Source organism: Saccopteryx leptura, chromosome 1, assembly GCF_036850995.1.
Source record: "Saccopteryx leptura isolate mSacLep1 chromosome 1, mSacLep1_pri_phased_curated, whole genome shotgun sequence".
NCBI lineage: Eukaryota > Metazoa > Chordata > Mammalia > Chiroptera > Emballonuridae > Saccopteryx > Saccopteryx leptura.
The window spans coordinates 340,339,468-340,411,556 of NC_089503.1; the positions used below are offsets into that span (position 1 = coordinate 340,339,468).

The following is a 72,089-nucleotide window of genomic DNA, read 5'->3' on the forward strand; positions in this document are numbered from 1 at the left end:
GCTCGCGGGCAAGGTTTGGCGCCCCTTCTTCCGCAGCGAAGGTCGGGTTGCGGTGAGGTCTGAGACCCTCCGCTTTGCCCGCGGGGCAGCTGGTCCTGCTGGGTCCCCGGGAGCCTGAGCCCGATTCAACACCAGCCTCAGGAGCCGAGCGGCGGTGCAGATCCATCACGCTGGTTCGCAAACTCCAGCCTGGACCTTGACTAAGGCGAGCCGCTCCTTCGTCCTGCTCTCAGCGCCCAGTGTACACCTGGATTATTTCTAAGGGGCACATTCTATCTGACACCGTGTGTGTCAGCGAGGCTGGGCTTTCCAGCTCGGGGTCTATATGGACACAAACGTCCGGGCGTTTGCGCATTCCGAGGTCTGCGCCCCTCGTTGCCCCGGGTAAAGGCAAAAGAAGTGGTGGAGGCACAGAAAAGGCCTTGGCCTGTGTGATCTGGAGAAGGTCCTGCAGGCCAGTACAGTCCCTTCTATGGCAGTTGAGCTGCGGGGAGTACAGATGGACAAGAACCTGTCTACCAAGTTAGCTTCGCCTCCGGAAACCGAGTTAGTCCCTGGCGGCCGCGGGTTTCTGCGGACCAGCAGCTCCTCCTTCCCTTGCCGCGGGGCCAGAGCAGGCCTGCGCCTCCTCCCCTGGGCCTCAGCGCCTCCACGTCTCCGGAGCCTCGAGAGCGGCTCGGGGGAACCATGGGTCGTTCCAGCTTCGGGTCTAGGAGATCCTGGGCCTAGAGCGGGGCCCTGCGTCCCGCCGGCTGCTGATACCGGCCACAGCCGCCTCTGCGCGCACTGCTCCGGGAGCAGCCGTCCGCACGCTCTGTGCGAACCTCCGCCCTCTTCTTAACCCACTCCCACTCCCGGGCCAAGCCCTTCAGGCGTCCTCCGCTCTCGAGACCCTGGCCCACGCTCGACCAGGCTTCCGACCAGGAAACCCAGTTTGGGCTTCCTCCGAAGGCTGTAATACCCGCTTGGGCATCGCCGAGCTCCGAGGTTCTCCCGTTATCTGCAAGGCTTTCTTTTCCTTTTCTCTTTTGCTTTCTTTCTTTCTTTCTTTCTTTTTTTTTTATTAAACAAATGCAAAACAACCCCTCCCTGTTGAATCCATCTCTCAAGCGTTTAAAAGGGCCTCTTCAGCAAGAGTGTTACAGAGTTGTTTTTGACCCTGAGGCCGTCGGACCTCACCCGGCGGCGGGTACTTGATGCTTCTTGGCACCGCCTGCGCGGGTTCCCGCTCTCCCGGGTGTCTTGGAGGAGCCGCGCGAACCCCGAACTTCGGTAAAAAGAGCACAGTGGCGAAAGCACTTTCTCAATCACCCTACTGAAAGCTTAGAAGTCAGAGATAATAGGGCAGCCAACAGTTATGGGGGTTACATTGAGCTAGAGAGAGGAAAAACAATCTTTTGTCGTCTATTCTATTTTATATAAAAGGTTTAAGACTAATATGCATCATTAATTTTATTCCACAAGAGATTTGCTCTACTCACACCACAACCTTTTTTTGTTAATCCTCACAAAAAGTCGAGTTGAAATTATAAAACTGGACAGATACATGTTCAGCATTATTTGTTTGAAAAGCGTTGTTCTTTCTAAAAATTTTGTTTTAAAGAAACAAGTTGGCTCTTTAAAAGCCTGTGAGGGGGGGGGGGAATGGCCAACTGTCAAAAGCAAGGCAAATATGAAGTTGGGGTAAATCACAGACATTTAAAAACACGACAATGGGAAATTTTATTGCATCTTAAAATTTATTTCACTGTGCGAAGTTTTTAGGGGTTTTAAAACTAAGTCCTCATCATCAAAGACATACAGAATTTAAATTCCACGACCTACATTTTCAACTATCAGGCTTATAAGAAAAGTTTAAGTCTCCAAGAAAGGGTTTCCTTTTACCCACTAGTTCATGGGGGGCTGAGTTTATTTTATTCTCCTAAATATAAAGGATTTAAATATGTTAATTCGCACCCCGCCCTCCCAAGAAAAAAATCACTGTGTAAATATCCACAAACAAAAAAATAAGGAAGCCTAATGCAATGCCAGGTGCAGAGTGGACGCAGGAACATTTAAATGAGAAAAGATGGGCCTGGTGGATGTGAAATCTCCCTGCTTTTGTAAATGCTCTGAGTTGTAGCAATATCAAGTGATAAGGGAGTTTAAGGTTTCTTAAAATATTCTTGATAGTTTAACTTGGTAATCATCCGATTTAAAGCCAGAAACAGCTTCAGCGGTTCTAGGTCCTGGTGAGGAAAGCTGGAGACTGGGACTGGACTGGGCTGGAGGAAGCGAGGAGATGAAGAAGCAAGGAGACAGACCCGGCCCAGCTCCTGGGGTTGGCACGTCTAAGCCAGACGGCGGCGCTTTTCACTCTAGGTTTTTTGCAACCTTGTAAGGAAGTGGGCGCGGGCTGCCCGGAGTCGGCGCCTTCTGATTGGCCGACCTTCTCGGTGATTGACAGGGCTCCGTACTCCTCCCCCGCCGCTTTATTGACACTAATGAGCAAGTTCTTCCCACCGCTCTCCTGACTGGAAGTGCTGACAGATCAAGGCAACAAATTTCAATTACAATCCCTAATTTGTGTCCGCAGAGTGTTTTTTACCCATGTTATTCCTCTTTGGCGCATCAGTCGAGGCAGATCTTGGAACAGCAGGAAGAGGTGGAAGGGGTGGGAGCGAAGGAGTACATCAGTGAGAGAGCGCGCGCGAGAGACCGAGGAAAGGAAAGTTGGCGGCCGCACCGCTGGTTCCTCGGATCCCAACACAAGCGAGAAAGAGGAAACGACAATTTTACTTTTGCCCGTGGCGGGGAAGGGGGGCAGATCTTGGCCTGTGGAAGGCCCTAAGAGTCGTTCAAAGTTTTTAGTGGGAGAAGGAGAGCGAGTGTGAGCGTGAGCCCGCGTGAGTGTATATGAGCGAGAGGCGGGCGGGCGCCGGGCGGCGGGGATGGCGGAGAAGCGGAGGGGCTCGCCGTGCAGCATGCTAAGCCTTAAGGCGCACGCCTTCTCCGTGGAGGCGCTGATCGGCGCAGAGAAGCAGCAACAGCTTCAGAAGAAGCGGCGAAAGCTGGGCGCGGAAGAGGCGGCCGGGGCGGTAGATGACGGTGGCTGTTGCCGCGGCGGCGAAAAGGGCTCCTCTGACGGAGACGAAGGCGCTGCGCTCCCGCCGCCGGCTGGGGCGGCATCCGGGCCCGCCCGGAGCTGCGCGGACCTGGAGCTGAGCTGCGGCTCCCGGGGAGCCGCGGGTGAGTCGGCCCCTTTCCACCCAAGTTCGCGGCGCGTTCCCTCCTGGGTCGCGCGGGCCGCGGAGAAACTGGACTTTTGCAAGCCGTGGGCGTGCGCGAGCGGGGTGTTCCTGCGCGCCACTAGCGCATTAACCTTGGGTGTCGGGGCGCAAACCTCTCCGTCGCCCTGGGTGCTTTCGCCGTGCAGCTCGTGTCACTCTCCAGACGGTTAGAACGCCGCTCCCAGCCTCGCTCCTCGGGCTGCCGCCCGCCGCTCGGCGATCCGCGCCCTCTGCGGCTGCTGTTTGCCGCTCCCCGCCGCGCACATCTGTGCTTTCCGCCTCACTCGGGGTGCCAGCCGATGGGTGCTCCTTTTTCTTTCCTACTTTTTCTTTCCTAGTTTTTAGAAGCATGGAGGTGGAGGGAGCGACGGCATGCCCCCCCCCTCGCCCCCCAACCGGAACAAATGCCCTAAAGCATTTGGGCAAACCAGGAAGAGGGCGGTGTGTTTGCTAACGTGGTTTCCCGAGGGGTAGCCGAACCGCTTCCCTTCCCTTCAGCTCGCGATCCCCGCTGCCAAGGCGGTCAGCGACCTCGGGCTTGCTTTTCGCGCTCTTCTCGGCCCTTAGCTGTTTGACTAAGAAGCTCAGGCCGACCCGGGAGTTTGGCGCGAGCGGAGTATGAAATGTTTCTGGTGGATGCCTGCGGCCCAGCCCAAACCCAGGCGCTGCGGACTAGGGGCTTTCGCTGTGTGCGCTCGGGGGCGCGGGGTGTGTCGGGGTCTGCGCTGGGGACCTGAACGCGGGAACCCAGCTCAGGCTCCACTGGGCACGCATTCCAGACCCCGGTGCAAAACTTATTTTGGGGCCTTGACCACTCTGAGACTGGGAGGTTGGGTGGACTCGGCCCGCAGGCTTCTGGAGGACTTAGGGACTTTGGGACGAGGGGCCCTACTTGGTCGCTTGGTCGAGCGTCCTTTGGTGTTAAGTGCCGGAGACCTGTTTGTTAGAAGGACCCGATGACAGGAAAGTTGCCCCTTTTCTCCTGGTCCCTTACTTCTTCTCCCCAGCCTCTCTCTCGAAGTCAGTCTCCCGTTTAAGATTCTCGACTTGGGCCCTCACGGGTTACCCCTCTCTACTTTTTGCTGCCCAGGAGGTTGTGAGGACAGCTTCCTGCAGGGCACTTCCCCACTGGCGTCCCCCGGAGGCTCCCGGAAGGGCTCCCCGGCGCCCGCCCTGGCCAGGCCCGGGACCCCGCTGCCCTCGCCGCAGGCCCCGCGTGTGGATCTGCAGGGAGCTGAGCTCTGGAAGCGCTTCCACGAGATCGGCACGGAGATGATCATCACCAAGGCAGGCAGGTAAAGCACGAGCTGGCGCGAATGGCCCCCAGCCCTGGCCTCACCGCATCCTTAGGTGGGTTAGGAAGAGGGGTCTCTGGTTAACTTTTTCGTATACACAGTACATGGCCTCGGTAGTGGTTCACTTTTGAGATTGTCTTTGCCTACCTACTCTGGAGTGCAGTCGGTGAGGGGAATAGTCCGGCCGCTCTCTTTTTGGATGCTCAAGAGAAAATCACCACCACCGCCAATATGGTAGCTCTTTCGATTGATACTCTGCGTGTAGGGTAGTTACAGATTCGTGGTCATATTTACATCTGTCCAGGCATCTATTTAGTCCCTAGTTATCACTTTTGGTACTATGGAACAGAATACATCCCTCTCTTCTCCCTGACTTAAAAAAAAAAAGCAGTTTACTCTAGCAAACTATAGCTTTTTTCAGATTTGATACCTACATATTGGTTCTTTACCAAAAGATTTTCTTGCGTTGTGAGAACGTGGTGTGTTGCGCTATTTTGATATTAGGCTAGGATGAAAAATTACTAGAATCCCCGGTTATACGTGCTTAATTCCTGCAAAAATGGTTGCCCTGATTTTTAAAAACCCACTTAGTAAGCCCAGAGTTACATAATTTAACATTACTTTTTTTTACTAAATGAAATCTAACACATTAGTTTAACTTTGCTGAAATACTATAAAAAATTGTAAGGAGTTATATCCGCTTTTTGAAAGTGAAATTTGCACCTCCCTCATTTAATAAAATAAATGATTTTTTTTGGTTAAATCATATTAATTTGAGGCAGGCACAGAAATATATTCATTTTAAAGTTTTTAGTTCATTTAGTGCAGTGAAATCTATGAATAATATCTTCCTTAAAAGGAATGTAAAAAGCACACACAACTCTTTCAGGGAGTACACATGGCGAAAACCTGGATAGCATAAAAGTATCCGAACTTATTAGAAATTACAAAAACATATTTTATTGAATCCATATGCTACCTTCTACATTTTCACAGAGCTATTATTAATGATCCAAATTCAGTCTTCAACAACACAAAGCAACAGTTGTCTTATAAAGGATGTAGTTAAAGACCTTTACTCTTTATCTTACAGGTGCACTGAAATAACACTAAAACAGCCAGCATATTAAACTGTTCTCATGCCTAGTAAGGAATAATGGACTTTCTTTTTGTGCAAGAGGTCTTTAATGGTATTATTGTTATAGAAAAAAAATGGTAAATAGCTGTACTAAAATTTGTGTTATATGGTAAATTAGCAAAAATTAGATTAACTGAAAAGGTCCTAGACATCAATCATTAAAGTTTTTTCTTAAAGAAAGAACTACTCTATTTTTTTTATATATACAGTAATTTGCTATTGTAGTCCTTGCTACTGTGTGCTTTAAAAAAATATAGGTGCATTTAGGTTAGCATCTCTTATGATATGATTCTCTGGGGAGCCAAGAGAAATTTGGATTTTCATTTGTCTTAAATAGCAATGTTTTGAGTAACTGTGGTTAAATAAGAAAGTATTTTCAGGTTATGGTGGGGGAAGGAATGGTTTTGTAAATATACATTGTGTTTAGTTTCTGCTTTCAATAAAGAAGTTTTACTATACCTTTCAAATTTAGAGCAACTTTTGCACTTCACCTTTACCATGCTGCAGACAGGAAGTCTTGTCTCAATAAAGAACATATTGTTTGGTTATAGCATGGCACATTGGCTCCTTGTGGTTTTTTATAACCCTTTTAAAATTTCACATTATAATATATTTTATCACTTTTAGGAATTCAAATTTTCTATTTCTACCATTTGGAATATTTTGTTATTTGTATTAAAGTAAATATGCTTATTGATTTTTAGAAAGTGCTTCCTTTAGGGCATTTACTCCTTCAGTGTATAAAATTCTTTTGCTCTTAGCTTTACTGACATTTCAATAAACACAGGATCCAAGTATAGGGTATAACCAATTACATTTAAAAGCCTCAGTTTTTTTTATGTCCTGTGTTCTGATTCTTGAATTAAATTATCAATCAATGCTAAAAATTTGTTTGTGTGAAAAATACAGACTCTAGAGATTTCTTTTCCTTAAGCACGTGTAGTCATAAACAAAAACAAACCCCAAACCCTTTTTCCTGCCCTGCCTCGTACATAGGCGCATGTTCCCAGCCATGAGAGTGAAGATCTCAGGATTAGATCCTCACCAGCAGTATTACATTGCCATGGATATTGTGCCAGTGGACAACAAAAGATACAGGTACGCTGATTGCATGGATAAGGAGGAGAAGAAAACACTTGAATTTTACAGTCTATGTTGCTTTGATCTGTGACTATGATGTTTGTTTCCAAAAACCTGTAGAATTCGCACATCTGTAATCCACTACCCTTCATGTCCAGTAGCTCAGAGGATGCCTTCTCATACAGTAAAATGTGGAAACTTAATGTATTGTTTTGCTTTTCATCGACACAGAAATATCTTTAAGTATTGAGGAGTTTTAATAGGGGCCAGTTTAGTGTTACTAAACCAAGTGTGTCTTTTATATTGATTCTCATTTTGATTAGAATTTTGAGAGGAAATGTTAAGTAAAATTTCTACATATACATAATACTTAATGAAATGTTTTGTTTTCCTTGTGGTTGTTACCTTTAAATAAATTTTCTTTATCTGGGTACATTCAAAATTGTATCTGTGTGCAGGCTCTTCCCTTTAATTTGAGAAAATGAAGATTTTTCATAATTCAGAAAAATAAAACCTCATAATTCGTTACAATTTTCAGATCTTTAAACTGATTTTGAATTAATTATCTTAGTGTTTTTTTTTTTTTTTTTTTTTTTTGCTTGGTAGTTTAAAAATCTGTAGTACTTAGATTTTGAAGAGAATATATTTATATAGACATCAAGTAAAGTTGAAAAAGATATACATTCTTCAGTATCAAGCCAATCTTTACTCTTTTACTTCTGCAAGTAAGCAAATCAATAATTTTAAATGATGATGCTTTTTTATTTTTCTGAGGAGTTAAAAATGCTAACAGTTAAAGAAAGAGATTTTGAGTGGAAAACCAGAAAATGCTGCTCTAAGTTGTTGTTCTCTTTGTTTCTGTTATATATATATAAACACCAAGAGCATTTAAGTTTTTTAGTGAAATCAAATTTGTTTTTTTACCGCTTTTTAAAATTTAGAGAGGTGCTTTTTGGAAACAGATTTATAGTGTCAAAGTATACAGATTTAATTAGTACAGGCACATATGGAATACTAAAAATCGGTAATAAAAAGGACAGTTTTATTATTTTTGTTTGTGTATAACTTATATTACTTATTTTAATTAAATAACTCATTAGGAAGTTTTGCTGAAATTATCTACTGCATGACAGAAGTTAGAAGGCATTGAAGTTTACTTTTTAAGTGTGCTTGGTTTTGTGGTGAGGAAGAGAATGTAGTTCTTAATGAGCCTAGAAATTTTTTCTTTCTTTTTTAAGTTTGTCTCATATTTCTTTCTCCAAATCTCTTCCATATATTTTGGATGGTTTGTTTTACCTAACTGATTCTTATCATTTTCACAGAAAACAAGAACAATTTCAAATATTAGTATTAAGTTGCCAGATTTCAAATGATTAAATCGTAAAACAAATTTGCTTTCACTTATATTGCTTCTCAAGAAATTTGTGTTTAGTATTTGTCTTTAGGATGTTTCACGAAGAATATGTAGCATGTAACATTTACTCTCTTAGTGGGTGTGGATTTTTGAACTATTCAATGTGCACACTTTTTTAAGGTTTTGATAGAGCATATTGCTGTATTTTGGTAATAACTCTTTATCCATAGTGCAGTATATATATTCTCTGTTATCAGAGAGTGGTATTTGGTCAAGTTAAAAATAATTGTGACTTATTAGAATGTAAAATTAATATTCACAAACTCCTGTGCACTTAGGAGCTTATTTATTGAAATTATACTACAAAATAAGGGACTTCTAAAAAACTGTTTTTAATTTTGTGATTATTTTTTTACCCAAGAAAAAGAATGAAAGAATAGAAGCCGTATTGAGCTGAAAGTAGAGTGAAATTTGTGATGATAGTTGAAACTGAGGGTCTCACCAGAGATATTATGAAAATGTTTCGTGCTGTTTTAAAAAGAAATATATGTACTACACAGGTAGTTTTCTCTGAGACTTTGTAAATTGTTGCTTTACATTGTTGGTCATATTTTACAACACAAATGAGAGAAAAACATCTAATTATACACAGTAATTTCATTTTCTGTCTTTTTCTAAGTCATTCATTGACATGCTGGTTTCTAGTGTTTGAATTAGTGTATTTTAAGTTAACCCTAATAAATAATAATCTGAATGTAGGATTAAATATTATGATTCTCTTACATTTACATTGTGATTTAAATGTATTATTCTGAATCAATATTTTTGATACATATAAACAAAAAGACTAGGATGTTTTGTCTCTTAATTAGGAGAGTAATATTAATTAGATATACCATAATTATCAAAGTTTGATTTATATTTTAACTAGTAGTATTTAAAAACTATTTACAGAGTTTTCTTAAAACAGTCAAGAAAGAGAAATACAGGAGATAAAATTCTACATTTTATGATTATACAAACTTTAAAAATTAAACATTTTATTTTCTTAATAGAGTAATAGGATTAGAAAATTCTAAATAATGGGTAAAACCTTTTTTGGTATGAAAATAAAGTTTACTGAAACTCCTCACGGTTTCCCCTTGCCCTTCTGCCATCTGTCCCATCATCAACTTGCACATAAGCCTAAAATGGGGAGTGATAATGGAAGTGGGGCACTTTTAAATATAACTCTCAAGTAGTTTTGAGATTTACTTAAAGGTGAACTTGACAACCTAATATTTGTCATGTCAATTGACTATCCAGATGAAAAATGGAAAATATCAGAATACAGACAGAACGTCTAACATGAATAGGTGTGATTCACAGAAATCAGTATACTTGCATTTATGGTGGTGATAGTATGCATGTTTTCACTAAACCCCTAACACACCACTCTGAGTGGTCAGGAGGCCACGGCGGCCTCAGAGAGTTCTTTAAAGGTTGTTGAAATTTTATTTTATATGCATTTGATGTAAAGAGCAAATCATTGTATTTTAGACTTAAAATTTTTTTTTGGGTTCTACTGAGTTGGAGATTCCAAAAAAGCAATAGTCCACATATTGAACTTTGTCATTGCCTTCTAGGTATGTTTACCACAGTTCTAAATGGATGGTAGCCGGAAACGCTGACTCCCCTGTGCCACCCCGGGTGTATATTCATCCAGATTCGCCTGCCTCAGGGGAGACCTGGATGAGACAAGTGATCAGTTTCGACAAGCTAAAGCTCACCAACAATGAACTGGATGACCAAGGCCATGTGAGTAGATGATGACCTTCATTATTCTCCATCCACCCTTGCATGACACACCCGTATATACTGTGCTGGACTGAAGGAAATAAACTTTTCTCAGATCATACTATTACTCGCCTGGTTGATCAGCATGAACCTAAGCTGTACAAAATCAAGATGATCTTTGCATTGGAGACTGTGCCTGGGGCTGGAGTATCCTATGAAGCGTTTAATAGAGTAAAACTAGATACTGCAGTTTGTATTGGAATGAAAGGACCCCAGACAGACTGTTTAGCCAAAACATTTGTTGAAATCCCAAGAGGTGCTAATTGTTATACTTGAATATGAGTATAGTTGGATTAGCTGGAATAATGAGTTATTGTGTCCTGCCTCCATCCAGCTCTTTTCCCAGCTGAGACTCATTGCTTCTCAATAATGTTCCATTCTCAAGCTCCTAATTGTTTTGTAATGACATCTAATGTGTCAAAATATGTTACAATAATCATTTCTTTTAGTCTTAAAAACTGCTGAAATATGATATGTAAGTCCGAGTCAGCCATTTCAATAATATAGTCATTTTAACACCTTATTAATTTTTATGCAGCATGTTCATAGGCAAGGTTTCTACATTATTTTAGTAAGTCGGTCTGGATACATGCTGATTTCTGTTCAAAGCTAACATTTCTATTAGGTTTCTGTTATTTGAGAGGGTTTTGATTGATGCAGGATTAAAATGCATTTTAACAAGTACATCATACATAAAATGAATACCAACTAGTTCATTTCTGAAAGGGGCAACTTAGAGATAGTATATTTATGAGCAAATCTTTTCAAACAAAAATACAAACTGTCATAAACTAGAGGTACTGTGATGACAGGATATGATTTGCAAGTTGCTAAACAATAACTTAAGCGCCTTGGCCTGATAGTTCGGTTGGTTAGAGCTTTGTCCTGAAGCACAGAGGTTTTGGGTTCAATCTCTGGTCAGGGCACATAGAGGAACAGATCAATTTTCCTGTCCCGTTCTTCCCCTTCTCTCTCTAAAAGAAAAAAAGAAAGAGAGAGAGAAAGAAAGAAAGCACAAGAGAGAGAAAGAAAGAAAGAGAGAAAGAAAAGAAAACAGAAAAAAGAAAGAATTCCAATAACTTTAACAATTAATCTTAATGAAAACATTCAAGTATAAATTTCATCATGGTATGGACATAGTATCTAGAATGTAAGATGCATCTCTCACTTGTTTTAAAACAGAATTCAAATGGTAGCATAGTAGATTTCATCTCTGAATCCAACTTTATGCCTTATATTTCTAAATTTTAGTACATTATTTTTTTTCTTTTTCTTCTTTGTTTATACAGTCAGGTTGTACCAATTATTTTTCACTTCACTTCAGTGAAACAACACTAGTTACTTCTGTCTCACTGAGGGAGCTGACTGGGATGCATTACCAGCATGTCCATTGAGAAATCTTTTATTCTTTTTGGAATAGAAGATTTAAAAAACAAATGACAGGAAGTATTACTTGTTATAAAAAAGCTTAGATATAATCTACTTGTTTGCATTCAACAGTTTGACAATATAGTGTCACCCCAATAAATTCAATAAAAAGGAATAAAAACAGTTTGAGAATATATTTTTTAAAGAGATAATTGGGTCTAAAAACAATATATTGTCATAGGTAAGGTACAAACTTCTTTTAAAAATTTAAATTAATATAGTCATCTTACAATTCTGATTCTTTCAGATAAGATTACTGGCTTTATATCTAATATCTGACATCTGTATAATACTAGATATAGATCTAGTAATTTATGTGATTTTAAGTTTGTAAATTTACTCAACTTTATTTAAAACAGTATTCTCTAGAGAAACAGAAACAATAAGATGTATATAAAAATATATAGGGAGATTTATTTTAAGGAATTGAGTCATGCAGTTTTCTGGGCTGGTAGGTTTAAAATCTGCATTGGTAGGTGGGCAGGCTAGAGACCCAGGAAAGAGCTGAGGTTGTAGCTTGAGTCTGAAGGCAGACTGGAGGTAGAATTTCCTCTTCCTCAGGGTCCCTCAGTCTTTTTCTCTTAATGGCCTTCAACCGAATGGATAAAACCCACCCAAAATATGGAGGGGAATCTGCTTACTCAAAGTGTACCGATTTAAATGTTAAGTTTATCTAACAAATACCTTCATGGCAACATCCAGAGTGGTGTTTGACTAAATATATTTATAGGTACCATGGCCTAGCCAAGTTGACACATAAAATTAATTATCACAAAGCGTTTGTTTAAAACACAAAAGAATACAAAGTGAAACTCAGTCATTTATAACTAAATAATTATTATATTTTACTATTAGGAAAAACAAAAACATAGCAGAAAATAGGAAAAAATCCATAAAAGTCTGTGTCATCTACCAGTGAAATTTTCCTTATAAGGTTGTGGTAGATGTTGTACTTTAATAAAGGGAAGTAATTAATATGTGTGGGGAACAGGGAGAGAAAGCTGTGTTTCTGCGCATCTTGGAAGCAAGTAAATTGCCTTCTCAAATGGTAGAAATGTATTCAACAATTGATAGTAGATGGAAAGTATAGGAGGGAACATGCTCTTTTTTGTTATTTATTTAAAAAACATATTGTTGAAGACTTTGAAAAATGTAGTACAAGATAAAAAACCATAGTCTCTGCCTTTGGTGATCTTCTAGCCTAGATGGGGAGAGCAGACACCCACAGAGATCATCTGTCAGCTCAGAGAGGTACAGATGCCACATTATTATTCTAGCTAGAAGAGACTGCGGAGGCTTTATGAAGAAAGTAGATTGTCTGTTGTATTTATTTGCTCAGTTTGATGACCTTAAATGAGTTTAGGTTAGAGATTAGGAATTTGTTTCTTATTCTATTATTGATGTGATTCAGGTCTAGGAAGATAGTAGTACCATTATGGTAGAATTTTCTAATTCATTAGTCCCTTGCCTCATGCAGAGACCTTTCAGGCAGGGGTCATCAAACTTTTTATAAAAACCGCCCACTTTTGCAGTGCTGGTAGACCTGGTCCCTACCGCCCACTAGTGGGCGTTCCAGCTTTCATGATGGGCCAATCATGGCGCTGTTTGGTTGCACGGTAGGGACCAGGTTGACCAGCACTGAAAAAGTGGGCGGTTTTTATAAAAAGTTTGACGACCCCTGCCAGGGATTCACCCCTCTGCCCTTATATGGTTGAAGTCCTCTCCCCCAATTGTAAAGGAAGTGATATCAGTCTCTAACTAATCAAGTTGTAGACTCAAATGAGAAATGATTTTCTAATTTTTTTTCTAAGTTGCTTTCTTAATTTTTGTTCTCCCAGTTCCCAGTTTTACTCTTCTAAAGATGTGCAGGTGTTCAACATAGTGACTTGAGAACTCCATGTAGATTTGAAACTTTTATTGAACCCAGAGTGATTGCAAGAATCATTCTACCAGGGCTGTGACTAGACCTATCTGCATGAGATCTGTGATTGTGTTACTGTGGTTTTCCCCAGAGTGACTTTTCATCTTTCCAAATACTAGAGATTGTTTAGAGACGAATATTGGTGAGAATCTAGAGTGGAAATATCCCACTGCTCCACAGCTAATCTTTAAATGTTGCAAAGATTATAGTCCTTACTTGCTCTTTGGGGAATCTATAGTAGGCTTTATGTTGGATGGTATACAAGCCGAGACTGGTCCTTGGGCTACCCATGTGTAGTTAGCATGCCTGGATAGGGTATTTCCTTCTTACCATGTGCATATTTCCCTATTCACCTGGAATTTGCTGTCTGGAGGGAAATATTTAGATGAGCATTTTTCTGAAGAATTAGAAGACATTTAGCAAGTGCACCTTAATCCTTGGCAGGACTTGTACCCACAGTGCTGGGGAGCTTTGGAAAGAGGCACTGCCAGGCAGCCACAGCCAGGCAGCCACAGCCAGGGTACCTGTGAAAGGGTCTGTTTTCCCAGCTACTGAGGATTCAGTGCTCCCACAGCACCCTAGCTCTAAGGTAGCCCTCACCCTCTTCTTCTGCTTGGGAATATGGTGGGAAGCAAGATATACAGGGGGGATTGATGAGATCTCCTTGATGGAATGAACTTGCAACAGCTTAGACGTCCAACACATTCATGTTTGTTAGAAAGTCACTGTGGCTCTCTAAGGCTTTTGTTCTCATGGGTTACGTTGAAATGAGAGGTTTTTGAATGAACCAAATGAGTTGATGAACGTGAAAGTAAATATTTGTAAGTAGTACTTTATATACAATGTCAAGCCTGAAGAAAAACCTAGGTTGTCTTGTTATGGAGCTTGCAACTTGGCGTTAGTGTATTGACCCCTACCATTTAATGTTGAGTCAATATTTGTATCACCAAAAATACAGGGAGCCAGATTTTTGTTATCTGCATTTCCTTGGTGCTTTGCTTAACTTGTTCCAGCACTGGCATTTAGGTCATCTAGAAATTTCCAGAGTCAGCAGGTAGTGTTTCCCTACTGGGCTGTTTTATAAGGCACAGCTGGCATGTCTGTCAAACTACAGGCACTTTAGGCCAGGGGTAGTCAACCTTTTTCTACCTACCGCCCACTTTTGTATCTCTGTTAGTAGTAAAATTTTCTAACTGCCCACGGGCTCCACAGTAATGGTGATTTATAAAGTAGGGAAGTAACTTTACTTTATAAAATTTATAAAGCAGAGTTACAGCAAGTTAAAGCATATAATAATAATTACTTACCAAGTACTTTATGTTGGATTTTTGCTAAGTTTGTCAGAATAAATCTTTATAAAACAACTTACTATAGTTAAATCTATCTTTTTATTTATATTTTGGTTGCTCTGCTACCACCCACCATGAAAGCTGGAATGCCTACTAGTGGGCGGTAGGGACCAGGTTGACTACCACTGCTTTAGGCCCATCAGATCAGAAATGAGTAATATGCTTCTTTTGACTCTAGCCTAGTGTCTTTAAAGTTGGAAAAACATGTATAAACTTGCAAAGCTGCACTCTATTATGGACATAGGCCCGTGTGGTATCTGTGCTACTAGATAATGCCAAAAAGGAAAGAAATCCTCCATCTAAACAGAACAGGGAGCATGGAACATGCAGATCAGATGTAATTATTTGAGTTTCAGTGATGGGCATTATCGTTGTGGTCTCCTGGTTTACAAGGCCAGTGTTCTCCTTGCTCTTCTTGTTCTTTAAAAAAGGAAGATGTTATTGACCACTCATCACGGTAAGTTTGGTAGTTTGTTAAAAATCAGATAATGCTATGTTATAAAGAAGAACTGAGGCTTGTTTAGCATTTCCCCCCAAATTTCCAGGGATATATTAAATACCTATAGAAAATATTGAAAATACTTTTGCTTCACTAATCTTCAGATTATTATTGGCATTTGTCCTTTAATGTGCAGACATAGGCATACAGAGGCACACATCAGCTATTGCTGTACCCTACCTCACTATAACTTAGCTTAAGTCATTTTGAAAATTCGGTAAGGATATAGACAAATAAATGTATGTAGCTATGTGGAGAAATGTGCTTGAGTCAACGAAGACTTCATAAAGCAAGAACCTCCTTTTCATTGACTGGTAAACAGAAACTCAGCTAGTGTTTGTGTTCTTCATTTCAAGTCAGTTCATTCTAGTCTCCTAAAATTAACTATGTATGTATTTATTATTTGTTTTATGTGAAGTAGCGTTCTCCAGTTTTCCTTCTGCTCTGGAAGTTGCTGACCATTAGCATCATTAGAATTAAATCTTGCTTCTGTGTTTTTCAGACTTTCTGCCTGACTCACAGCCAGACATACATTTTATGTTATGACCTAGTATGCTTTCACATGCAGAAAACGGTTTTGTGGAAAAAAAAATACTTATCCTTACTAAAAGCAGCACAGTCTGTTTTCTGCTTTATTTCATAATTTTATTTATTTAAAAATATTGATGATAGCAACCTTTTAAGTTAATTTTGTGAATCACTCATGGGTTACTGAACTTCTGTCCTTTTTTTAAACTTGGATAGAGACTTTCCCAGAGGTTGCCATGGCATGTGTGTGTCCCCAGGGGACGATGAGGAATGCCATACCCTCTCTCCCTTCCTCATACTTATTCTGCCTCCCCCTCAAGCATGTCTGCTATCCAGGCATTTTCTCCAGTAAAACAAAGGACATTCTAGGGTAAAAGTACAAAACAAAACTAACCACTACGCTGGTTGTTATCAGAGTGTAAAGACATCCTCTTGTAATTGCAATGCACTCTCTGGGTAGAAGGCTATTTGTATTTGGGCTGACCAAAGATTCTGATTTGTCGTATTAAACTACCTGATCCTGAAAAACATAAGGCAAGTCAACTACTATTTTTCTAAGACTTTTGTTAAAGCATTTCTCTTCCAAACTCCTAACAATCCAAAACCCGAATTCAAATCGTATTGCTCAGAAAAGATAGAGGTTTGTTAATGAAACTTATTAATGAATATTTGAATGGAGTTCACCCTATTGGGTGATTCTATTTCTTTACCTCACATCCTCAACCTTGAAAGCATAAAACATAAAGAAAAAGAAAATTGTCCCTTAATTCCATCATTCAGAGATGATCACTGTTTATATCTTTGTATGGGTCCTTAATACTGTCTATTTTTATATAGTTGTGGTAAGTTTATAAACAACTTGGATCCTTTTTTGTATCATGTAAGATTTAAAAAGAAGCATTTCGTTATGTGGTTAAAAATGTCCTAAACAGCATTAGTAATGGCTGAATAATACCTTATCTAGTTGTGTTGTCTTTCATTAACTAACAAATCTACTCACGTGAGTGGTTATAGCTTTTCCACTGTTACAACTGGTGCACTGCACATCTTTGTACATGAAATGCCTTTCTGAATTTTGAATATTTCCTTAGGATAAATTCTCATAAGTGGAGTCGTTGGGTTGAAGGTAGTTGAAGTATATTATCAGGTTCCCCAGCAGAGTCTGAGAGTGCCAGGTTTTCTATCCTCGGGTGTCTGGGTTTCGGAGGCTTTGCTGTGATGGAGTTATGGACACTGGGATCACCATACAAATCCAAGACTTCATGAGCCACATGTAAGGCAGACCTTTAAAAATTAGCTTTAAAATTTCCTTTGCCCCTGAATAGACATGTTGCAGCCATTTACAGAAGAAGAATGTTCTCTGAAGAAAATCTTGGTGTGCAAATACTTATTTTTTTAAGGGATGGGTGTGATGGAATTTAAATAATCATTTCAATCTCGCTTTTGGTTTTATTGGTTTGGACTCTCTTGTTGCATTCAACTCATTTTAAGTAAAATACTTGTGAATTTATTTTTATATTTTTAGAAACAGAACACTAGATGTTAAGTTCACATGGCTGTACATGGGGTTTCACTTATATAATGATTTTTAAAAAAATTTTTGTGCACATTTTACAAATAACTTTCTAGCCCCCACCCCCTTCTCCAGTTTTGATATACTTTATTACCTTGGCATTTCTGCATTTTTTGGAAATTTTTATTTCCAACTAGAATTTCTTTTACACATTAAATATTTAGCTATGGTGTTGAGATTGGGCAGAGGTTCCTGATAAATTTGGCTTTTCTTTCCTTGACATAGATTATTCTTCATTCTATGCACAAATACCAACCACGTGTCCATGTCATTCGTAAAGACTGTGGAGATGATCTTTCTCCCATCAAGCCTGTGCCATCCGGGGAGGGAGTGAAAGCATTCTCCTTTCCAGAAACTGTCTTCACAACTGTCACAGCCTATCAGAATCAGCAGGTATTGTTCCCGGAATTGGTATCTTTGCAGACTTTTCATTTCATAGGTATATAGCAGGTTAGCTATTCTTTTTACTGTATCTAAACATTATGAATGGTCATAAAGCATTTGTCATATGTGATGTCCAAGGTGTATATATTATAGTAAAAATTCTTTACCCGTGATTCTCTAAGTAAAGCCACTCTAGTGAGGATTTTTTTAGACAAGAATGTGTCTCAGGACTGACAGTGTAGGTTTACTTTTCACTATGAGATAGTAAATTATGATGTCATAGTAAAATTATAAAGTGTGTGTATTGCCCAGGAAATAGACATGTGGAATATGAAGAGAACTGTATGATAGAATATGGGATTTTGTTCACTTTATTTTAAAACTACAATCCATGTATTATAAGAAATATCTCAGAATTACTTATTCTTTATAGTCTTTCTATAAACAAAAAGGGCTGTTTCTTTCAAGATATACTTTAATTGTTATAGAATGTGATACATATACTTATAGCTTGAGAGATGAGCAATTGTGGAATAATCCTATTCTAAAATTGGAAATAATTTGAGAAATGAAATATTCCTTGTCTATATAGATAAGTGTATATTTATTTTTAAAGCTGTGTCAAGTAGGTGAATAATTAAATCAAGCCAATTATTTAATCCACAAAATTCTGGCCAGTTTTCATAAGAAATAAGGATGTAGTTGAGGCTGATGTGGTCTGAGGTACATTTTATTAAAAATTTCAGTTGTCAGCAGATTTAAGTCTCCATTCCTCTTTAAATTTATATACATCTCAGTTAAAAGTTTTAAGACTTTATAATCTCTCTGTTGAGGTTTCTGTTCTTTTAAAGGACATGTAGATCCTGTCCCATGCGACCTCCTTTAAGGCTGAGAGGCTCATCCGCTCTCAGCTGTGTGGAGACACATGTCCTACAGCTGGAGCTGTCCTGTCCTCTCACATTCCCAGTGTCATGCTTTTATACAGGCTTTCAGGAAGTAACAAAAAATTAACCTTTAGAAGGGGTGGAGATAATATGGAAGAGATAGTCTTAAAATATTGTAGGTGCAGAAAATGAATTTTTTAAAAGGAAAATGTAATGCATGAGGAAAAAAAGCAGAGTATTTAAGTACCTTTCAAACAACCTGATTTATCTTCCTTTTGTCTCTGCCTTTTTCTCTTTCTTGAACACAGAAATTAACTGTTTTAAATATGCTATTTTTCTCCTGGCCTCTGTGATACAGTAAGAGGGTAATTGATAGTGATAAAATGCAATCTTGTTCATATTTAAACTTCCCAGCTACTATTTTGAAGAACTTACGGAAATTTGGTAAGCAGCCTAGCCTGCTGGTTAACAGCATGGGCTCCAGAGCCTGGGGTCCCAGCCCAGTTCTACCACCAAGAAACCTTATGATCATAGGAAACTTAAGCCCCAGTTTAAAAGAAAACATAAAGTTGGGATAATAACTACATGGAAGTTGCTATGAGGATTAAACACAATAATAGGCATAAAACTTGAGTACGGCATACATGGTATGCACTGAATAGATGAGATGTCAGTAATGAAAATAGTAATCATGCTATATAGCTCTGTTTAAACAAGGCACTATTATATAAATCTGTACTCTTTTTAAAAATACTATTTTAAATAAATATTTAAGTTATTTAATGCTTTTACAACATTATTTAATGAACAGAGAATTGAACCATAATGAATTACCATAAAGAATTACTTTGGCCCTGGCCAGTTGGCTCAGGGGTAGAATGTTGCCCAACCTGTGGATGTCCTGGGTTTGATTCCTGGTCAGAGCACACAGGAGAAGCACCCATCTTTTTCTCCACTGCTCCCTCTCTTCTCTCTCGTGCTCTCTCTCTCTTCCTTTCCTGAAGCCATGGCTCGATTAGAGCGAGTTGGCCCCAGGCGCTGAGGATGGCTCTATGGCCTCCACCTCAGGCATGAAGAAGAGCTCAATTGTTTAGCAATGGAGCAACACCCCAGATGGGCAGAGCATCGCTCCCTAGTGGGCTTGCCAGGTGGATTCAGGCCAGGGCTCATGTGGGAGTCTGTCTCTGCCTCCTCTCCTCTTAATGAACTAAAAAAAAAAAAAAAAAAGAAAAGAAAGAATTCCTTTAATGAATGAGTGGCAGACATAGTAAATTCATTATCAGAGCCTTACATGATATCATCTACAATGTAGTTTTATCCACACACTAAAACCCTATCATGTGGAATTCATGTATCAGGTATAAATGGCTGATGGGAAAATGGCTGAGAACAAGCACAGGGGTATTGGAGGTGGATTTCCAAAGATGCCTTTCTTTGCCTTAGTGTTATCCACAGTGTTTGTCCTCAACCAAAATGGTACAATCAGAAGTATGTTAATTAACTATAGATTCCACTAAACCAAGGAACTTAGGACATAAAGCATGATGTGCTTCTTACAAAATAGGCTGCCAATCCCTCTGGGTGAAGTGAAGATGGGGAAAGAAAAGATGGGGATGTTTGTTTACTTGTTCTAATTTCAAGATGATATAATGTTTTTAATGGAGATGATTAGGCTATTTGTAAAAAAAAAATTTTCCCCAAATTTTGGGGTCTTAGTGGGCAAAAAGCTAACTCTGAGTCAACAAATTAGAAAATTAAATAAAATTAAAACATTTATTTCTACTACATGTATAAGGTTTAATCCTATTAGAACCTTCAAATAGGGGTTACCTCTGGATAGGCATCATTGTAGTCCTCTGGCGAGGTCAGAATTCCACAGATAAAAGAAGAACAAAGAGAAGTTTCAGATGAGAGTCATAAAGATGGTTCAAGGAGAGACAGGAAAACACAGAAGCAATACAGTAAAGGAGCGTATTTTGCCCAACTCTGAAGAAGAAAAGGATATGTAGGAACTTAACAACATTCAAGCATATAAATGGCTGTTAAGTTGAAGTTGGACATTAGCTGTTTCCCATCACCCCTATTGTAAGAGAAACAGGACTAACCCATATGGCAGAGTTAAAGGGAAGAACTTTAGTTCAGAGATATTGAAAAACAAAGGGCAAGTTATCAACTGGCTATTCAGAATCTCTTTCTTTTGGCCTATGAAAAGCAAAGGAAACTTTATTTACAGAGCTTGAATTAGATGTGGGGGGAATGTCTTTTCTATAGCAGATAAATGCCTGGATGATTTCTGAAATTTTCTTCTACGTAGCTTTGCTGAGAAGTGAGAGAGGAACATAATAGAATCTTCTGACACTTAATTTTGCAATTATTTGTAGTTCTTCCATCATTTCCATTTTTAATAACCTTACTTGACACTTATAATAAGATCTGAAGTGATTTTTTCCCTACTCTGCAGATTACTCGCTTGAAGATAGATAGGAATCCATTTGCCAAAGGCTTCCGAGACTCTGGGCGTAACAGGTAAGTGTTAGTGAAGAACATTTTGACTGTGATAAATTTATTTGATTGTTTTTATTGTGAATTGTCCATCACAAATTTTTCATTACAAAGTAAACAGTTAAATTTACTGACATGATTTTGAAATCATTTCTGATGAGGATTTAAAAAATGTGTTTGTATACTGGGGCCTTGGTTATAACTTATTTTTAGGTGCAGTGTTGTGTGTGCATGCCCATTCTTTTTTTTTTTCTTTCTTTCTATTTTTCTGAAGTGAGAAGTGGGGAGGCAGACAGACTCCCGCATGCACCTGGCCAGGATTCACCTGGCATGTCCACTAGGGGGCGATGCTCTGCCCATCTGGGGCCCTTGCTCCATTGCGATGGAATCATTCTAGTGCCTGAGGCAGAGGGCACCCAGCCATCCTCAGCGCTCAACTTTGCTCCAGTGGAGCCTTGGCTGCAAGAGAAGAGAGATATAGAGAGAAAGGAGAGAGGGAAGGGTGGAGAGGCAGATGGATGCCTCTCCTGTGTGCCTTGTTCAGGAATCAAACCCAGGACTTCCACACACTGGATGATGCTCTACCGCTGAGCCAACCGGCCAGGGCCTTGTTGTGGCAAGCCCATTCTTAAGGTGAACTTTGATGTGTGGTGCTGGGGTGAAAATGGAAGTTCTCAGGGTATGCAGCACATGCTGCCTCTCAAGGGGCCTTGAGGAACCTGCCTTACAGGCCCAGAAGCTTCAGTGTCCTCTCTGCTTCGGCCCTTGGTTTAGAATTTGCTCAGTGATGTCACAACTATCTATTGATTCTGTCTTCAGAATATGGCGGGGTCTCTTGTTCCTTCAAATTTCCAACTAGAATATGGAACTGCTTCCCATTGCCAAGAAAGCTGATGTTCTTTAGTTTCCAAATTTGTCTTGGCTCTGCTGATAGCCACACACTTGTTTATTTTTTCTGTGTCGTGTTTTATGGTGTTTGTACTAAGTGGGAGAGCTACAATAATGAATTCCACTCTATTACTTTTATCAAAAAGCAGATCACCCTAGTCTGTGTGCCAAGACTTTTTTAATTTATTGATATGATTTTATTCCAATACAGTTCAGTGCAACATTTTCTAAAATAACTGTTGATAGTAGTGGAGAGTAATAACAGACTAACGTTCTCCAGATGCCTTTTAAGGGTAAGGCTTTGACTTAAATGTTTTTAAAAGCATTTTGTTTTTTAAAAAAGTATTTGAGAAATTTTTATTACTGTACTCCAGAAATTATTCTAATACTCTTTGAAAACTTGGTATTGATAGGTTATGTCTACATGAAATCAAAATCTCCATTTATCTTATTTTAGGGACAATTTCATTTAAAATTATAGAGAAGACAATCAGGTAGTAGTCCAGATTTTTAGTTCTTTCAGCTGATTAATTGGGCAAGGCAGGTGTAGACAGAGACCTTTTCTCAGAATACATTCAAGTGCTTGCAGAGATTTGATTTCATCTTTCTATGCAATGGTGTTGATTTAACACCATGCAATGTGAGGACTAAAAGGCAAGTAAAATACTATGACAAGAGTACGTGGTGCAGGTAGATCAACATGATTAATGACAGGGCTTCCCTCTGAAATTCTTCAATCTGTAGGAAGATTTTCATCTGTTTCTGTGCTACGATATTTGTGCATTGAAATTATTCTGTTTTTAGATGTCTGTTTCAATGTGGAGAAGAAATTTGCTTGACTTTTATTATGTTACATTAGCTCCTAGTTAGCTTTGCTTTTCAGAGGAGTTTCTGAAAGTTGAATAATATAGTAACTAGATGGTTACTGGTGAGGTGACTGAAGAGAGCCTTTGAGAAGACTCCTTTTCTACTTCGACAAATACTTTCATGAAATCTTCTTGTGGTTTTGGTTGTAGCAGAATAGTATTTATCCAGTTAAGAGTCTTATATAAATTTCAGGTCATTTATATATATTTTAAGCAGAAAATACATGTACTAAAATTTAAGCACTGAGGTTTGAGAGTACACAGCTGGGAACTATGTCCAAACTCTCCAGCAGGATAGCTCTAGCAAGAAGACCTTATTGCTGTTGACAGTGAGTGGGGGCAGTCACATTGCTTACATGCTGTTGATTCATTCTTGAAGTAATACATTTAAAAATATTTTAAAAGGCATATTTTGGCTGGACAATAACAGTGAATAAACTGACAAGAAGAAGTGAGATGATAGGATGCATATGACAAGTTTTCAGGAAGATTTCTAGAAATGTCAGCATAATGAAAAGGCACCTACCTGTTTTTTTTTAAGTTTGATCAGTAAAGAAAATCAGTGGCTTTGGTCAACTACTAAGTGTATTGTTTGGTGAGGTCAAAATGCTAGGTTTATGATGACTATTTTTTTTCCCTTTGACTGTTTCAGGGATATATAGGCATGGTATCCACAGTGCTTACTACTCTTTCTTTCCTGACTCTACACCTTTTAGAGTTTTGAACAGATATACAGAAAATAATGAATTATATTTTAACACTTTCAAATTTTGTAAAAACTTTAAAATTTTTATTTTGCTTCAAATGTTTAAATAATTGCTTAGTACAGGGAAACCATGTTGAGCCTATATATAGCTTTCTTGTTAGTGAAATGAATAGTTTCACTTTTCTTCTGAGTAAAATTATTTCTTCTTCTCATATATAAGCTCTTCCGTGCTTGTCTTGGAATGTTAAATAGCTATAAACCAATATTCCCCACTTAAAAATATCAGATTGTAACATTTTCCATTGAGAAATTCAAAAGACACTTACTGGGAAGACAGTGAATTTGATCAGCTTTAAAGCTTTCTAATTTATGTATTATTTTTCATTAAAAATAATAAATAACCTGAGTTATATTTAAAACTTGGAGAGTACATTGATGCTGAGGGCTTGGGAGAGGAATGACATTTTTTTACAAATTAGTAGGGAAAAAGCCCATGAGAAAAAGTTCAGTATTTTTCTTTAACACCCTTGGTTCTATTGTTCTGTTGTTACTGCTTTTTAATGCAAATTCTATTTTTAATTTTTCCCATATATGAAATAAATGAATCAAGCAGGACAGGAGATAAACATGGACTTGTGATTTTTTTGAATTTTATAAAACAATTTGCTTTAATTAAAAATTATCCCTTCCTGGCTATTATGATTGTACAACCTATTTTATAGGAATCAGTAGCTTCAGCCCTTACAAGCTCTCCTGCAAGACATTTGCTACGCGAAAGAGAATTTATGTGCTGAGAATAGTTACATTCTTCAGTTAGGCCTTAAGTTTGACCCTATAAAATCTTTTACTCAGGAAGGTACAAAAATTTCTTCTCTTTAAATACTTCAGGAGAAACATAACCAGTTTACTAAATAAACTTGGCCATTTGATAGCATAAATTAGAGTGGTGATAAAATGTGGAAATTGTTCAAAGGCATCTTGTATAAATTATCGCCTTCGCTATACTCCTGCAGGAGGTGCCTTTTATCTTTTCTTTAACTAGATGGGAAAAGTCTCCATTACTGGAGAAAAGGAAGGCTTTAAAAAAAAAAAGTCCAGATTCAGCTAATAAATATTTTATAACTATTTCCTGCAAAATATCTGAAATCCTTTCTGGAACTTGTAGTGTGAAACAGCAGCCTCAAGAAAAATATCAATACCTCCAAATTAGATCACTTGTAGATATGTCACCTTCAGAACCTCTTTAAAGCTTAGGGTTCTATGCGTGGGATGATCAATAACTCCTCCCTAAGAATTTAGTTTACAGATTTGTATTCAAAACATAATAAAGTTTACACTGCTAATGCAAGTAATACAGCAATGCTCATCTCTATAGTTAATAAATTGCTAAGTTCAGTGGCTGCTCATTAATTACCTTTTAGTAAATTTCCTTTGAGACCACTTCATGATTACTTTGGTATCTTTAATATTTAAAACTATAATTACTAAAACTAATTGGTGTGGTAATAAAAAAGTAGTTTTATACAAAACTGTGTCCTAACATTCTTTAGCATTTAAAAAAGCTTCTTTCTAGAAAGCCATGCAGATTTAGTACAAGCTCAATATAGAGTAACTGGCTAAACAGCACCTAGCATTCGTTAGTGGAGTATTACATGACATGCACACTACCAAACTCACCCCAGATTAAACTTTAATGTACATAAAACATTACTCAGTAGAGGTTCTGAAGGTGACATATCTACAAGTGATTTAATTTGGAGGGATTGATATTTTTCTTGAGGCTGCTGTTTCACACTACAAGTATTACAGGCTGGCTTGTGGTCAGCCACAGATACAATACCTGGTTAGGGAAAAATCACTTAGTAGCAAACAATGTTAGAGCTAGGACAGGATTTATAGCTTTTGTATTCTAATCCTCATTTTGTGGGAAATGTAAGTCCAGTTACTTCAATTACTTAAGATCAGATAGTGAGTTTTAGTGAGTTGTCACAACTCAGTTCTCCTGACCCTCTTTCCAGGGTCCTTACTACTGAATAGTTCACGCCCTGCCCTCTGGCACATTGACTGCATTTGGAGCCAGGGTCTGTCCTCCACTCTCAGTGCAGCCCAGGTAAGGCACGGGCGGGCCCACTCTGCCCTGCGCTCCCCTTTGGCAGCCCTGTTCCAGCACCTGTGCGGCACTGGTGACGGCTCTTGGAAATACTCCCAGAGCAGCTGAGCCTGGTCTTCTCTGAACCTGTGAATCCAGAGATGAGTCAGGTCCATGTGTAGTTTCTTATGAGGATGATTCATATGTGCAAGCCTGTCCATGTACCAACACACACACACACGCACACACACGCACACACACACACAGCTGTCTCCCGTCGCTAAGATGGAGTAGTCATACTCTTTATGGAGTCATGACAGAAATCAGCATGTTAATGGGTATGTACCCTGAACTCTCTAATGAAACAAGTTTAATGTGTAAAACCTTAGAAGAGAAGGGCAGGCTGTGTGAGATGATTTTATCCACACGCATCACTTACCGTGGGTGTTGCTAGGTGTTGTGACTCTGGTGGCAGAGGGGTTTTCTGCAGTCTCACTTCATAGTTCATTTCTTAGAGAATGCAGGGGAGGCAGCACATTGATTCTAAACTATTAAAGGTAGATCCTTCTTTAATATCAGCATTGAATACAGATTATCTGTATTAAGTAAAACTGTATCTAACAATCATAGGAGCCCTTTCTGGATAGCTTGGTTGTTTAGAGCATCCTCCCATTCACAAAGGTTATATTTTTGATCCCTGTTCAGGGCACATACAGGAATAGATCAATGTTTCTGTCTTTTTCTCTCTCTTCCTCTTTTTCTAAAATCAATAAATAAAAATTAGTAAAAATAACAATCATAGGAATTGTCTGAATATTGTTTGACACTCAGGTAGCAGCCATTTCCTACAGTGGAGCTGTATATTTTACGAAAAGCACAATGTTATCTAGATTAATGAGTTAAGGCTGAGGTGGTTGAGGGAAGAGTGGTGAGGTCTTGAGAATGGGCTTGTTGAATAAAGGGCCTCATTTCCAGAACCTAGAGGACTTAGTTATTGATATAAGAATGGGAAGACTTTAAATCATCTGTGGTAGGAGATGCATACATTTATGCATGTTTTTAGAGAAGTTGCCTTTTTAAAAAAATATACATATGTCATGTAAATAGTCCATAACCAATTAGTCTTGTCTCTTTAAGTATCCATTCATTAAGGGATTTAAAAATAATGTTTGATGCTAATGCTAACTGCAATCCTTTGCCACCCTGTGAAACCACTTTCCTGTGATCCTCCTGCACAGTGGGCTGAGAGGCTGTGCTCTCCCTCAGACCCACTGTTGCTGAAGTGAGAGCCCACCCTGGCCGCAGTAGGTGTGGTGGAGATCGAGAGTGCTTTTCTCAGCAGGCTGCCCAGGCAACAGAAATGATGGGCAGAAATGCCTCTTAGGAAGGAGATAGTTTTGCAGGGCATGCTTTTGTGGCAGAGGCATCCTTACTGGAGGGAGACTTAGTCTAACAGGGAGAAGGCGTGAGTTCCAGATCACAGCAGAGGCTTGGAGTCACAGCAGCTAGGATGGCCACTGTTCACCTCAACCTCTCAGCCCAATGGGCAGATTTTTATCCTCCGAGATTGGCTTAGTTTTCTAACATTAACAGGACTTCTTGGGTGGTTTCCATCCTGTTATGCTCCTAGTGACGGAATGGCAGAGCATCTCTGAAGCATTTCCTTCTGTCCGTGCCAAGCCTCTAACCTGCCCTTGTGGGGGGCACTGTCAGCACCACCGCTGTCGCCTGAGCTGCTTATTACTGAGGAAAGCTCCAGTGCCCCTAACGCGGCTTCTTTTGTCCACCCCCATCTTCATCCTTCCATTTAGAATGGGTTTGGAAGCTCTTGTGGAGTCATATGCATTCTGGAGACCTTCACTACGGACTCTCACCTTTGAAGACATTCCTGGAATTCCCAAGCAAGGTAAATCACAGAGTCTTCCAGTCACATGAACAGCCCGTTCCCGCCTAGAAGGTCAGGCATGGGAAAATGTGCGAGTCATCCTTTACATCTGCAGTGGCGACCTCCTCAGCAGCACCCTCCTGTGACAGGATCCATCTTTTCCTGTGTGGTATGGCAGTGGACCGGGAAAAATGACTGCTGTGGTCTTAGGTTAAGTCTTCTATGTGTTTGGATGGTTATATATTTCATGACCTTTAACCTCACCTTAAATCTCTTATTAAAATTAGAAATGGACCAGGGGGCACTGGTGCTGCATGCATCTCTCAAAAAAGTGCTATTGCTGGTTCTAGTTCACCCTTTCTTGCCAGTTTCTTTCTTCTCTTACTTCACCAGAATTGCTTCTTGACAAGGTTCTCCTGTTGGATTTCTGTTGAGAAGGTCATGCACGATTGGGCAGAACCCCCTGGCCTCACCTCTGAGTATTTCTCGCAAGCCCAGAGCGAGTGTTTCCTAGAGGGAGTGCACAGAAAGGAACGGTGCTTCCTTCCTTGCCCAGTGTAGGTAGGACTCTCAGCCTACTCCCACGTTCAGGCTGCTCACTCCTGATCCTGCCCAGCTCCCTAGTGAGGATTTAATGTGCTGTGTTTTAGATAATTATCATTGGTTGGGTTGGGCTTTTAGATTATTTTGAGAAGCCATATAAAACACTGTCGCTAGTGCAGTGAAGGTTTTACAGCCTGTCTAGTCTGTTGGAATTCTCTCTCCCTAAGTTCTGTCAAGTTTGAAAACACCAATCTGCCAGAAAATCCAGAGAGGAGAGTTAGCCATCATCACTGTTCTAATTGGATGGAGGGCTAACCACCCTCTCTGTTTCACAGGACTGTTTGCTGAATGTCTGCTCTTATGTTAGCATGTAATTCACCAAACCTGTTTCTGGTCGGAATAGAAAATTGTGATATTCTAGACTGTTGCCTGTTGCAATAGCCAAGCCCTGCATATTACGGCCATTGATGCACACAGACTTTCAGTGGCCAACTGGAGGCATGTTTGAGGCAGGAAGTGCCTTTGACCAGTTCGGCTCTTTCCTTTGAATTCCTTCTTTTTCTTGCGAGGAAACATATTGATCTAGAGCAAGCACTGCTGAAAGAAATGGTGAAAGGAAAGATAATAGAGAGGCCATGGTTACACTTTTGTAGCAAAATACAGAGATGAAATTTATATTTTATAAAGTTGCTGAGGAAGTCAGCATTTATATTAAAGTAAATGAGAAAACTTCAAGAGAGCTAATTGAGGAAGAAAATGTGAAATTCTGTGTGGCAGAGTCCTATTATTTCTCCAATAAAAAAGACATCATTTTCTGAGAAGATAATTTGCCTTGAAGATATTGAGAGGATCTGTTTAAAATAGTTTCTGAGTTCAATTCAATTCTGATTCTTTGGGAGCTGAAACTGTCCCTTTTTCATCTTTGTAGCATCCCTTGTAACAAGCAGTGTCAGGCTCCTTTTTGCAAAATTGAAAGGAAAAAATGGCTGTGGAGTCACTGATCTTTACATTTCATCTTCTTTTGTAGGAAATACAAGTTCCTCCACCTTACTCCAAGGCTCTGGCAATGGCGTCGCTGCCACGCACCCTCATCTTCTGTCTGGCTCCCCTTGCTCCTCTCCTGCCTTCCATCTGGGGCCTAATACCAGCCAGCTGTGTAGTCTGGCCCCAGCTGACTACTCTGCCTGTGCCCGGTCCGGCCTCACCCTCAATCGATACAGCACGTCCTTGGCCGAGACCTACAATCGGCTTACTAACCAGACCAGCGAGACCTTCGCCCCGCCCAGGACTCCCTCCTATGTGGGCGTGAGCGGCAGTGCTTCCGTGAACATGTCCATGGGTGGTGCGGATGGGGACACCTTCAGCTGCCCACAGACCAGCCTCTCCATGCAGATTCCGGGGATGTCCCCCCAGCTCCAGTACATCATGCCTTCACCCTCCAGCAATGCCTTTGCTGCTAACCAGACGCATCAGGGTTCCTATAACACGTTCAGGTTACACAGCCCCTGTGCCTTGTACGGATACAACTTCTCCACATCCCCCAAGCTCGCGGCCAGTCCTGAGAAAATTGTTTCTTCCCAAGGAAGTTTCTTGGGGTCCTCACCAAGTGGGACCATGACTGATCGGCAGATGTTGCCCCCTGTGGAAGGAGTGCACCTGCTTAGCAGTGGGGGTCAGCAGAGTTTCTTTGACTCTAGGACCCTAGGAAGCTTAACTCTGTCATCATCTCAAGTGTCTGCACATATGGTCTGATGAAGCCTTTAAGTTAAACTACATTCAGATTGATCTAATGTATTTCCTTTCTTCGTTTTCTTTTTCTATTTTTGAAAGCAATGTGAAAAGAAACTATCAGTAACTTGTAAAATATACATATAATGGAAAATGAAAGCTCACTGAGTTTTTTTACTTTCTCATGGTGAGATCGTAATTATCTGTGCTATATATGTATACTGTACATAGCATGTGGAGTTTTGAAGCCTACAAAACCACATCCTCCCTCTGTTTTTTTTCTCTCCCCTGTTTCATCCAGTTGCGCAGAGTATTGGCATAAATGTAGTGTGTTTAACCAGAGTTCTCAGACTGTTTCAAAAACCAAACATTAGTGATACTTAAAACTTGGCAATGCCACTAACTAGACTAAGACTTATAACAATTTATCCAAAAAAAAAAAAATGCTCTATGCAGTTTCATACTTGAGTGTTGATAACCAGCACACAGACTCTTGTGATTTCTGTTATTATTGGGCACAGTGTGAGAAACTGAAATGCAAAAGCCAGTTGAAGTCTTAGCAGGAGTTCTGAAGTAGTTATAATCATGGAGGATTACCTTTCGTGTTCCTGCTTGCCCTTATCACAGATGTTAGATGACTGTAATTCTGTAAAAATCCATAACCCATGATAATTATTTTCTTAAGGAAAGTGGAAGAGAGGCTTGCGATTTTTTTTTCCATTGGGCATATAAGGATATTTATTCATCGGCAGAGAATAAATTCCTAGTATTTTGGATTTTTTTGCTCATTTTATTTAGTTTATTAAGTAGACCATTAAAGAATGTTCTATAAACATTTTTAAGTTCCAGTTTTCAGTAGGAAGGTAATATATGAGTGGAATGGAAAAAAAGAAAATAAAGCCACCTCAAATTCTTTGATTCCACTGGATATGTCTATCTTTTTAAATCAAGAGGAATAATATTGTCAGCCATCCCTTAGATTTCTATAGCGTGGTTCTCTATTCAGGATGTTTTTTCTATCTTGCTTTGAGATCCCTGATTCATGATCTATAAGTAATGAAAGAGGCATTTATGCTACTTATTTATGTTTGTAACTCCTACAAATTGAAACCTCTTCCCTCCTTAACCTTGCCCCTCTGTCTGAGTCTTTCGCCAAAACAGATAGATCCTAGACCTTAATGGTGTTAAATGACGCTGTGAGGAATTTCAGGGGGTTATCTCCAGCTATCTGTCTTTTGGGGGCTGTAGTGCAAAGGCCAAAGCCCATTACTCTGAAGGCCCTCCTGGAGGACTAAGGCGGAAGATACTAATTATGATAAAGGAGCTATAAAACTTTTAACCTCAACAGCATTTTAAACCTTGAAACTGAAGACATGAGAACACATTGATTTTTTTTTAAATCCCTAAAATAAAGTATATATGATTCAAAATTTCAAAACAACGAACCTTGCTAGCTCATTATGAGATGAATAGGAAAGGCTAAGAATGCATGGTGAGGAGCATTACCTTAGGTCTGTTGAGAAGACTAAAACAATGTGTCTGTCCATCGACTCATTTCAGTTCATATATTTTCCCAACTAAAGCGGTGTTCCTGCCTTTCAGTGCTAAACAGAGTTGCTTTAACTCATCCCTCGTCTCTAGATGGGGAAACAGTGGAGCTCCTGATTTTCTTCACTTTAAAACAGCACAGGCTGTTAGATGTTTTGGGGATTACTGTTTCAACAGGATTTGCACAGGATGTGACTCTTGATAGATATCAATAAGTTTTCTCATGCATTCTATAACAGTTCATCAATTTAATTTTAAATTTAGGATTGGCATGAAGGGATGTGAAATATTTCCAGTGGGTATATCTGTATAAGATATTTGTGAAGGATATTAATGACTTGACAAAGATTTGGGAAAAGTCCTCATGAGTACATCTCAGCCTTAGTGCTTGGTATAATTCAAGAAGAAAAAGTGTTTTCCATCTTCAGAAAACATAGAAGTAATGATCTATACCTATGTATATTAATAAGGAAAGCACTTTCCTTTTTGCTGTTGGTGATTTGAGATGAAACCACAATATGAGTATTAATCTTTTTTTTCTGATTTAACAATAATGTACAAATGTTTCCTTTAGATTATACTAAAAATATTAATCACATGTCACTTCAATGACTAGGCTTTTATCATTATATTAAATTACATACATGCATTGATAATTATAATTATATATCTGTATTTTATTAAAAAATGCTTAAGAAATTATATATTAAAGTATGTTACTAAACCCTATGACTTTGGAGGATAATCATTTAAAATGTGTATAAATGTTGCTTCAAGAATAAGTACACACATGCATATCCCAAACACAAATTTTGTAACTTTCTATTTACAAGGCCTGGAGAAATGAACCTCTTATTCATTTTTCATGTGTTAAATATAACTTCTTGGTGCTCTGACCATGTCATTGAAGGTGAAGCCCTGACAAATGTTGAACACATGAAAATTCAAATGTGAAGAGAGCAGTGTGGTATGTTTTGTTTCAGGTCCAGGGGAGAAGGGTAAGGATACAAGAATTAGCTGCTTGTACCACTGACCAGTGATGACAGATCACTTCTAGACCCCTTGATGAGAAAACATTCCAAGGGACATTGTGATGAGGTGAGGTTGCTGCTATCACAACCAGTCACATTTTGAAAATTAACACTTGCTTCCATACAAGTTCCCTCCCAGAGGTCAGCAGCTTTTCATAAGCAGGGCACCCAGTTGTTGACCCCTATTTCTGGAATGTAGGGGGTCAGGAGACTCCAGTGGCCCTCAGAGGAGTTGGGGCACAGTGTTGTTGATATAGCAAAGGATCACTATTTACATTAACTTACACTTGCTCTTTACATTAATTAGTGAAATTTTGGATGAAAGGAACCTCACTTTAAAAATGTTAATTCCTTAAGGTAGTTCCATTTTTAATTTTTTGAGGAAACTCCATACTGTTTTCCACAGTGGGTGTACCAATCTGCATTCCCACCAACAGTGAACAACTGGTTCCCTTTCCTCTACACCCTCCCCAGCAGTTATTTGTTGATTAACTGATGATAATCATTCTGACAGGTGCGAGGTGATATCTCATTGTGGTTGTAATTTGCATCTCTCTGATGATTAGTGATGTTGAGCATTTTTTCATATGTCTGTCAGCCACCTGTATGTCCTCTTTGGAGAAGTATAAGTTCTTTATATATTTTGGAAATTGACCCCTTGTCACCCCAATAAATTCAATAACAAAATTAAATAAAATTTAAAAATGAGAATTTCTCTCAAAACTTCACTTCAGATTTACACCTTACTACTCACAGCTTCATATGAAATAGATAAAAGCTTAGGAGGTAGCTGGAGGTTTTATTAGGATAAATGAGTAATTTCTGGAACAGATTAATTCTAGGAAGATTTGTATGGTGGGAAGAAGGCGCAAGAAGAGGGATCTCTAACCAAACCAGGTGTAAAGCCATTAGAAGTAATTATTTCATGAGCTTCTTTCAGGAGTTATGGTAGAGCTAGTCTAGTGGATGCTACAGTAATGGATTCTAATTAGACAGGTGTGTAAACAAACCTTTATTTCAAATAAAGAATCCTTTATTTCAGATAAAACCGTGCTGGGTTTCCTCATGGGGAATTTATGGACTCATCTACATTGGATGAGGCAATAAATAGGCAATCACTGATCTATTTCCTGTCTATAGATTTGCCTATTCTGGACACCTCATGTAAATGAATCACATAATATGGGGTCCTTTGTGACTGGCTTCTTTCACTTAACATAATGGTTTTAATATTCATTCACATCCTAGCTCATATCAGTATTTCATTTATTTTTATTGCTAAATAATATTCCATTGTAGGTATATAACACATTTCATTTATCCCTTTATCAATTGATGGACATTCGGGTTGTTTTCATTATTTTTGGCTGTTATGAATATGCTTTTGAAAACATTTGTATGTTTTATATGGATATATATTTTCATTTCTCTTGGGTATATGTCTAGAAATGATATTCCTGGGTCCGGTTGTAATGTTCTGTGGAAATTCCAGACTGTTTCCCAAATTGGTTGCACCGTTCTATATCCTTACCAGCAATGTATGAAGGCTCTTGTTTTTTTATATCTTAACAGTTGTTATTACCAGTCTTTTTTTTTTTTCCTTTTTTTCTCTTTTTTTACAGAGACAGAGGGAGTCAGAGAGAGGGATAGATAGGGACCGACAGACAGGAACAGAGAGAGATAAGAAGCATCAATCATTAGGTTTTTGTTGCGACACCTTAGTTTTTCATTGATTGCCTTCTCATATGTGTCTTGACCGTGGGCCTTCAGCAGACCAAGTAACCCCTTGCTCGAGCCAGAGACCTTGGGTCCTAGCTGGTGAGCTTTTGTTCAAACCAGATGAGCCCGTGCTCAAGCCGGTGACCTCGGGGTCTCGAACCTGGGTCCTCCGCATCCCAGTCCAACTCTTCATCCACTGTGCCACCGCCTGGTCAGGCACCAGTCTTTTTGATTATAGTCATCTTGGTGTGAAGTGGTATCTTATTTTGGTTTTAATTTTCATTTCCCTGATGATGTATTGTAGAGCATCTTTTCCTGTGCTTTACTGGCCATTTGTATATCTTCTTTAGAGAAATATCTGTTCAAATCCCTCACCCATTTTCAATTGGGTTCTCTTTAATTATTGAGATGTAAGAGTTCTTTATATATTCTAGATACAAGTCTCATCAGATATATGATTTGCAAATATATTCTCCCATTAGGTAGGCAGTCTTTTAATTTTATTGATGATTCCTTCGCATCACTAAAGTTTATAATTTTGAAGAGATCCAATTTACCTATTTCTTTTGTTGCTTGTGCTTTTGGTGTGAGGGCCAAGACATTTTGATGGACTTTTTTGAATTTGCCTTTTCACATTCTTAGTAGAAGCAGTAGTAACAGAAGTGCATTTTTAAAGTGATTTTCAGGTATATAAGTTTAGTAGTACTTGATAAATTACCCCTCCTCCCAACATACCTGAAATATTGTTCTTGGGTAAATAATTAACATGTTTCAGTGGCTTAGAAGGAAGGTAAAAGGATCTAAAAGGATCATCAAATTTTTATTACCATAGAAGAAAGTTGGCACTTTCAATCTTTATTCAACTAATAAATATTTATTGGACATCTATTTGCTTGGCATTATTTTAGATATTTGGGGTACAGCAGTGAGAACAATTTTTGGTGTCTTCAAATGCCTTGTAAAAGTTGAAATGCTAGTTTCCTGGAAAAAAGCCTTCATACTGTAATATATCACAGTTGGCAGGAAAAAAAGTGTTGCCTCTTGGCTTCTCTGCGAGTTGGTGCCCTCACCCTTATTATGATGTTATACATCCCAGATGGTCACTGCAACATGCTTGCTCCTGTGCCAAGATACAACAGGGATGCATTATCGCCTTAACTCTGAGTTTGCTTTGTGGTTTTTTTTGGAAACTATAACATCATTTAAATGCAATTTTCTCAATTTGGCTCTGTTTACAGAACTGTAATAAGATATTTCTCTATTAATAACAGGAAGGAAAACCTTGCTTGTTTAGGGTTTTGGAAAACTCATACACATTTTTCTTAAAGGTATTTGGTGAAATGGATTGCAGAGATTTGCAGATTCCTGTTTTTTAATTTGCCTAAATGCATTTCAAGGGAAAATTAGTTGAACCGTATGTTTTTCAAACAAAATAGCAGCTCTCACTCAGCAACAATAAAAAGAGGCACCTCTGTCAAGGAACATTACAAAGTTCCAGTAGTCCTTTGCCTCAGGGAAGCTTGGCTCAGAATGAATGAACATCATGGTGGGTCCCTTGTAGCTTCTGCTCATTTTATGTTCTGAATTTGATGACTTGCTGTGTGGAGAAGAGAGGAACTAGAAATTGTATGCATGTAAATGTCTGCCATCTACTCAGTTTGACCTTGAGGATACTGGGAGGGTGGGGAGACAGAAATTTAAAATTTAGAGCTAGAAGATCCTGAGAGATGAAGTCGGAGAGCTGTGTGTGTGGAGAAGCAAATGACCTTCAGAGGTAACAATCTGAACCCATCTACAAGCTTCAGACAAGATAGTCAGCAAATTCAGTGATAGTCTCCACTAATCTTATCAAGTGTTTTCAAGCTTTCATGTCTTCATGTTTTTCTCTCAGGCCTATGTGTCTTTCAACCCTACATTCTCATTTTTTTTCAAGGACATACTCAAATCTTCCCTTGGTGAAACCTTTCCCAGTTTCCATCTCTTCCCTCTTCCTTTCCTATGGAAATACATTCTCCTCTAAAGTGTTGTTGCAGCTTCTCTTAAAAGAATATACCTCAGTATATGCTTTTCATTTAAGTCAACCAGCCCAGCTACAATAGGAGACCCGGGAGGGAGGGAGCTGGATCTTGTTTATTTTCCACAGCATATGGTAAAGATCAAAAGTGATTAATGAAGGAGTGCATACATGCATAAATGTGTGAATAAATGAATTTTTTAAAATCAGTAAAATTTTGTAGGTCTAGGATGGAACCTCAAATTTGATAGGTCTAAAAAGGTTTTGCTTGGTTAGGAGCCAATTTGCCATTTTCGGTAGAGACACAGAGAAATGTAGCTTCCTCACAAAAAAGACAAAATCTCTCTCTCTCTGTCTCTCAGCTAAGTCTTATGAACAGAGGATTGTGGTTGACATCCACATAAGATGCATCTCCCCAAACTGTAGTTATTTTATTATGAAAATCTTCAAAAACTCTTAGGATGTTATGTGATTCAAAGGGGAAATACTCCTAAAGGAAAATGTAATTACATGCAATTTGTAGATCAGTTAATTTTGGGAGCTTCAGGAGGCTAAGCTATAGTTTCAGGAATTGACTGTTTCTGTTGCAAGCACCCCCTAGAATCTAGTCTATAAATAACAGGAGAAACGCGAGGCTTTGTCATCCTAGGTGCGTTCAGCTGTAGATGTTGGACATCTACAGATATGTTGCTGATTGCAGTGAGATAGTGATGGTGATAGAGAAGCTCCGGCCTCACAAAAGATGGGAATATTGTGTCCTGAGAGTTATGGGCCTAGTGACTCTAAAGGGACTGTTGTATTAGGGCACTAATATAGTTACTTCTAGGTTATTAGTTGTACATTTATACAAGAGACTTGATATTGCAATTAATACTTTATCTAGAAAAAGGACTTATTTTTATAACAAATTACAGAAGAGGACCTAGAGATCTCCCCAATTCCTATGAGTTAGGGATACTCTGTCAGCGGAAAAAAAATGTTTTCTCTCATGGTGGAGACCCAAAACACTTTGGAGAAAAACTCTGCTGGAGAAAAAGCATAAAGTGGCTGTTGTCCCAGCAGTTGGTGCCATCTCAGGGGTAGCAGCTTGGATGAGTGAGCCCTCACATGTTGCGCACACGTGCCCCTTCTTGCTATCTGTCCATTTCGTTCCACCTGGAATACAAGCGAGTACTTTGGGTTGATTTTTCTTCAGATTCCGGTGATGAGGCCCACCTAAAAGTTGGATGAGAAATAGGCATAGCAGGGGGCAAAGGAGTATATCTCACCAGGAGGCCCCATCGAGTTCACAGAGTATCTTTCACCTTCCCTCCCCTTTGGGGAAACCCATATTGATAAAACAGCATTTTGTTATTTTTATTTTTTATTAATTAATTTATTTAAAAAAATTTTAATTTATTGTGTTGACACCATTCCAAGTGTCCCACTCAATATAACACCCGCTAGCCCTGCATCGTGCCTCCCATGCCAAGTCTCCTTCCATCCTCATTTTACCCCCTTTGCCACCCCTCCTTCTACCTTCATCCCCCTTTTATTTCTGGGACTTGCCATCTGTTATCTGTTTCTATGTGTTATGTATATATAGTTTGGATAATCCTTTCACCTTCTTGGATTCCATCCTTTTATCCCCCTTCCCTCTGATGGCTGTTCATCTGTTCCTTGTGACCTTGCCTCTGTTTCTATTTTGTTCCTTAGTTTATTGTGTTCATTAGATTCCACGTATAAGTGAGATAGATCGTATGATAGTAGTCTTTCTCTACCTAGCTTATTTCACTTAGCATAATAGTCTCCAGGTTCATCCATGCCATCTTAAAAGCTAAGATTTTCTTCTTTTTCACAGCCGTGTAATATACCATTGTGTATATGAACCACAGCTTTTTTTAATCTATTTTCCCACTGAAGGATACTTGGGCTGTTTCCAGATATTGGCTATTGTAAACAATGCTGCAATAGACACGGGGGTGCATATCTTATTTTGAATTAATGTTTTGGGATTCTTAAAATATATTCCTAAAAGTGGAGTAGCTGGGTCATAAGGCAGTTCCATTTTTAATTGTTTGAAGAAATGCCATACTGTTTTTCACAGTGGCTGCACAAGTCTGCAGTCCCACCAGCAGTGCAAGAGGGTTCCCTTTTCTCCACACCCTCACCAACACTTGTTTGTTGGTTTGTTAATGAGAGCCATTCTGACAGGTGTGAGGTGGTATTTCATTGTGGTTTTAATTTACATTTCCCTGATGATTAATGACATTGAGCTTTTTTTTTCATTTGCCTATTAGCCATCTGTATGTCCTCTTTGAAGGAGTGTCTATTCAGGGTGTTTGCCTATTTTTTCATTGGATTCTTTTTCTTCCTGGTGTTGAGTTTTATAAGTTCTTTATAAATTTTGTTTATTGGCCCCTTATCCGACATATCAGCAAATATGTTCTTCCATTGAGTAGGTTGCCTTTTTATCTTGTTAATAGTGTCTTTTGCTGTGCAAAGGCTTTTTAGTTTGATATAGTCCAATTTGTTTATTTTGTCCTTTATTTCACTTGTCCACAGAGATATATTATCAAAAGTATTGCTACAAAGGTTATTGGAGACTCTATTGCCTATGTTTTCTCCAAGATTTTTATGGTTTTGTGACTTACATATAAATCTTTAATCCATTTTGAGTTTGTTTTTGTGAATGGTGTAAGTTGATAGTCTAGTTTTAATTTTTTGCATGTACTTGTCCAATTTTCCCAACACCATTTATTAGAGAGACTGTCCTTACTCCATTATATACTCTTGCCTTCTTTATCAAATATCAATTGACCATAAGGCATGGGTTTATTTCTAGGTTCTCTGTTTTATTCCATTGATCTGTATGTCTGTTCTTATGCCAATACCAAGCTGTTTTGATTACAATAGCCTTGTAGTATAACTTAATATCAGGAAGTGTGATACCTCCCACTTTATTCTTTATTTTCAAGATTGCTGAGGCTATTTGGATTCTTTTTTAGTTCCATATAAATTTTTGGAATATTTTCTCTAGATCTGTGAAGTATACTATTGGTAATTTAATAGGAATTGCATTGAATCTATATATTGCTTTAGGTAGTATGGACATTTTAATTATTTTAATTCTTCCTATCCAGGAACGCAGTATATGATTCCACTTGTTTGTATCTTTCATGATTCTTTTTAATGTCTTATAATTTTTCAAGTATAAATCTTTCACCTCTTTGGTTAAATTTATTCCTAGGTACTCTATCTATCTATCTATCTATCATCTATCTATCATCTATTTATTGTTTCAATAGTGAAGGGATTGTTTCCTTAATTTCTCTTTCTGATAGTTTATTGTTGGTGTATGAAAATGCAACTGATTTCTGAATATTAATTTTATATCCGACCACTTTACCATATTTATTTATTAGGTCTATTAGCTTTTTGGCTGAGACTTTAGGGCTTTCTATGTATAGTATGCCATCAGCAAATAATGATAATTTTACTTCTTTTTTTCCAATTTGGATGCCTTTTATTTCTTCTTCTTGTCTGATTGCTGTGTCTGGGATTTCCAGAACTATGTTAAATATGAGTAGTGAAAGGGGACACCCTTCTCTTGTCCTTGATCTTAAAGGGATAACTTTTCATTTTTGCCCACTGAGTATGATGTTGGCTTTTGGTTTCATATATGGCCTTTATTATGTTGAAATATGCCCCCTGTATTTCTACTTTGCTGACAGTTTTAATCATAAATGGGTTCTGGATTTTATCAAATGCTTTTTTTTTTGCATCTATTGATACGATCACATGATATTTATCTTTCGTTTTGTTTATGTGATAAATCACATTTATTGGTTTGCAAATATTGTACCAGCCTTACCTCCTCAGAATAAATCCCACTTGATGTTGATGTATTATCTTTTTAATGTATTGCTGGATCCAGTTTGCTAATATTTTGTTGAGAATTTTAGCATGTATATTCCTCAAGGATATTGGCCTACAGTTTTCTTTCTTTGTAGTGTCTTTACCTGGTGTGGAATTAAGATAATGCTTGTCTCATAAAATGAGATTGGAAGTCTTCCCTCCTGTTGAAATTTTTGGAATAGCTTGAGAATAATAGGTGTAAATTCTTTGAATGTTTGGTAAAATTCACCTGTGAAGCTATCTGGTCCAGGACTTTTGTTTGCTTGGAGCTTTTTGATAACTGTTTTATTTTCATTTGTTGTAATTGGTCTCTCAGGTTTTCTGATTCTTTAGATTGAATTTTGCAAAAGTACATTCTAGGAAATTATCTATTTCACCTAGGTTTCCAATTTTTGGCTTATAGATCTTCATAGTATTTTCTTATAATTCTTTGTATTTCTGTCATGTCAGTTGTTACTCCTCCTCTTTCATTTCTAATTTTATTTATTGGGGTCTTCTCTCTTTTTTTCTTAATGAGTCTAGTTAAAGGTTCATCAGTCTTCTTTGCCATTTCAAAGAATCAGTTCTTGGTTTCATTGATCCTTTATATATTTTTTTAAACCTCTATGTCATTTATTACCATTCTGATCTTTATTATTTCCCTCCTTCTACTTACCCTGGGCTTTATTTATTGTTCTTTTTCTAGCTCTTTTAGGTGCAGAATTAGGTTGTTTATTTGAGCTTTTCCTTGCTTCTTAAGGTGTGCCTGTAATGCTATGAACTTCCCTCTTAGGACTGCTTTCACTGTGTTTCATAGATTTGGGGTTGTTGTATGTTCATTTTCATTTGTTTCAAGGAATTTTTTTATTTCTTCCTTGTTCTTATTGTTAACCCATTATTTAAGAACATGTTATTTAGCCTCCAAGTGTTTGAATGCTTTTCAATTTTGCTATTGTAGTCGGTTTCTAGTTTCATTCTATTGTGATCAGAGAAGATGCTTGATATAATTTCAACCTCTTTAAATTTGTTGAGACCTGTTTTGTGTCCTAACAAGTAGTCTATCCTAGAAAATGTACCATGAGCACTTGAAAAGAATGTTTATTCTGCTGCTTTGGGGTGAAATGTTTTGAAGATACAATTAAATCCAGTTGACCTAGAGTATTATTTAAGGCCACTGTTTCTTTTTTTATTTTCTTTTTGAAGGACCTATCCATTGATATTAGTGGCTTATTAAAATCCTCTACTATTATAGTATTGCTGTTGATATCACCCATATGTTCGTCAAAATCTGCTTTGTATATTTCAGTGCTCCTATATTGGGTACATAAGTATTTACAATGGTTATATTCTTCTGTTGGATTTCTCCCTTTATTATTATGTAGTGAACCTCTTTTCCCTTACTATAGCCTTTGTTTTAAAGGAAGGGAGAAAGATGAGAAACATCAATTTTTTGTTGCAGCTCCTTAGTTGTTTATTGATTGCATTCTTATATGTGCCTTGACCAGGGGAGTGGGCTACAGCAGAGCGAGTGATCCCTTGCTCAAGCCAGTGACCTCTGGGCTCAAGCTAGTGACCTTGGAGTCATGTCTATGATCCCATGCTGAAACCAGCGACCCATACTTAAGCTGGTGAGCCTGCACTCAAGCTGGATGACCCCACACTCAAACCAGCGACTTTAGGTTTTTGAACTTGTTCCTCTGCATCCCAGTCTGATGCTCTATACACTTCGTCACCTCCTGGTCAGGCTAAAATATTTTTTTACCACTTCACTTTCAGTCTATGTGTATCTTTTATTCTGAGGTGGGTCTTTTGTAGACAGCATATATATATAAATCTTGTTTTCTTATCATGCAGCTACCCTATGTAATTTGATTAGAACATTTAATCCATTTACATTTAAGGTTATTATTGATATGTACTTATTTATTGCCATTTTATTCTTTAAACCTATCATCCTCTTTCTCTTGATTTCTTCTCCTTTTTTTTTTCTTCTTCTTATAGCAGGTCTTTTAACATTCTTGCAGTACTGGTTTGGTGGTAATAAACTCCTTAAGCCTCTTTTTCCTGGGAAGTTTTTTATTTCTCCTTCAGTTTTAAAAGATAGCTTTGCTGGATAGAGTAGTCTTGGTTGTAGGTTCAAATTTTGCATCATTTTGAATATTTCTTGCAATCCCTTCTGGCCTGAATATTTCTGTCAGATATCAGCCTTATGGGGACTCCTTGTAGGTAATTAATTGCTTTTCTTTCTTTTTTTTTGTTTTTTTTTCTTAGTAAGAGGAGGAAAGGAATAGAGACAAACCCCACATGTGTCCTAACCAGTATCCACCAGGAAAGCCCAATAGGAGGCGATACTCTGACCATCTGGGCTGTTTCTCCATTGCTCAGCAACCAAGCCATTTTTTTAGCACCTGAGGTGGTGTCCATGGAGCCATCCTTAATGCCCAGGATCAGTTCACTCCAATCTGAGCCATGGCTGTAGAGGGGGAGGAGAAAGAGAGAGAGAGAAGGACGAGGAGAGGTGAAGAAGCAGATGGTTGCTTCTGTATTCTTTGATAAGGAATTGAACTTGAGACATCCACACACTGGACCGATGCTCTGCCACTGAGCCAACCAGCCAGGGCTTAATTGCTTTCTTTTGCAGCAATTAATTTTTTTAATATTCTTTCTTTGTCTATTAACTTTGGCATTGTAATTATGATGTGTCTTGGTGTGGGTCTCCTTGGGTTCATCTTTAGTGGGACTCTTTGTGCTTCATAAACTTGTCTGACTTTCTCCTTCATCAATATAAAGAAGTTTTCAGCTTGAATTTTTTTAAACAGGTTCTCTATCCCTTGTTCATTCTCTTCTCCTTCAGAAAATTTTATGGTTCAGATGTTGTTTCTCTTCATGTTGTCACAAGAGGTCTCTTAGAGTTTCCTCAGTCTTTTTGAATCTTTTCTTTTTGCTGCTCTGCTTCTGTGCTTATGTTTTTCTTGTCCTCTAAATCACTGATTTGATCCTCTGCTTCATTCAACCTGCTGTTGATTCCTTCTAGTGCAGTCTTCATTTTAGATATTGTATTTGCCATTTCTTACTGGTTCTTTTTTATTATTTCGATGTCCTCTTTGATGCTTGCTATCTTTTTGTTTAAGTTCTCATTGTGATTATCCAAACTTACTCTAAGATCCTTGAGCATCCTAATAACCATTATTTTAAACCCTAAGTCTGATACTTTGGTTACTTTCATTTCATTTCGCTCTTTTTCTGGGGATTTCTCTCATTGATTCAATTGGGTCATGTTTTTTTGTCTGCCCATTTTGTCTGTGTATTAGGTGGCTCTACTCTGACTTTCAAATTTGTCGTAAAATCATTGTGAGAAAAATGGGCTCAGTGGTACTAATTTTCAGACCACCAGATTCCATTGCTTTAGGAATGCTTCTTAAGGGTTATATTTACCCTCCTGTTGTATATGAGTCTTGAATGCAGTTGACCCTTTTGTGGATGGGGTTATCCTTATGGACTGGCTGGCTCTAAGGGCCAACCATAATCATGTGTATTAGACGGTATGCTGTATCTGTCCTGCTGAGTATTTATTCTCTGCAGTGTCTGGTGCCTACTGGGCTCCTCCTTTGGGCATGCCACTTGTGTAGTTCACTGAGTCTAGTGCTGTTATGCTCTGCCACCCACTACCTGAATTGGTTCTGGTCTCTCTTGGGCAGGGTTTGGGTATTGGTTTGCATCAGCCATTGTTTGTAACCCACTGTTTGGAGCTACTGCTCTGTTCACTGTTTATGTTTGAGTTTTCTTTGCCTGGGTAGTGTGGGAGGGGCCAACTTGTGTATAAGGATCAGCTTCCTCCTGCTTAGAGCTGACAGTAGCTCCATAAAAGGATCCAAGCTCCATAAGATGTGCCTTCATTTTTCAACTGCTCCATCTCCTCTTACAGCTGCCTGGTCTTCCCACAGAATCTTCTGTAGAAAAACTGAGACTGACCTCACCCCACCAACCCCTCTACAGGTTGCAAGCTTTGTGGTTTAGTGTAGCTCAGGTCAGGATGACAATGTTAGTGGGACCCCCTACTTTAGGACTCTCTTGATCAGGAGCTCAGTATAAGAAAGTGGCCCCTACTCCAGAGCCTAATCCCTCAGACACTGCTGGATGCTCTAATTCTGTTTCACCCTAGTGAGGTAAGCAGCAGGTTTAGTTTGAGTTGGGCCTACAGTCTCATCTGCAGAAGTTCGTCCAGCTGGGGAGCCCATTGTTTCAGGGAGAAAGACCTAGAGAGACTTCTCCTGGGGCTCACTGTGCTCTCCCCCAGAAAGTGGCTAAGCCCCTCAACCAGACCCAACAATATGTTCCAGGGAACCCTCACCTTGAATGTCTGTGCTTCAAGCCTCTCTCCCTCCCCCCTATGGAACCTAGCCCAGCAGGGCAAGATACCTGGGACCTAGGCCCACTGACTGGGAAGTTCCACCCTGTCCAGTGTGCATGCAAGCCACTGTGTAGGTGCTGACTACAAAAGTGAAACTCACCTCAGCTGGGCCCATGTCCAATGAGCCTTCTCTTCAGAAACACCACCAGAAAGGGTGATTATGTCATGAACCGACGCTTTCCACAGCTGGCCATTGGATTTGCCAGCCCTGGGCCTCCCTGGAGGGAACTTAACACAGATGTTTGGGGGACACTGCCTATGACTGGCCCTCAGCAACATTCTTGGAGCTACAAGCAAACCAGTGTTTGTGGGGCTGCCTCTGCTGGGCCCAGGCGCACATGGAAATACCAAGCCACAGACCTCTGCTGCCTTTTACTCACACTGGACCTGGGGGCAAGTCAACAAAATGTCCAAGGTTCCCTGAGAGCCTCTTCCTGCTGCCTCTGTCTGCTGGCTACTTTTTGGGCTCAGCCACTTAAATAAAACCTCTGGTAGAGTCTAGAGGCTGAGACCATTCAGAGATTAGGAACAGTGGTTGGTGTTGTTTCCATTCAATAGGCCAGGCCCCAGGTGTCAGTCTGTCCTGATTTTTTTCACAGACCTCAGTAGTGTGGTCTCTGAGACCCAGAGATGTGGTCTGCCCACATTTGGACAGTTTCTACTGAGTCTCCTTTGAGGCAGAATCACCAGTCATAGACTTGGGAGCATGTGGGGGAAAGCTCCAGCCTCAATACCAGAAAACTGAGTCACTGGTGCACCCTACCCTCCACTTCCTGGCTTACTTCTCAGAATGGCCCAGTCTCCATGGGGTGGGGCACGAAGGATTCCCCAGGGTAGGGCAATCACTTTCCCCCAGTCTGATGCCACATGGAGGGGACTGCTTTACCCAAGGAGGATGGCGACTGCAGTATTGGAGAATGACTCAGCACGGGTTTCTGGTGGCTGTCCACCACAGTGGTTCTCCATGGACCACCACCTTTGAATTCTCCTCATGCAACTCTTGTCCTCTCAGCCCTCCTTTAGCCGAGTCCTAGGTAGGCTGTGAATAAAATTTTCTGTGTTGGCCCTTTAAGACAAAGTCTCCAGATAGCTCCCATTTCTTCGCACAGAGAGAAACCTCAGCTCTTTTCATTGCCAAATGCTATGTGGGCACCTCTTCTAGCCTCTGGGACTCCAGTCTTGGGCACCCAGCCTGGGGCTTAGGACCCTTCCCTCTCAGGGCAAGCCTCCCTGCAGTGAGAGTCCCTCTGGACTCTCTGCCTCTGCTTGCTCCTGGGAGCAGGACAGCCCTTTCTGCATCTCTGCCCTTCCTACCAAGAAGTATTGTTGTAACTTCTTCTGTGATCCTTGGTTATAGACTCCTTTCATTTACTCCAAAGTTGGTTTTTCAAGATAATTGTTCTTACATTTAGTTGTAACTCCAATTTGGTCCTGACAGGTGGCATTTGGAACATCCGCCTATACCATCACCATCTTGAAATCAAAACAGTATGTTGTTCCCGTTTTTCTTTTTTTATGTGTGTGATGCATCTGTCAGAACCCCAGGGAAAAGGATGTGAATGACACCCTGACCTTCTAACACATGTTTGCTTATTGCCAGGAAGTACAATCATTCATACATCCCTGCATGTAGCATTTGTTGAGCACTTGCTACACACCACATGTAACCAGAGATGTGGTAATGAGCCAGAAAAAGTTGTCCTGTTGAGGTGCTCAGAGTTTCATCAGAGGGTCACATGTGCAAACTCATAGTCATGACCCAATACAGTAAATGTTAAAATGAACATAGTACCAAAAGCTTGAGCAATTAGAGGGCGTAACTAAGGTAATATGGAGAGAGGAAAGAGACTAGGGAAAGCTGTGAAAATAAATGCCAAGGAGGGTTGGGGAAAGTGGGAGATGAGAATTCTAGGGCAAAATTCTCCCACAGTCCGACAGAAGGTCTGCCACAGCATAAGTATTCTCTGTCAGCACTGCTCAGTATAGTAGTATGGCTATTGAGCACTTCAGATGAGACTAGTGTGATTGAGGGAGTGAATTTTAAATTGTTTTTAATTAATATTAAATATTATTTTTTCAAATTTAAATTTAAATAGGCTCATGTGGTTAGTGGTCACCATGTTGGACAGTGAAGCTCTAGAAAACTACAAAGCAGAAAGTAATGTGTCGCCCCCCCTCCTTCCTCTCTGTCTCTCTCTTCCCCTCCCGCAGCCAAGGTTCCATTGGAGCAAAGATGGCCCGGGCGCTGGGGATGGCTCCTTGGCCTCTGCCCCAGGCACTAGAGTAGCTCTGGTCATGGCAGAGCGACGCCCCGGAGGGGCAGAGCATCGTCCCCTGGTGGGCAGAGCATCGCCCCTGGTGGGCGTGCCAGGTGGATCCCGGTCAGGCACATGCGGGAGTCTGTCTGACTGTCTCCCCCCGTTTCCAGCTTCAGAAAAAAGAAAAAAAAAAAAGAAAGTAATGTGTCCTTAGAGAATTATGGATAAAAGATAATGGGGAGAATGAATAGTTTCTTCAATACACTGTCTACTCATGGTGTGGATGATGCATCTGAAGGGTTATTATGAATAGACAGTGATTCTGTAGTCACTGATAATTGATTAATGTTGTGTGACTCTGCCAAACAACTCATTTATGATGTATAAGTTTATTGATCACATATGGCAGCAACTTTTTTTTCAAGTGAGAGGAGGGGAGAAAGACAGATTCCTGCATGTACCCTGATTGGGATCTACCTGGCAACCCCTGTCAGGGCTGATGCTTGAATCAACCAAGCTATCCTCAGCACCTGGGGCCATCTCTCAAACCAATAGTGAGAGGAGAGAGAAAAAAGGGGGAGAAGATGAGAAGAGAAGCAGTCGGTCGCTTCTCATGTGTGCCCTGACCTGGGATCAAACCTGGAATATCTGCACACTGGGCCAACGTTTTATCCACTCAGCAAGCCATCCAGGGCATAATTATGCCAACAATTTTCAACCTGTGTGCTATGGTGCACTGGTATGCTGCAAGAATATTTAAAACATGTAGGACCTGACTATTCAGTCAGGTGCACTGACCTCTTTTCCCTTAGATTGTCAAAGAGAGAGAGAGAGAGAGAGAGAGAGAGAGATAATAGCCAACATAACAATAGGCAGCTGGTATGAAGGAATCAAAATTAAACCTTTTTTTTGGTCAGACTGGCAAAAACATATATTTTTTATTGTGCTGCAGAATTTTGGTAATTAGTATATGTGTGCCATGAGATGAGAAAGGTTGAAAATCACTGGCCTATGCAATTCTCCTTTTGTCCTCTATGTACTTGGTGTTGTCACACAAGCATCCAGTGATGATCCAACCTAGATCATTTCTCTTCTATTAGGCAGAGGCCAAGAGACTACCTTCTGGGAAGTTTACACATTGCAATTCCCCTTGACAAGGTTTGTTTTGGGAAGAACAGTTATTAATTGTAAAGAATGTTTACAGTATCAGTTTCTCTCTTCCTGGCTGAGGAGACTCTGACACCCTGGCCCCTGTCTCCTCACCCTACTTACTCCTCACTTTGTGCAATAGCTGCTGCTAAACTACAGGACAAGAGGTCATCTGGTGTCACCTCATCCTCTTCCCTCATCCAATGAGACTGACACTTAGATGATCATTTATTGGTGAATGGAATTCCTGCTCTTGAATTAACCCCATTAAATAAATTAAGGAGACAATTCCTCCCAAGAAAAAGATGGGGAAAAATTAATGCAGAATTTACCTTATATAAGGTATTAAAAAAACAACTAGAGTTTGTGCAGCATTTTATACTCCATACTGCATATTTACAAACATTATTTCGTTCCATCTTTACCGCAATCCTGTGAGATGCTTTGGTCCTCACTTTGTAAGTGAGGATACCGAGGTTCGCAAAAGTTAAGGCCTTGCCCACAACCACCCGGTCATCAGGTGACAAACTGTGACTTCCAGCTTAAGCCTCTGATGCCTAAATGGTGTCTGTCAGCATGGAAGAAAGGACAGTGGCACAACAGTAATGACTGGGGTGAAAAATCTGGACTGGGAAGGGAAGGAGAGAGAAGAAAAGGAAGAGAAAATGAGAAAGGTGCACCTTGCTGATTTTGTGTAACTGAAATTCAGAGCTCTTGCTGGGGAACGCGGCTGGCAGGACCTGTCCCCAAAGCATAGCCTTCAACACAACTTCCCTTCTTGTCTCTTGCTTCCTATGAATAGCTCCCTGCCATGAATGGGTGGTTGAGGGAGGATTAAGAATTGGTAAAAGATAATCTGAGGCATATTACATATTTTAAGAGTTTGTGGCCTGACCTGTGGTGGTGCAGTGGATAAAGTGTCGACCTGAAACACTGAGGTCACCAGTTCTAACTCTGGGCTTGCCTGGTCAAGGCACATATGGGAGCTGATGCTTCCTGTTCCTTTCCCCTTCTCTCTAAGATGAATAAATAAAATCTAAAAAAAGAAAAAAAAGTTTATTTGAGGGAAAATTGATTCTAATCAGGCAATACCAAACCAGAAGTGGTTGAGCACTCCACAGTCAGGAGCGTGGGGACAGATTTTCTAGACAAAAAGGAGAGGAAAAGTAAGAGAATAACTGACTGGCTATAGCTCACAGCCTACCTGGCTGTTTGTGATTGGTTGTCCTTGGCTTTTTGACTTCATAACCTTGAAACATTCATAGGCTTACAGTTTGGTTTGCCTGTAATAGGCCACCATGGAATTAGAGCCACATCAATTTAATGGTCTCCTAGTTTAGTTGGTTTAACAGTGTTTACTCTTCGGGATTAGTAAGAGGAGAAATAAAATTGTCAGCTTTCTCTAGAAAATGTGGAAAAAATGTCAAAATGCTATGGGAAATTATTCCTAATAGGTCTTCATCTGAGAGAATATTTTCCCTATGCCTCTTAAAAAGGGAGTAAATATGTTGACTTAGTGAAACTCAAGAGGAGAAGAATGATATCAAGTTGTTTCTTGAAGAAAAAGTTTACCTCATGCCAAAGTTCACTGATCTTGTAACTGTATTGGCTCAAGGAAAATCCTACCAGTTTTTTATTTAAATTTTATAATTATTGATATCATTGCCTGATAGTTTTTTAACATGAATTGTGATCCAAAAGTTTCTTTCCATGTTTTATTCTCCAAAAAACAAACAAATATTATTTAATACAATTTTATAAATAAGCAAACTGAAGCAAAATGAAATAACCTATCAGTATCACCCAGCTGGAAAGGAATAAAATCTGTATTTGAACTCAATTCCATTTAATCCCAGAACTGTTTTACAATAATTGTTGTGTTACAAAACATAATGCTAGGTGACAGAAGAAAAAATAGATACATTGGACTTCATAAAAATTAAAAATGTTTGTGCATCGAAGGTTCCTTTCAACAGAGTAAAAAGGCAGCCCATGGACTGGAAGAAAACATTTGCAAATCATACAGCTGATAAGCATTAATCCAGACTATATAGAGAGCTCCCAAAACTCAGAAGCAACAGCAACAACAACAAATAAAAATAGAACCTGATGAAAAAATAGACAAATGTCACCAATAGCCATTTCTCCAAAGAAGATGTTCAAATGGCCAATAACTACAATAAAAGATGTTCAGCATCACTAGTCATTAAAAATGTAAATCACGGTCAGAATGAGATGCCACGTCACATCCATTAGGATGGATATCATGTAAAAGAGAAAAAAAGATAATGCATTGGTGAGGATGTGGAAAAATTGGAACCCTTGCACATTGCAGATAACAGTGGTGCAGTCACTGAGAAACAATATGGCAGTTCATTAAAAGAAAAGTAAAAATAGCCCTGGCCGGATAACTTAGTTGGTTAGAGCATCATCCTGAAGTGCAGAGGTTGCTGGTTTTATCCATGATCAGGGCACATACAGAAACATATCTCTGCCTCTCTCCCTTCCTCTCTCTCTCTCTCTCTCAAATCAATACAACAAACATTAAAAAAATAGATTACCATATGATCCAGCAACTTCACTTCTGAATATATATCCAAAAGAATTGAAAATAGAGATCTGAAAAGATCTCTATACCCATGTTCACAGCAACATTATTCACAATAGCCAAAAGGTGGAAGTGAGCCAATGTCCATTGACAAATGAACAGATAAATAAAATGTGATCTATACATACAGTGGAATATTATTCAACCTTAAAAAGGAATGAAATTATGGTACACGCTACAACATGGATGCACCCTGAAAATATTGTGCTAAGTGAAATAAACCAGACACAAAAGGACAAACATGATTCAATTTATATGGGCTACCTAGTCAAATTCAGAGAGACAGGAAGCGTGGTCGTTGCTAGAGGCTGAGGAAGATGGGGAGTTGGTGTTGAACGGGCACAACATTTCAGTTTGGGAAGAAGAAAGTACTGGAGATGGATGTGGTGCTAACTGTACCATCATGTGACTATATTACATCCCTAGAACTATACTCTTTAAAACGGTCAAAATGGTAAATTTTCTGATATTTTACCAAAATAAATTTTAAAAGCATAATGCTAGTATATTCATAGCACTGTACTAATTCTAATAAGAAAGACTAAAAATAATTCTCATAGCTTTTAGAAAAAGAAATCTTACCATTGTTTGTACATTTATTTTTTTCAATCTTTAACAGATAATTATTGAACATCACTTATGAATCCAGCATCACTCAAGACATTGGAAATACTGTGGTGAACAAGACACAGAACTGCCTTGCATACATACAATGTATGGTCTAGCAGAGGAAACAGACATTAATCAAATAATAACTCAATCAATAAAACATCACCATAGTGTCAGTATTCTCCATGAAAGGGCGTCAATAGTGCTGAGAGCATGTACTAGGAGGAATGACATAATTAAAGGAACAACACTCTTGGTCTTGATTTTAAGTTTTAAGTTTAAAACATAAATGCAGACGCTTGTATGCTGGACACACGATACTGTTGCCCCTCATTTAACATGAGTTGCACTGGTTTTTCAACTTCCTCATTTCCACAAGCCAAGTGTTATTTGTGATGGGTTCACTAAGAAAGGCTGAGGAATGCTTCTTGTGCAGCCTCTAGAGGATGACATTAAAAACATAAGCCTGATACACAAATGCAACTGGTATGTATTTGAATCTCATCTTTCATTTAACTAGCAAGCAATTCGTTTTCCTGGCATTCTCCTATCAACATTATTTAGGAAATCCTATGGTCGTCGTATCTATTAGAACTTAAGCAAGGAAAAAGGGAAGACTATTTTAATCACAGGCAAGGGGATATTTCATCATTTCTGTAATTGAATATTGCTTTCCTATAAAAACCCAAGTGTTTCATATTTTAAAAATGAAGTACACAAACTTTATCCAAGCAACCCCTAGTTAGAAGGGAGAGCAGGAGGTAACCTATTGTACTATTTACTAAAGACAAGGAAATCTCTCGGGAGTGTATACTGGGACCCAAAATTAACTGAGTGCACAAGCTCTTTCATACGGTTGGTTTATATTTATATATTTACTTTCATATTGAATTTTTTAGAATTAAAGATGTGCATTATTTTAATCACTAAGGAAGAAAACATGATGCTAATTATACTTGACTCAAGGCCCTAAGCATCATTCTGTGCAACACATGAATCAATCACACCAGTCTTTCGTTGCTCTGAAGTTTCGGCTGCCTTTCCTTGCATTGTCTGGTATATATAGGCTATCCTTTTGCACATGTCTCCAATAAACTATAAGGTGGCTTCTTTTACTTGTTTGGTGGAATATAGCACTCAGTTGTTGCTTGTAAGAAAGGTAGAATTGATGTCATTCCTTCAATGGTGACTTCAGTAATGTCAGATTTATGGTCTACCTTTTTTTCTCTATGCCTTTTTATGTGCACAATAGCCTTTTGTCTCAATGCTGTAGCCTGATGTAATCTTCTTAAAGACATTTTGTTTTGCAGTTAAACTCAACCCCTGTGGTACTGAGAGTACAAAGAACTCAAAGAAAGTGATTAAAATAGGGCCAGCACGACTGAATGGGCACACAGCAGGCACGAAACAATGACTTCATCATAGATGATGCCTGGCCTGCAGTGACTATAAAATGTCATTGACTCCAAGGTGCATTTGTTTGGATGATTTAATAACAAAAAATTATGTAGCCTCCGATCTTTGAAATATGATATATTATAAATTAGTTAAAATATTCTATAGAAGATTTGTGGAAATATTCAGATATGATCAAAAGTTAAATAGAAATGAAATTAAATGTGATATCTGATCTCAATTTACTGTGCCTCCCCCCCATGCTCTACCTCCACTTTGCCTCTCAATCTCTCTAAGACTTTTCTCTCCTACAAAAGTAGAGAATTTGTGGGTACCTTTGAGGGGTTGTCGTGAACATAAACCTGTTGCTAGATTTTTGCTCAGTGAGAGAGGCACCTACAGTAAAGGCCAAACAGCTTTTTTTCCTGCTCTGTGAATGCTCAGCAGAAGCGCTGATGACAGTTGCAAGGCTGTGAGGCACAGCAGTATTCTCTACAGCAGTTTAATCTGTGTCATCAGATCCCCAGAAACCATGATTAATAGCAGCACTTGAGTTTGTTCTCAAGTTGTATATTTGGTAGTGATGAACTTTGATCTACAGTTTCACTTTAAAGAATCATTACGACACCAACTTTGCCTATAACCTTTCCATCTAATTTAAGCTCCACATAGATACCATGTAGGGGAACATTTAACACCATTACTGTGCTGTGTGTTTATTACACCATGTTAAGCGCTTTGATAAGGGGAGGGGAGCATGCAATGTCCAGGCATAGAGTAGTCAGCTATCACATATTGCAGTCTCGTCACCCACAAGTGGCCAGTGCAAGGTTTTAATCAGAAACATGGAATGGAAAACTAACATATAGGCAATTTAAAATCAGCGATTAGTCTCAGATAAAATTGTTCTCTTTCATATTGTTAGATGGGCTAAATTAGTATTTTCTCATTCTCCTCATTTCATTCTTCTTCTCTATTTCAATGAAGAAACTACTCTCTCTACTCTCTTTATCTTTCTTTTCTAGAGTGTCGCTACCCAGTAGAAATATAAAATGAGCAACATACATAGTTTTAATTTTCTGGTGGCCACATTAAAGACAAATAGGCAAAATTAATTTTAGTAAAATATTTCATTTAGTCCAATATACCTTAAATATTATCATTTCAACATGTTGTTAATATAGAAATTATCAACAGGACATTTTCTGTTTGAGGGACTAAGTCTTTGAACTCTAGTGTCTTGTTTTACACTGATTGCATATCTTAATCTCAATGCTAAATTTTCAGATGTTTTGTGTAGCCCTTCCAAAGCAAAGTTGTGTTTAATAAAAAAAATATTTTATATTGTTTGTTTTTAACTTTAAACTTTAATAAAATTGAATAAAATTAAAAATCTATTTCTACAGCCACATTAGCCACATTTAAAATGCTCAATAGCCACCAATGTCTAGCGGCTACCATTCTGAAGAGGAATTTCTTCTGTGCTCCATGAAAATGATTATTGGTTTATGACAAATAAGCATCAGGTATACCTAGCATGCTAGACTTGTATGTACTTTGGAAAGAAAATATACTTGAAATTGGATTCTGTATTTATTGGTCACAATAATAGAAGCGGAGGGGTTAGGGTAGGACAAGTGATGTGGAAACAAGTAAAATTACTCAGAGAAATGAGGAAGCTTGTGGGCTAGCTGGTGGAGCCGCTTAAGGGGGTTGGTCCCGGAGTACTTGGACAGTAGAGCTTTGTTCCAGCTTGAGTCTTCCTAGGATGGCCTGTCTTTGGCTTCTCTCTCCACCACATGGTTTTAGATACAATCCAGGTTTTCTGAGAGGGTACCACGCCAAGGTTTCTAGGCTAGAGGACACAATAGCAATTTTTGATGAAAATGTGACTGGCCTGCGTGATACAGCGAGTTAGCCATGTTCAAAGCACTGTAAGTCACAGCAGCGTCCACAAAGAACATGGAAAGAATGGAAATCCAATACAAAGTAGAGTTGAGTTGGCATTGTATCTATTGTATATAAAGGGGAAAGGGGAGCTACTGAGAGGAAAGCTGGACCTCTTGCTTGTTTAGCTGACCCATCATAAACTTCAAGAAAAATCTTTTGGGTCCTGACACCATCTTTCCTTCTGAAGTAAAAACAAGTTGGACAAGGAAGATTATCAATGTGACTTCTAGAGACTGTGCTTTTTTTTCTGCTGTTACTGAATTTGTAAGAAGAAAAATGTGCTGTTTCCAAAGTGAGTCATTTAAGGGCTTACCACATTGGGATTGGTTGTTCTGTAGGTTCGTGAAGCATGAGAGTCTGACTGCTGTATCAGGGTGACTGTCACTTTTAGAGACTGGAACAAATGTGATAGCGCATGAAGATCATGATCCTATAAACTCATTCTTTAATTCCTCCTGCACTATTGGCGAATTTAATGTGGGTTTTTTCTTTTCTTTCTTTTTTCCAGTTATAAAGAAGTACGGTCATTGACCTTTTGAAAACAATACTTTTTTCTAAATTCTTTGAAATTTAGTCTTTATGTAAATTCTATTATAGGTGAGTCTCTGTTTTTCTGAATAAACAGCCTGTGATTTCTTATTAGTGCACCTCCTTTCTATCAAGCAACGAAGAGTCAGCTTTCTCAGGCTCTGTTAAGCATTTGTGGCTTGAAATACAAAAAGGCAGAGAGCTGGGAGGTTTTCCTTTCTTTTTCTTCTTCCTTCCTTTCTCCGAACTCTTCCCTAATGCTTATCTGTGGTTTGAGTTGAGTGTACAAAGGGCTCTTACACCTGTGTCATTATGGGATTTGGAGAGAGAGAGAGAGATTGATGATTGATTGAGGGAGGGAGGGATGGCGGGAGGGAGAGAAAGAGATCTTTAGGGATGAGGGTTCTGTTTGGAAATGGGCCAGCCAGTGGTCATAATCACAGCTGCTCTTTATGATACACTTGCAATTTTTTCAGATATGCTATTAAGTCCAGTATCAACTTTATTTAATTCAATCTATGTGACTCAGCTAGGAGAGAGGTAATATTCTCCATTTTACAGATGAGAAAACTAAGACTTAGTGAGATGAAATAATTTACCAAAGTCACCAGCTAGTGAAAGCTCAGGCCAAGAGTCATGCCTGGTCTGATTCATCCACAGCCCAAGTGATCAAGCATTGTTAAATGAGAGTGGCCATCGGCAGGCAAGAGTCTTACACTCCCAGGGCCTTGGCCCCGACGCCTTCCTCTCCTCAGCGCGTCTTTCTAGGCTCTGTGCTTCCTCCTTCTGTTCGAGTTTGCATGTACAACATGCCCTTTGGACTCTGCTTCTGCTTGTGTTTTGGGAGTGGAAAGCTTCCAAACTTTATAGTGCGTAAAAAGTTGGGAAGGGAAGCTTACGTTGATTAAAAGATATACACAAAAAGTTGGAAAAACAAGCGAATCAGGAAGTGTAGGATAGAGTCTGGCCAAATGAGGGCTGAAAGGAGAAGGATACAGAAATGAGAGGGGAGTTTTAGTTTTCACATCTGATGCTTTGAGTTCTGAAAAACAGCTTTCATTAAGTGTGTGTAGGGGGGTGATGTGTGCATGTACATGTGTGTTTTAAAGGAGCACATATTTATGTAATGCTTCTATATGCCAAGTAAATTATGAATACACCATATAATAATAATCCACTTGCTCCTAACAGCAAACTCTGTAATAGGTTATGATGATTACTATTAGAGTCATCCCCATCTTATAGATGTGGACACTGACTGTAAAAAAGGGATTTAATAATTTGCCCTAGGTCAGACAATCTGTAAGTGGCCAAGTCAGGATTTGCACCCAAGGGTTCTGGCTCCAGAAACCAGGCTCTTCATCACCCCCGCTTCCCCGCCACCTGTTCCACGTTAGTGAACCTCAGGCTTTCCAAAGCACCTTGTAAATGCTTTCCAAAACTTCTCAGCAGCAAGCGAGGCGCATGGAACTGGGGAGCTGCAAGGCTGCAGTTCAGCCCCAGGTCTTCTCTCTGTCCAGGATACTTTCTACTGCATAGGGCATATTAGTCGTTTCACAATAATATTTGTTGCATAAATGTATATACTCTAGAAAGAGTACAGGGGAAAAAGGGGTTTTGAACATGTGATGCTGGGAATTAGTACTAGGATCCTGTGATACTGGGGATGAATATTCTTAATTCTCAGTTGTGGTGCAGTCTTCTCACTCACACACATGCGTGCGCATTTGTGTGTGTGTGTGTGTGTGTGTGCGCACACACACACACACACACACACACACACACACACACTACACTATTTAGTTTCCAAATCAAATGCTATCCAAAACCAACTAATAGGTGTCAAGTTCTTGCACACATGCGTCCCCTGAGAGTTTCTTGCCGAGAAAGAGTAAGTAGTTTTCATGGGTTGGTGAGAGGTGTTTCTTACTTCATACCCTTTACGGGGATCACCTGCCCAGATCCCAGCACCAACCCACTGAGCCAGGAGACTGAATGGAGAACGACTGTCCAAGAGTGCCCCTCCGGTTCCCCAGCTGAATGGGGCCCTCCTCGGTGACTGAGGACAAAATGTGTGAGCCAAAACACATGATCTCTTGAATGCAGCCTGTTTCTTTCCCCACAGCTCTGTAAAATCAAAGTTTGAGGCACCACAGGAGCTCTTTTAAAATGTCCTGGCCAGCTTGCTGCAGCCCAGATGTTGTTCCAGTCGCAGCGCTGCAAGCTCCAATAATCACATGACTTGCGCGGCTGCTGCAGACTCGCTCGCCTCCACTGGCACCGCTCCGTAGATGTTACAGATGCCACAACTCATTTCTTTGAAGTCAGTGTGTTTTTTTAAAAAACACCCCTTTCGATGGATTTGGCCCCACTTCTCATTATAAAAGCTGATCTGTTGGAACATCTGTCACCATTGCGGCTTCGGCCCCCATCCTTCACTGAAGTATAATAACTTGACATTAATAAATAATGAGGCAGTGGTGAGTTTAACGCACGTATTATGAGGCATTGAAGCTAAAATGGCAGGCTTTCATCTTTCAGGAAGACCGAAAGCCTAGATTAAGCAAACAAGGGAAACACAGCTAGGGCCCAGATGAAAACTTCCAGCTATTGCTTGCTTAAAAGAAATTATAATGTATCTCACATAATTGACTGTCTCTTAATAATACAGATTGACACAAGGTTAATGGGAAGGTCTGGAGCTTCATAGCTGGAGACATATTAACACAGTGATTTTCATTCTACACTTTCTTGGTTACTACCTCTCTAAATGCCCTCTTCTGCCCAGAGAATGTATTTTCTTTGCAGGAAAAATAAAACCATTATAATTCAGTCTCATTATGACCTCTACCATAAATAATAATGCCCTGGTGGTATTATGCACTTAGCTAACACCAACATGTGGGAATCTTGTTGGTGCTGTGCATGTTTGATCGCTCCTTATTCTTCTGTGGGGTCATCTTGTGTACCTGATACATGAATACCTTCTGGGCATATGGCAGTGGATGGCCCTTTGTGCAAATAAAAAAGATGGCAAAATCTAGTGATGCCTTAGGGTGAAATCCAGTGTTGTTGAAATTCAGATATATTTCCATTTATCAATGGCTAAAGATAACTAAAATCAAGGCAAACACAAGTAATTGGAAATATGTCAAATGGGATGTGGTTCCAACTTTTGTTCTTCAGTACACATACACACACACACACACACACACACACACACATGCACACTCTTACCCTCTGCTTATGTGCCCAGATCATGCCTGTCTTTTGCATCATGAAAACTCTCTAGAGCCAGGAATAGCATCGGTTTGGTTTAGCCTGTACCACTCCAACTGGTGTCATGCATGTGGATGCTTAATAAACATGTAATGACAAAGGAAACAGTACTATAAGTGAGGGTGGCTACTATTATTCAGACATGAAGGGAAGGATAGAGATGACTTGCTTGAAGCCCACACAGCAAGTCAGTTATAAAGTGTAGCTTCGAAGGGTAAGTCCCTGGACTGTCTTCAGATTTTGGCATGGAACACTTATCTTTGGTGTTGGATTAAAGCATGCTAAAATTGAAAACAAAAACAAAAACAAAATAAAAAACCATATCTCTGGGGAGCTTATATTTTAAAGAGAAGATAGTGCAGAAGCCAAAATTATTTGACTTTGGGTGATGGGTATACAGCATAATCGACTGTCCAAATGATGTGATGTTTTCTCTAAATCTATGACCAATGTCACCCTGTTAAACTTAATTGTCTAAATAAGAAAAAAGAGGGGGAGGAGATCTGCCCAAATCAGTTGATACTGGTGACAAAGTGGAAAAAGACTGGAAGTTTCTCTGCTGTGTCAAGCCCAGGAGAGGCTTCTCCTTAGTTCTGTTAAGAAACCCTTTCACTTCTTAGTCTGATGTAGTCCCATTCATTAATTTTTGCCTTCACTTCTCTTGCCTGTGGAGTCAAATTCATAAAATGCTCTTTAAAACCCAGGTCCATGAGTTTAGTACCTATGTCTTCTTCTATATACTTAATTGTTTCAGGTCTTATGTTTAGATCTTTGATCCATTTTGAGTTAATTTTAGTACAGGGGGACAAACTGTAGTCCAGTTTCATTCTTTTGCATGTGGCTTTCCAGTTTTCCCAGCACCATTTATTGAAGAGGCTTTCTTTTCTCCATTGTGTGTTGTTGGCCCCTTTATCAAAAATTATTTGACTATATATATGTGGTTTTATTTCTGGGTTTTCTATTCTGTTTCATTGGTCTGAGTGTCTATTTTTCTGCCAATACCATGCTGTTTTGATTGTCGTGGCCCTATAGTATAGTTTGAAGTCAGGTATTATAATGTAAAGTAGTACAACCATTATGGAAGAAAGTATAGTGGTTCCTCAAAAAACTGAAAATAGAACTACCATATGACCCAGCAATCCCTCTACTGGGTATATACCCCAAAAACTCAGAAACATTGATACGCAAAGACACATGCAGCCCCATGTTCATTGCAGCATTGTTCACAGTGGCCAGGACATGGAAACAACCAAAAAGTCCATCAATAGATGACTGGATAAAGAAGATGTGGCACATATACACTATGGAATACTACTCAGCCAAAAGAAATGATGACATCAGATTGTTTACAGCAAAATGGTGGGATCTTGATAACATTATATGAAGTGAAATAAGTAAATCAGAAAAAACCAGGAACTGCATTATTCCATACGTAGGTGGGACATAAAAGTGAGACTTAAGAGACATTGATAAGAGTGTGGTGGTTACGGGGGGAGGGGGGAGAGGGAAAGGGAAAGGGGGAGGGGGAGGGGCACAAAGAAAACTAGATAGAAGGTGACAGAGGACAATCTGACTTTGGGTGATGGGTATGCAACATAATTGAATGACAAGATAACCTGGACATGTTATCTTTGAATATATGTATCCTGATTTATTGATGTCACCCCATTAAAAAAATAAAACTATAAAAAAAAAAAAAAGAAACCCTTTCACGTAGTTTATTGCGGTTACGAAAGAACTCCATTTCTTTTTCCCCACAGCCGTTCAGCATTGTTTGCCAGAGTTCTTGGAGAACGTGACTCACTAGAGGCCGGAGGCTGGGTCACTCAGATAATTGCTCCTGCCCATCCTCACCCTGGAGTTGAAAGTGATTGTGAGTAAATTTTTAAAAACGCCATACTTACATTTATTTTCCATCTTAATGCAAATTCTCCTCTAGAAACTGATTTGTTTTAGTCCCTTCAGACTGATGCTGTTACAGAATTTTCGCTTGACTCAACACAGTGGTATCAGTCCCCTCCTTAACATGACTGGACTCAAGCCGCTTACTGAAAATGCTGGGTATTTTTCATATTCATTTATTTCCCCGAACTAAGTTTCTTTTAATTAGAATATGAGATGAGTGTTCGGTGTTCTGGTAACTGAACACACTTGGTATATTACCTTCTTTTTCTTAGCAATTCATAATTTGGCCTCAGAACTCAGAAAGGAGAGCAAAAAGATTATAAAGGGTATTTATATCTGGATGTAATAATTTGGGGTATTTCATATCCCACCTGACTAGAGTTGACTTATAACAAAACTCTACATAACTTCATAAGCTACTAGGCAAAACTTAGCCCTGTACCATTGATGTATTTATCTACTTTCTGTTATGAAAATACCATAATCTCTTTGCACCACTGGATTTTGGCTCCTTAGGGGATACTACAGGTGGATGACCAGATAACCATTTTTTTTTTTTTTTTTGTATTTTTCTGAAGCTGGAAACGGGGAGAGACAGTCAGACAGACTCCCGCATGCGCCCGACCGGGATCCACCCGGCACGCCCACCAGGGGCGACGCTCTGCCCACCAGGGGGCGATGCTCTGCCCCTCCGGGGCGTCGCTCTGCCAGAGCCACTCTAGCACCTGGGGCAGAGGCCAAGGAGCCATCCCCAGCGCCCGGGCCATCTTTGCTCCAATGGAGCCTTGGTTGCGGGAGGGGAAGAGAGAGACAGAGAGGAAGCGGGGGGGGGGGGGGTGGAGAAGCAAATGGGCGCTTCTCCTATGTGCCCTGGCCGGGAATCGAACCCAGGTCCCCCGCATGCCAGGCCGACGCTCTACCCTGAGCCAACCGGCCAGGGCCTTGTTTTTCTTTTTTCCTTACTATCACAACCTCCATTTTCTTTGGGGAATTATTTGCCTTCCCAGACTCCCTTGCAGCTCTTGGTGACGATGTAAACACTTCTGACAAATAAGATATAAATTGATGTGCTTTAAAGATTTTTTTAAAAAGTTTTTGCTTTTCTGGTACAAGTACCACTTTGTACTTATTTTTCCCTTTCACTTTATTTTTCTTTCTCCTTAAAGTATAGATATAATCCTAGAGATGGAAAAGTTGTTTTATGAGCATCAAAATCAGAGCACAGTAAAGATAAATTGGAAATTGAAGATTTGAGCCAGAGGCAGAGGGCCTTGTGTATGAGATTATGAACTCTGGACATTTTCCAGTGGGCCAGGTAGAGCCACTGACAGGTTTGAGCATAAAACTGGTAAAAGTAAAGTGGATTGTGGGGTCAGTTGTATGGAAGGAAGAGTGTAAAGACACTGGGCTTTAATTAAAAAAAAAAAATCTAAAATAGTATCCTGAACCATATAGTATAGTGTACTACTGAATCAGTAACTAGAACTGAGTTGGGGTCCATTGAATGTTAATGGAATCTGGAATCTGACTTTTAAGTAGAGATTTATGATGTAGCTGAGTAGCCAATATATGTGAATGTCCTATTTTTCCTTCCTGCTATCCCTCTTCCTCTCTTCTCTCCTCCACCTACCCTTCCTCTGTTTTTCCATTCCTCTGAGGTTCCATCTCTCCCTTCTTTCTTTCAATTCTTCTTACTTAGATTTATTCCAGTCCAGGAATGATCAACTTTGGGGAACTTAGAGGTTTCATCATGCATGTGAGCATGTATGTGTGTGTGAGTGTGTATGTGTGTGTATGCATGCACACATTTAGCCACTGAACTAGGGTAAAATCAATGGAGAAAGCACATTGTAGAGCTGCTATCCAGGGCAACAGTGGCTTGTGTTAAGGTGTTCGTTCATTAATGTCAATTTGCAGTTTCTGAATTCCCCTTCTTGGGCTGCATGATAGTAGGAACCTCCTTGTTGGAGGGAGCCATAATCCTGTAGTGGTGAAACTTTGGCAAGCTGACTGGTAGATCTTGTGTCCTACTTTCTGATACTCTAGTTTGGGCTGTAGTAAGTTTTTATGGGAAATAGCCTGGATGTATATAAACTGAATTGAATACTACTTCCTGCCCTCCCTCCATATTAAGGAAAATCACTTTTTTTTTGCTTCCACATATTTGGAAGGCATTCAGCTCCTTCGTGGTAAGCATTCAACTGATTGCTATTTGGGGGGTGGGCTTGGAAAGTGAGAACATTGCTGTTGCCCTTTCTGTAGACAGTCAGAAACAAACAAACCAAGAAAATCTATAGGCTCCTAACAGATGGGTTTTAAAAAGTAGGTCATGTTTTGAGCCCACCAACTTTGATGACATCCCTGTAACAGAAACTGGATTCTTAAGTGTCAGGACAATACAAATGAGGTTCTAAAATGGTCTCTGGATCTGTTACAGCTTCCAAGTACAGCTGGGAAAAAAGTTGTGGAGGGAGGTCTCTAAGGAATCTGGAAAGTAAAAACTGTGCTGGAAAGCCTTGAATTCATTGCTCTGACTTTTCATTCCCCTTGATAGGAGATACTGGGATTGACTCAGTCCTGAAAGAATTAAGATGATACAAAGATTTGGGGGATAGGCGTATGGGGGTGTGTGTGTGTGTGTGTGTGTGTGTGTGTGTGTATGTCCAAATGAGGACCATTTTTTTTTCTGTTTTAGGGAGAAACTTACTCAAACAAAGCATATGGAGGCTAATTAACTAGGCAAAGACATTGTTGCTGCTTTGCTTTAAAATGATCTGTTTCTAGTAACTAAAAGCTAGAAGGTAAGAAATCCACCTCTCTTCCCTTTGGCCTGGCATGTGTGTACCAGGGAGCCATTTTTGATAGTAGAATCATGTACAGATTAAGTTAATGAGCATGAAGCTCAGAGGAAGAGGGTTAAAGATCTATGAGAACTCACAAGACTAAGATAAAGTGCCCTTGTGTATTTTCCACTCTATAGCCCTGGAGAGGGGAAATGAAATACTTTTTTAGATCCAAATATCTGTGGTTTCCCAGGCTTCACGCCTCATTGCTGTGTGAGAACAACAATTGGAAACCAGGAGGCACATTTATACATCAACACGCTTTTGCCTCCAACGGAATGAAGGACAAAATGGCCTTCCCAGATTACCTCTTATTGATTGTTTGGCTGACCCAAATACTAGTCCATGAGAAATCTGTTTCCTAAGCTCAACTCTCTCAAAACATTGTTGAGTTAGAAATACTTTTCCATTGCTTTTTGTTTCATCTAAAGAATACTTGTTTTTCCTCCCATCTTCATGATCCTTCAGTGTCTGAGATCCATGAATATTTTTTCTTAATAGTTTAAGTTTTGATTGATAAAGACATTTAGCATTATAGGCTATTTTCCAGACACTGTTCACACTTGTTGCCTATATGTTGATACTTGTATTATTAACTTCCAAGATTTACTTTCAAAATTTATTCTTCAATAGAAAGGTTCACACTTATGAATGTGAGTGATTTTTGTGTCATCAATCCTATCACTCCTTTTCTAGTCAACTTGATTGATATCAAGCATTTCATGTTCATACTGGGTGAGGAAAGAACGGGGCAAGACAACATGACCATAGTAATGATAATGATTATATTTAATTAAAATATATCTATATACTTATATCCATGTCTCTCTGTGTATATATACCACATATTGATGATGTTTGAATATACTGGAATTATTCATAATCAATCTCACCTACCTCTATCTTCTTTCCTTTCACATGAAACTATTTTAAGACAGAGCTTTATCTGGTGTGTGGAAGCTATTATCCAATTTAATAGAAGTAGTGTGGTTCATCTCTGAAAATCCTAAAGTATATCTGTGATTATGTTAATGGATCTTGAACTACAGACAACAATAAAAAATATTAACATGTAAAGGTTAGCAAGAAAACCACATGCCTAGCATACAGACAGATTCTGGGCAAATTCAAACTGTCTATACATAGCACATATCTTGGGACTCTTTGTAAGAGAAAGAACTTAAAACAAGGGTGTGAAAGTTGATGCCCAACTCATTGGGCAAACTATATGGTATTCACATTCTGAAACAGCTCTGTGGGAAGAATAAGAATGTTATAGGACACCTAATTCTACCACAACTTTCAACAGGGGTTATGTATTTTGGTTTTCAACTTCATATGGATTCTTCCAGCTTTCCTAGTCTTATAAATAGAAAACAATAGTTTTTATAAAAGAAGAAGAATCAAGGAATGTTGATATTCTACATAGCAAATTGTCCTGAGCTTTGACTTCCTTACTTTCTTTAAAATGACCTGAATTACCATCTGCCATTTTTTTCACCTGCCATTTTAGATAGTTCTTTTTGTTTTATAGGTACAGAATAAATCTTTTGCTTTCTGTACCACATTCGTATAAGCAGAACTCCATGCTAAATTTGCAAGTGAATGTTCAGGTCCTTATAACTTCTAGCTTTCAGACGTTAGGCAGGTTCCATAGCTTCTTTGAGCCTTAGTTCCTTTATTTGTAGAAAGAGGATAATAATAGTACTTACCTCATAGAGATGTTGTGAAGTTAAATCATATCATAAATGTGAAGCAGTTAGAATAGTGCTTTGTACATAATTAGCACGATGTGAGCATCATGAACTTAGATATGTATATTGGTTAATGGGATTTCTATAAAAGAAAAATTTGGATGCCATTAGACACAAAAAAAGTTTTATAGGCTCTTTCATAGAGTTAACCAGGGAAAAAGCTGCCATTGTACCATGTATACAGTATAGAATACAAAACTGTTATATTTGAGACCACTGTCTCTTCATTATAAAAGGGTATTCATTTATATTCCAATTTTTATTTGAACCTTTAAAATATGGAATGTGCGTAAAATATTACCTAAAATAGATTCTAAACATAGGTAAATCTCAAATGTGGAGATGGAAATACAAACACCATCAGCTATTTTTTTACGTCTCATAGTAATATATTATTAGGATCCGTCAAGTATACTATGAACACATCTCCCATAGATCAATCTGATAAGCCACTCTCTCATTGTCTCCCACCCCTTTCCCTTGACTCCAGCTGAGAATCCTCAGGAAAGGTGACATACCCATTAGATCTCACCAAATCTGCCTCACTCCTTTACTTATTATCACTCTACTCCCTGTTATATAACATCAAAGGGGAACCTGGACTTTCAAAATAGAAAACTAATGAATTTAAGAAATGTTTGGCTGCTACTTCCCACTTTGAACAGTATCTGAATGCTCTGTCATCTTTGATAACATTAGTTCACAACCTAAGATTGCTTCAGTTTTGACTTCAAAATTGATTAAAGTACCCTATTTATTTTTAAAAATAATATCAATGGTATTGAAATTAACTTTATTCTGCTCAGTCATTTGGAAATTTCTGTGAGGAAATGGTTACACAACTTTTAAAATAATACATCAAGACATAGTCATTAGCAATGCTTATCAAGATATTAATGTCAAATATAGAATTGTGGAATCAGAAATCCAACTTCATCACTATTGATATGATAGACAATATTTGAAGTCTTCCTTATTAGGTTCATCTTTTAATGACTTTTAATAAAATGCATAGATTAAATTCTTTGCAGGAAATCAATAGGATCAACATGAATGAAGATTGATATTCAATGCAATAAATATTTATTGAGGTACATTGTGGGGGAAAAAACAGCTTCCTGTATTCCTTTCACCCTAAAAACATTTATTTAAGAAAAATGACTGGCAACAAATGAATTAAGGAAAATTTAGAAAAGCAAGTAAAATATGATAAATTTTGAGCCTTACAATACATTTTGATCCCTTTTGGACTTTGACCTTGGTTCATCTTGCCAAAGTCCCATAGTTGACAGGGTCTAGCTACTTTTGTAATAAATAATTAGATGGGCCCTGGCCGGTTGGCTCAGCGGTAGAGCGTCGGCCTAGCGTCCGGAGGACCTGGGTTCGATTCCCGGCCAGGGCACACAGGAGAAGCGCCCATTTGCTTCTCCACCCCTCCGCCGCGCTTTCCTCTCTGTCTCTCTCTTCCCCTCCCGCAGCCGAGGCTCCATTGGAGCAAAGATGGCCCGGGCGCTGGGGATGGCTCCTTGGCCGCTGCCCCAGGTGCTAGAGTGGCTCTGGTCGCAACATGGCGACGCCCAGGATGGGCAGAGCATCGCCCCCTGGTGGGCAGAGCATCGCCCCATGGTGGGCGTGCCGGGTGGATCCCGGTCGGGCGCATGCGGGAGTCTGTCTGACTGTCTCTCCCTGTTTCCAGCTTCAGAAAAATGAAAAAAAAAACAAAAAAAAAAACAAACAAAAAAAATAAAATAAATAAATAAATAAATAATTAGATGGAATTTGATCCTGGGTGAAGTGAAAACCAACTCTGTTTCATTTGAGTGCTCTCATCTGAAAACTGAACTATGCAAATAACTCTGGTTTTATCTTTCACAATCATCATATTCACAACATTTCAAAGGCCTTTTATACACAAGCAATTATCTAACATTAACACATGTACCCAACTTTATAAATCATAAACAGTTGTCTATCAAACATATACTATTTACGGATAAAGACAAGTTAGCATACTTGATTTAAACAGAAAGGGATCATACTGGATGTTATTAATTCATTATTTAATCATATTAAGTGAATAATAAATACCGTACATTCTACTCTGTGCTTGGAAAGAGAGGTAAATGGTCACTGCCTCCAAGAAACTGATAATTTAGTAGTCAAGATAAACAAGTACAGAAATAAAATCTTGGAGATTCCATGATAAAAACATATGTGGGAACTAGTAGAGTCTCAAAGCAGAGGTGATAATTTGCTCAAATTCAATTTAGTTGAAAGTGAATTAAGTACATATTTAGTAAAAATGACTTAGTCAGAAATTAATATTTTCAATTATTGCTTTTTATTTTATTTTCATTGTTATTATTATTTTTAAGTGAGAGAAGGGGAAATAGGCAGACTCCTCTATGCGTCCACATAAGGATCCACCCTGTAACCTCATCTAGGGCTGATGCTCGAGTACCGAGCTATTTTTAGTGCCTGAGGTTGACGCTTGGACCAATGGCGCTATCCTCAGCACCCAGGGCCACACTCAAACCAATCAAGCCACTGGCTGTGGGAGGGGAAGAGGGAGAGGAGGAGGAGAGGGATGAGGAGAGAAGCAGATGGTCTCTTCTACTGTGTGCTCTGATTGGGAATTGATCCCAGGAGGTCCATATACCAGGCTGATGCTCTATCCATTGAGCCACCAGCCAGGGCCTACTGCTTTTTAATATATTAGTGATATTGTTGCACATGAGAGCAATTTTTAAAATTTATTATTAATCTTAGATGTAGTTGCCAATACTTTTTGAGCATTTCCTTTTTTAAAATAAATTAAAAATTTAAATAAAAAGAAAATTGGCTAAAAGTAAGGACGGAGTCAGTCCTAAGTCTTATGGGGCAAGTACGGGCACAAATAGAATATGGTTTTCAGAGCCTTTCTAGAAGTGATATTTAAGCTGGGTTTTGAAAAATGGCTGGCTTCTTTCCAGATAGACTAGAGTCAGAGATGGAGTGGGAACAGGAAAACATTTAAGACAGAGGGAGTTTCTCTTTGTCTAATTTAATCAATTTTCCCTTATAGTCTACTTTGTTTGTTTTCCTGAAACACATGGCCTGAGCACCCCTGATCTTGGTTCAGGGAAGATCTTGGTGATGCTGGGCTGAGCAAGAGTGACTGAGATTAGGACAGCAGAGGTGAGAACTGGGGCCATAACAATAGGGAAGTTGGAGCAGTAGGGTGCGAAACAGTAGAGATCCTGCAGGTAGACTGGAAGAATGAATTCTTATACCTTTGAGACTGTGTTACTAAAGCAACACTGTGTGAGGATACTATGCATTGGAATAATAATGAGCAGAAGTTGGATCTAGGTCTCTGGTTCTGAGGTAAAACTCTTTAGAAAAGATGAAATAGTTCCAGGTCAGAGGTATCCACTGATGATCACTTTGGGCAGAACCAAACATTCTCTAGAAGAATGTTGCCCCAAGTTAAGGATGTAGGAGTTTCACAGAACAATATCAAGCCATGCGTTCATGTGCAAAGATTACCAAACGTACTAGAAAGAAGGTCACTATGCAGTAAAGTAGGTAAAAAGAACAAACAGATTTGGACCTCAATGGAATGCTAAGTTTTAAATGTTTAAAGAAAAGACTGATACAATTACAAAGATGAGCATACAACAAACAACCAAAAAGTACAAAATTTAAAAGGAAAAAATATAACTTCTAGCAATAAGAACATACAGTTGTAATTTCGAGAACACTTCATGGATTGGTAAAATAATATTATACTCAATTTAAAAAAAAATTAGTGAAAATTTACCTAGAATGCAGTAGAGATATAGTAATATAAAAATTAACAAAATTGAACCTGACCAGGCGGTGGCACAGTGGACCAAGCATTGACCTCGGATGCTGAGGATCCCACTTCAAAACCCTGAGGTTACTGGCTTGAGTGTAGGTTAATCCAGCTTGAGTTCAGGTTCACCAGCTTAGCGTGGGGTCGCTGGTTTGAGCATGGAGTTGCTGGCTTGACGGGATCATAGACATGACGCTATGGTTGCTGGCCTGAGCTGAAAGGTTGCTGGCTTGAAGTCCAAGGCTGCTGGCTTGAAGCCCAAGGTTGCTGGCTTGAGCAAGGGGTCAGTGGCTCAGGTGGAGCCCCACCCTGTTAAGGCACATATAAGAAAGCAATCAATGAACAGCTAAGGTGCCACAACTATGAGTTGATGCTTCTCACCCCTCTCCCTTCCTGTCTTCTATCCTTGTCTGTCCCTAGATTCCCCTGTTAAAAAAATGTTAACAAAATTGAGAAATACAGAAGACAGAAATGAAAGGTCTAATGCATGTTCAATAGAAGTTTAAAATAAGAGACTAGATAGAATGAAAGAGAGGTAATATATATAACAAGTTACAGTTGTACATTTTTCAAAACTAATAAAAATTATGACTTCACATTTCCAAGGAGCACAACATAGCTCAAAAAGAGTAGAGAAAAAGAAACCCATCTTAAATATAATGTAGTAAAACTTCAGAACAGCAGGATAAGGAGAAGATATAGAAAATTGTCATAGAGTAGAGATCACCAATACCAAAAGAACAATAAGAATGACATCAGCCTTCTCAACAACAACAATGGAAGCCAGAGGACTGTGGTATGTTGTTTTTTACTATGCTGATAAATAATTAACCTATAATTCTGCTCCTTCTCCCTCTACTCAAAAATAAGGTCAAAATGAAGTCTTTTGCAGATAAAAACAAATGCAAGGGCATTTACTACTTGAGAGCATTCACTGCTCTAAAGGAACTCATAATACATTTCAAGAAAAAAAGAGAAGGATCTCAAAAGGCATGGCTGTGATACAAGCAAGAATAATGGGAATTAAAATAATAGATCTAAACATTGCATAAAATGAAATAACAATATTCTCTTGGGAGTTGCTACAGCTAGCTCTAATACACCACTGAATAGAGTATATGAATCTCAAAGCCTCAAAAAAAAAAATAAAAAAAAATAAAAGACGATAAGATGTGGAGAAAATATCCCTCAAGTGAAAACAGAAAAGTGGGACAAATAGAAACTGAAAAATAAGATAATAAAAACATTTGAATTTATCAACAATGGCAATGAATATAAATGGGCTAAAAATTTGAGCTATGTGCTATCTATAAAAGGCGCACTCAGAGCAAAAGAAATCAGAAAGAATACCTGGGAGACAGGCCTGTGAGATAACAGGAAAACCAAGAGAGTGTTATATTCTGGCAACCATGTTAAAAAAGTGTTTCCAGAAGGAGAGAGTAACCATGTTAACAGAGGCCAATGGTACTCATTAAATATCCATGTTTATTTCAAGCCTGTATGTTAGGCTGACACTTTGTGACTGAATTCTGGTCAATGAGATGAATATCAGTTATTCCTGTCTTTTATTCATTAAAAAGGACAAAGGGCCAAGCTACTGAGACAGATTCTCCCAGGACATCAACAAACATCTACTGAGTGTTTGCTGTGTTTTGGGCACAGTGACAGGTACAAGGGAAGAAATGTTAAATAAACTAGACATGTTGAATGCTTTTGTAACCTTATACTCTTGTTTAAAATGTGTTTAAGTCACAAGTCCATGTATTCTACAAACAACTACTTCTGTAGTATGGTGGTGTATTTCTCAAGAAGTATTCCTGGTGGTTACTAGATATAACAATATGAGTATGTCCACCTCACTTTCTCCTTCTGTGCAGCAGGCAAACACAGCCCCGTGGTATCCAGGATGCTTCTCTGCAAACTGAGTCCATGAATATTGAAGGCTATTGTCTTTTGTTTTGTTTTACCATAGCCTGTCACATTGTATTTCAATGCTGGTTATGTGGATAGGTCCTGTTTTAGGTAAGATAAAGACAAAATGCACATACACATCAATACACAAACAGACATTTTCAGTGGTATCAACACACATAAAAATAGGTTCATAATGAGTGGTGAGGTATACCAAGGTCTGGATTGACTCAGGATGCAGGCTAATTGAAGTGGTGCTTCTAAGTGTCATCCAACTCCAGAAGACTAGAATAGGGGAAAACCTAAGAGATCTTCTAACCCAGTATTAATCAAACTTTTAAAAACAGAATATACATAATATATAAAGTAAAACATAATAGAAAAAAGTATACAATAAGAACTATATTTAACAACACACACACACACACATAAATAACTGAAACAGAAGTCTCACAAAACAATATGTGATAGTGTATCTTTCCTATCCTATCCTATCCTATCCTATCCTATCCTATCCTATCCTATCCTATCCTATCCTCTCTTCTCCATCTTTCTAAAAATTACCAGTTGCAACCCACTAAATTGATACTATGTGCCACTCAAGGGGACAACTCACAGTTTGTAACCTTATTTACTAGAAGTGAAAACTGAAGCTCAGAGACCCCAAAAGAGTTGTCTGAAGTCATAGGGTGATTGCAGAGCTCAGATCCAAGCTCATGTCTTCTGGTACAGAGGGTTATGATCTTCGCTTAGGATAATTTCTACCTCTCTTTGAATCCCTTGAGATAAGGATAAGGGTGAGAAGGTCAGATATACTTACGGCTCTGCCCTGCCTTCCCCACTTGGCCTACCCCTGGCAAAGGGTGCCAGAGAATGAGGCCCGTCTGAGCCAGTTGGGCTCTTCTGCTGGATGCTAAGTGGTTCCTCATCAGATCCCCTGCGCCAGGAATGCTGGGACTTGGAAACAGGCTGGCTGCATTTTTCCTAAGCTAGAGAAGTTGTTCTCAAGGCAAAGTAAATTGTAGCACAGAATGTGAGGTGAGTTTGCTCCTTCATTTATCTTCCTTTAATCAAACAGATGGAACGTTTTCATTGGAAAGAGGAGTTTGTTATCCTTGGCTTTCTTGTGTCTCCAGCAGTATTTTTCTTAGGAATGTGTTAATAGCTGCAAAAATTTTAACACGTCTTCAAGTGCCTCTCATGTTAGGAGATTCTTCTCAGTTGTGGGAAAGTAGTTGTCAGTGTGCCTGGTTTTTAAGCGGAATCAAAATGTTTCTGACAGGTAGATTAGGCTCTTACTTCAAATGTCCTGTCTTTACTGAATGTGCAGCTGGAACCTTCAGAGGCAGGGACTTTTTTCTTGCCAGCGCTGATTCCTTCAGTCCTCATTCACTCTCCACAGGCGGTTGGGCCCCCAAAATGGTTAACTTCAGGGCCAGTGTCGGAAAAGATTTGGGAGTTTCCGATTTCAGGATTGTGTGTTGTTTGGCCCTTTTGTGGAGAGCAGATTTGCCTTGCTGAACAAACTTCTCTATTTTATGTTTTGTTTGAAGTAACAAGAACATTTAAGTAACAAATAAGAAGGATATTGTGTAGAAGCCTGTTCCAGAAGACATTAAGAGCCAAATGTACAAAAAAAGAGGAGATCCCTAAATATAGCTGTTCAGGTTTCTGTTACCCCTCCAAAATATATTTATTTAATGGAATCAAAAGATAGG

General features: G+C 39.2%; 1 protein-coding gene across 1 annotated transcript; it reads left to right on the forward strand.

Moving 5' to 3' along the window:
- Positions 1-2,685: 2,685 nt before the first annotated feature.
- On the forward strand, positions 2,686-31,897 carry TBX18 (T-box transcription factor 18). The gene is made up of 8 exons (XM_066358930.1): positions 2,686-3,228; positions 4,360-4,564; positions 6,699-6,800; positions 9,762-9,933; positions 17,496-17,663; positions 21,000-21,064; positions 27,401-27,495; positions 29,045-31,897. The coding sequence occupies exons 1-8, from the start codon at positions 2,931-2,933 to the stop codon at positions 29,767-29,769; spliced, it is 1,830 nt and encodes a 609-aa protein (XP_066215027.1). The 5' UTR covers positions 2,686-2,930; the 3' UTR covers positions 29,770-31,897.
- Positions 31,898-72,089: the final 40,192 nt, after the last annotated feature.

Excerpts from the sequence above, each read along its gene's own strand:
- TBX18 (XM_066358930.1), top strand. The coding sequence starts at position 2,931 with ATGGCGGAGAAGCGGAGGGGCTCGCCGTGCAGCATGCTAAGCCTTAAG. Across the intron at positions 9,934-17,495 it reads AACTGGATGACCAAGGCCAT|ATTATTCTTCATTCTATGCA; the intron begins GTGAGTAGATGA and ends TCCTTGACATAG. Across the intron at positions 21,065-27,400 it reads CGAGACTCTGGGCGTAACAG|AATGGGTTTGGAAGCTCTTG; the intron begins GTAAGTGTTAGT and ends CCTTCCATTTAG.